At 41.8% G+C, this 72089-nt stretch overlaps 2 protein-coding genes across 5 annotated transcripts in view; both read right to left on the bottom strand.

The window, feature by feature from the left end:
• The window catches only part of LOC120306762 (cytochrome P450 2J2-like), a 9495-nt gene extending 657 nt beyond the window's left edge, over positions 1-8838 (bottom strand). The window contains exons 1-7 of one of the 3 annotated variants that reach the window (XM_039340566.1): positions 8681-8838; positions 7189-7337; positions 6920-7075; positions 6183-6359; positions 4479-4620; positions 1238-1425; positions 133-274 (exon numbers count right to left, since the gene is read on the bottom strand). In XM_039340566.1, the coding sequence (XP_039196500.1) occupies positions 133-274; positions 1238-1425; positions 4479-4620; positions 6183-6359; positions 6920-7075; positions 7189-7230 (847 nt within the window). In that variant the 5' untranslated portion in view covers positions 7231-7337; positions 8681-8838. Of the gene's footprint in view, positions 1-132; positions 275-1237; positions 1426-4478; positions 4621-6182; positions 6360-6919; positions 7081-7188; positions 7338-8680 lie in introns of those variants that run through there. The other 2 variants (XM_039340567.1, XM_039340568.1) reach the window with 2 other exon arrangements.
• Positions 8839-32346: 23508 nt separating this feature from the next.
• LOC120306758 (cytochrome P450 2J2-like) lies at positions 32347-71549 on the bottom strand. Of its 2 annotated transcripts, none has more exons than XM_039340546.1 (10): positions 71334-71549; positions 69185-69447; positions 45058-45220; positions 42604-42753; positions 42247-42407; positions 40663-40839; positions 38859-39000; positions 36381-36568; positions 35748-35889; positions 32347-32606 (listed from the first exon to the last, which is right to left on the bottom strand). In XM_039340546.1, exons 2-10 carry the CDS (start codon positions 69353-69355, stop codon positions 32422-32424), a joined length of 1479 nt encoding a protein of 492 aa, XP_039196480.1. In that variant the 5' UTR covers positions 69356-69447; positions 71334-71549; the 3' UTR covers positions 32347-32421. The 2 variants fall into 2 exon arrangements, with proteins under 2 accessions (XP_039196480.1, XP_039196482.1); XM_039340548.1 differs by having other exon boundaries at positions 69185-69443.
• Positions 71550-72089: the final 540 nt, after the last annotated feature.

Genomic DNA, 72089 nt, shown 5'->3' with positions numbered 1-72089 from the left:
GTTTTGAAACTAGAAGGAATTCAGATTCCTGGATTTTCTGTTCAGACCATGATAATTTCAGAATCCGTGATTTTAGTGGTCCTGGTGGCGGGAAACTATAACTTATAAATTGCTTTGGGCTCAAGGACGTACCTATTCCAAATGGCAGGAACTCTTCCCATTCAATGAACTTCCCATCCTTATCTAAAAAGTGATTTGGGTTAAATTCTTCAGGTGTCTCCCATTGTTCAGGGTCAAGAAGAACAGAGCGCAGGTCTGGGATAATAATGCTCCCCTGTAAAAAACAATAGGATTAAATAGAACAGTTTCATAAGGAAATGGGCAAAAAAATTCAAACAATATTGATGAAACATTTGGTTTTAACTTGCCTTTATGCACCCCTATTTGTTCATTTCCAAAGCAGATTGTGAGAGCAGTGGCTTCTCCTTTCTCCCCCACTTCCATTAAAATTGTAAGGACCCACCCCACTTTGCATCTTAAGAAGACAGAACTCTTGGAATAATTCTTCCAACAGGAATCCTTTATTAAGAGAAAATAGTTGCAGGCATTCTAGACAGGACTTGGGGTCCAAGCTCTCCCATTCAAGGTTTTAAGGGGTTTACCAGTAGCCTCACCCAATCACCCCCTTACATCCAGCGACAGTCTCAGGCATTACATTCCCACCCCCTTTTTCCTTACTGCCGGCTGGATGGAGACCTCAGAGAAAACTACATGAAAGGTAATAGCCCCCTTTGTTATGATTAGGCCTTTTTTGTGCTATCCACATTCAGTCTCTTTGAAGTATACTGAAGGAAGTGAGAGCCATAAAGCCCCTTTGTTCACCCCCTTCCCTTCATTGTATGACAGAATCCAGAGAAGGCAGAAATGGGGTTTTCTATAATTGATAACTAGAGATGAAATATAATTGGATTCTGACAAAAATAGACAGCTGTCCTTATCAGTCCAAATTACCCCAATAAATACACAAAGAAACATGGTGACACATGACTTCAGTTCTGAACTTAATATTATCATCTTCTTACAATAAATAGAAAATGTTTAGGGTTCTGGCTTTAAAATCTGGCAGCTGTTAAATTTAAACACATCATCCATTCCCCACAAAAGTTTGCTATTCTTCCCAATTCAGTTTTGCATGACTACTTCGGCAATTCCTGAACAGAGAGCTTCTGTCAAAGTCCATATTCTGCTTTTACTTCCATAATGGATTACTGGAATACAGCTTGACCATGTTTCTCACCTTTGGAATAAGGTAACCCTTCATCTTCACATCCTTTGTGCTTTGCCTGGGAACCCCAAAAAGCAAGACATATTTTACACGCTGCATTTCATGAATCACAGCATTGGTGTAAGGCAGCTTCTTCCGATCCTGATAGGAAATTGACCCTGAGAAGCCAAACACATCTTCAATCTCCTTCTTGACTTTCTCTAGAAAAATGATAGAAATAGAAAGTTCATTTTCAATATTGTGTTTCCTTTATTTGTTTCCAAATTTTAATAGAACTTTAGGACCTGGAATAGCATTTAGGGAAGGCATGTCAAACTATTAGGCAACGTATTGGGCCGATTTTGCCTGCAATGGGTGGGCGTGACTTCCACGTGACGCATCCGGCCCGCGAGCCAGCAGTTTGACACCCCTGATTTAGGGCATTAATTGTAATCATTTAATAGAATCATATGTCTGGGAGGGACTTTGGAAGTCTTATAGTCCAAACCCTGCTCAAAGCAGGAGCTTTATATCCCATTCAAAACCTCTAATCATGGAGCACCCACAGCTTCCAGAGGTAAGACATTCCACTGATTAAGTTGTTCTTTCTGACAGGAATTTTTTCCTTACTTTGAGGTTGAACTTCTACATATTATGTCTTGTCCCTCTGATGCTCTAGAGAATTTCTCAATCCTCCCTTCTTCGTAACAGCCTCTCATGTGCTGTAAGAGAATTATTATGCCCCTCAATACTTCCTTTCGGTAGGCTAGGCATATCCAGCTCTCTCAACCATTTGTCCTATGATTTAGCCCCCAGACCATTTATAATTTTTGTTGCTCTTCTCTGCACACTTTCCAGGACCTCAACATCTTTTTGTATAATGGTGATCAGAACTGGATGTGGTATTTATTTATTATTTATTTATTTATTAATAAAATTTATATGCCACCCAATCCCTAGGGACTCAGGGCCGCGTACAAAATTAAAACAATAAATATAACAATAAAACAGTAAAATAAATGCATTCATACAGCATGTCCCAATCGTATCCGGCCCCCCCCCGCGGACATCAGTCCCAGGCCTGCCGGAACAGGAGAGTTTTAATGGCTTTCTTAAAGGCTGGCAAGGTGGGAGTAGTTCGAATCTCGGGGGGAAGTTGATTCCATCAGGTCAGAGCCACCACAGAAAAGGCCCTTCCGCGAGGGCCCGCCAGCCGACATTGTCTGGCTGATGGGACCTGAAGGAGGCCCAGTCTGTGGGACCTCACTGGTCTCTGGGAACTATGCGGCAGTATGCAGTCCTGTAAGTAACCTGGTCCTAAGCCATGAAGGGCTTTAAAGGTGATAACCAACACCTTGAATTGTGTCCGGAGACCCACAGGAAGCCAGTAAAGCTCATGGAGGATAGGTGACACGTGGGTGTACCTTGGTGCACCCACAATCGCTCTCGTGGCTGCATTCTGAACCAACTGCAGCCTCCGAACGCTCTTCAAGGGTATTCTAAGTGTGTTCTCACCATGGCAATATAAGGTAAGACTATCATGTCAGCTGCCACCTTATGCTTGCTTGTGCCTGGCTGCCATGTGATGACAGTCTGCCATGAATGCTGGGGAGGTTGGTTCGGAGAGGAAATGCTTGGGGGAAAATGAAAGTAACAACTGTATCTTCCCGAGATGCTGCCTCAAGGTCACCTGACTGGGAAAAGAAGGCAGCTTCATACCAACCTGGGCTGGAACTGATCACTCTGAAAACATCTCACATGAACCTGGTTGGCCATGGGGAATCATGGGAGGCAGGTAATGGAGGGAAAAGTTGAACTAAGGGATTTTGGTAAAGATTCTCAGTTCTGACTACGCATTATGGCAATGTACTTGACATCTAATAAAGCTATACCTTTCTCAGGAAATGGAGCCAAGGATCATTTCTATTTAGAGGTTTAAATGGTGGCAGATCTGAAAAATCACTTCTTCTTGTCTTGATGCTATTGCCTCTGTTGATGTAATGCCTGTGCCGACATTTTGTAACAATAAAAGACTTTTAGGAAAATCAATGCCTGGAAGTTCTTTGAAGTGTTTCATTAGCCGGAACCATAACACTAGGATTGCTTGATTGTTTTGTCAGCTGCAGTACATTTCTGCCTCATACTTAAGTAATGGTCCAGTCGGACACCTAGATCCCTCTCAGTTACTGTCACATCACTTGGGTCACAAAGGAAGGAGATGCAAAATTGAATATCATGGGAAAATTGATGGTGTTGGATGAAGATATTTCATGAAGATGTTAAAAAGGAGTGGAGAGTACGGAGCCCTGAGGCACACCAAAAAGGAATAGCCATGGGCTGGACCTCTCACTCGCTATCACCAAAAATTGGAACTGGCCTTGAAGAAAAGAGCTCAACGATGCAGCTGCCTTCTCTGGCCTTGAGGCAGCATCTTGGGAAGATAAAGCAGTTACTTTCATTTCCCCCCAAGCATTCTCCCACCCAAACATCCTCCCCAGCATTCATGACAGAGTGTCATCGCATGGTAGCGAGGCACAAGCAAGAGTAACGTGGCAGCTGACATGATAGTCCTACTTTAGATTGCTGTGGTGAGACCACGTTGAATTGTCCGGCCCCTATTTTTCCAGCAGGCCCAAAGGAAACCCTAGCTGATGGTATCAAAAGGTACCAAGAGTCAAGAGGAGCAAAGATGGATGTACCAACCCCATCCTGCTCCCCACAAACCTCATCTACAAGTATAGCTAATGCTATTTCTGTCCCATAACCAGACCTGAAGCCTGATTGAAAGGGGTCCAGATAATCTGTTTCATCTGAAGCCGCAGTACAACCACTTTCCCCCCACAATGCTAACATCCTTTCTATTCATGGTAGGGAGCCCCACATTGTACATCACCTTACATCCGTCCTCTTGATTATTTTTCTATATTCATTATCCTACTGTAATTTGGTCTTCTATATGCAATTTAAGATGAAAACAAGTAACATATCTAAAAACTTTGGTAAATTTCTGCATTTAAAGTGTGTTAAATGTTTCAGATTTGTACTGATTTCCAGTTTTTAGTTCCTCATTCAATATTTTATTGAGGATTCAAAGAAGAATTTCTGTATGTACATTCTTGGCTTTCCTTTAAACGTACTAACTTCATGCTTCTTTTTATAGGGTCAAGAATCTACAAAGCATAAATTCAGTTCAATCATTCAGTATTTCAAATAATTTCTCTGTGTTTTAAAACTTGAGAGTGACCATCGTTCCACCCACCCATGTCTGTCTCACCTTGGATGTGAGGATGATTGGTCAAGAAGAGCAGTACCCACGTCAGAGTAGCCAAGATCGAGTCTATCCCAGCAAAAAAAAAATCCAAAATGCACTGAACCAGGTTCTCTTCACTGTAGGTTGAATCGGGGTCATTCATGCTCTGAAGTTTAAAATAGAAAATGAAAATTACAATAAATTCTATGCAACCCAATTACAATTTAGTGAATAAATAATTAAAAAATGCATGTCACCCCAGTCCTTCTCTTCATTAAAATAAATATACCCAGTTCCTGCAACTGTTCTTTATATGTTTTAGTCTCCAGTTCCCTAATCATCTTTGTTGCTGTTTTCTGTACTTTTTCTAGGGTCTCAACATCTTTTAGCATCATGGTGACCAAACCTGGATGTAGTATTCCAAATGTGGTCTCAGCAGTGCAGTAGAAAGCAGCACTAATACTTCACATGCTCTTTGACACCAAGTACCACATTGCTATCAAGTACCATATCATCTACTTTTTTTCCATCCACAATGGTTCAATGTTGTTCTTTTTATTCAACATGAATACTGCAACCAGAAATTTACAATTATAACACAAATGCTACTATGATATCAGTAAAGTGAGTGAAAAATGAACCATCCTTGAACCATTTGTACAGAGGTAGAAAATCTGCCTAAATCGTTGAGGTATAGAGGCTAATATTAAGAAGGGTGTATATGTTGAATGTAGTGACCAGGCCAATGGTACACTCAAGACTGTTGGAATATAATAGTAAATGTAGTGACTGAGTTCAAATCAATAAAAGTTGCTTTTAAAAAATCATTCTGGGTCTTTCTCTGAAAACATTGGGGAAGAGGACCTATTTTCCTTGTCTCAAACTGTTTTACATTTTTACTTATTGTCAAGGCTGTGAAAGTATCTGTACTTTTCCAATCATTTCATGGAAAGTATTCATTTAAGTATGAATTAATCAAAAGTCCCTGCTAATTCTTTTCCTTCTTAGTGGAACTTCTTTAGAAAAAAGGGGGAATGGTATGATACTAAAGAGGTACAATAGAGCTCTTATTTAGAAGCATCTGGGATTTAAGTGGGAGGAGATCACCCCGCCCAGAAAGATTTAGGGAATATTAAAAGGCAGAATATATTTCCCCAAAGGATCTTAAAAGCAGAAACGAAGGCCCAGTTTTTCTTAATAGCCCCCAGTAGGAACTCAGGAAACCACCTTTTAGAAATGCAGATGTGGTAATCCTATTCAGAAAGGTTGGAACCATGAAGCTAGAAGCTGATGAGATTAGAAAGACAAAGACCCTAAAAGCTGCATACCCCACCATCATCAGAATACCAGAAAGGCACACTGAAGCTCAGGTCAAAGGTTATGCCCACAGGAACAAGAAGCAACCTCAAAAGCCCAAGAACGTATTAAAAATCCACCACTCCCAGCTACATGTGGTCAGCTGCTCCAGAGCCTCATGTCTTGTGGTTCTGCTCTTCAATAAACTACAACCTTCTTTCTAAAGCCATCTCCATTTTGTTTATTCCCAGCTCGGACTGGACCCTGATGGAGATTTTTCTTTCAACATTTAGGTTGGATTAAATTCAGAATGGGAGCTGAATAAAAAAAAAATACCTCTAAGGAAAACAAAACTAGTAGCTCCTCTTGTTTACTTATAGTGAGGAATGTAATAATTCCTTGCCCATATATTGAAGTACAATAAACCCATACCTTCTCCATCTGAAGAAGATAGTAATCAATGAAGTCCTGTGGCTCATGCAGAGCATGAAATTCCTTGTGTTTCTCTATTTCCTGCTTTGCAAAGGAAAGGATAAGCTCCCTAGAAGCCAGGGCTTTCTGATGAGGGCCTGGGAGGTAGTTCATTAATTGTGGGAATTGATGATAAATCTAATAAAAACAGAAGATGTGATGTTATCTATTTATATCCTACCAGAGTTACAGAAAATTCTCAACACTCTCAACTTACAATGTGAGATATTTATTGTATTTATGTGTTTAAAAATAAAAGATACAGTATTACAATTAAAAAGGCAGAAGATACAAGTCAGAGTTAAAGTAACATAGGTTAGTAGGTTTCCCCTGACTAGTCATGTTTGACTCTGGGGGTGGTTTTCATCTCTATAACCTAGCCAGGACAGCCAAAATTGTCAAAAGAAGCTTTCACAGTCATGTGGCTGGCATGACTATATGCTGAGGTGCATGGTACACTGTTACCTTCCCACTGAAGTGGTACCTATTTATCTACTTGTATTTGCCTGCTTTCAGACTGCTAGGCAGGCAGGAACTGATGAAGGAATGGGAGCTCACCCCATCACACAGTACTCAGGTCTCAACATTTTAACAAATGTTCTACTGGCTATACAGAGCATATAAGTAGCTGCTCCAGATAGGAGGTTCAAACTCTTGGTTTGGGAAGCTTTGTCTATTTAATAGAAAACATGACTTACCAAGTGGAAAATGTTACCAGTGAAATTAAAAACAAAATCAAGGGCTTGAATTAATTTCTGGAAGTTTTCATCTTCAGGAGCAAATGGATGTCCAAAACTCAAAGCACATGTGATATTAGAAACTGCATTTAGTACAGGAAATGAAGGGTCAAATGGCTGTTCTGCGAATGAAGATATTTTATAATGATTTTTTAAGGAACATGAGTTCTAAGTGGATGAAGGAAGACAACTTGGGACTTGAGCCATTATGATAACCCCAAATTGCATACCTTTTGTTTGTCTAAAGATCTCCACCAACGTCTGAGCTGCATCTTCTATTTGATGCTCAACACTTTTCTTCCCCAGGCCCAATTTCCGCAGAGAAGTGATGGCAATGTGTCTCTGCTATTTCCAGGTGTGGCCATTGAAAGAAGAATTCCTGTGGGCATCAGCAGACAATGATAAATGATTCCTGATAACATTCATGTTAACAAAAAAAAACAACAGTTAGGGCTAGTTGTTGCCAAATACCTCTCTGGATTTCTGGAGAGAATACCAAATAAGTGAAAAATTCTAAATGCTTAAATTTAGAATTCACTATAAATTTGGATTCTTCTTAAATTAATCACATATCAGTTAGAAAATGTTATGATGTTGTTGATAGTCTATATAAATTGAATAATGGCATAAGAATTGTAGCAAGTGAACGTATTAATTTTAGAATATCGATATCTAAATTATTCACCATTATAGCATATCTACAAGAGCAATTCAGAAATAAACCTTCATTTGGTTATCAATGACAGACACTCGTAGATACAGAACTTTTATTATATACATTAGAAAACTACAACATTACATTATTTTTTGACATGATCGCCATTCAAATTAGGCACTTGTCAAAACGTCTTACAAGATTTGAAATGAAGAGGTGGCAGTCACTCAACACCAAATCTGGGTTCTGCTTTGGACTTTCTCACGCATTATACCGAGGAAGGAGAACAATTTCTTAACAGAATTATGACCGGCAATGAGACCTGGGTGTCGTACTTGAACCACAAAAGCAAACAGCAATCAATGGTGTGGTGTCATACTCACTCACCAAGGAAACCCCAAAAAGCTCAGCAAACATGGTCAGAAAGGCTATGGCAACAGTATTCTGGGATGCCAAAAGAGCACATCTAGTGAAGTTCATGGAGCGTGGGTTGACCATCAGTTCAGACGTCTACGAAAACTCAGATGAGCCATCCATAACAAGCACCAGGGCATGCTGACTTCCGGTGTGGTGTTGGTTCATGACAATGCTTGTCCGCACACCGCTAGATGTACCCAAGAACTTTTGAAGCAGTTTCGTTGGGATGTTTTTGATCACCCCTCCCCATAGCCCAGATTTGGCGCCGAGTGACTATTACTAAGAAATTTCAAACCTTGTAAGATGTTATGACGTGGCTCAATTTGACTGGCAATTATGTCGAAAAAGTATGTAATATTGTAAGTTTTCTAATGTGTATAATAAAAGTTCTGTATCTGTGAGTGTCTGTCATTGATAACCAAATTAAGGTTTATTTCCAAATTGCCCTCATATATCTATCTATTATCATCAATCACTGTATCACTGTCTCTGTATTCTTTCTCTATCTATCTATCTATCTATCTATCTATCTATCTATCTATCTATCTATCTATCTATCTATCTGGCACCAGGAGCCAGACAATTTTTCCATGCACTGACATAACTGTGTGATGCTTATTTACGTACAATTTCTTACTACTTGCACTTACCCCTCTCTTTCCCTAAAGCAGCCAATAAAGGATCATCTGGTCGGTCAGAAAATTCTTCTGGGAAGCTGGTCATTCCTTCTTTCACAGTTTTCAACCCAGACAGCAATATTAGAAGGTGATGTCCAATGGTCAAAGTGGATATATTTCCATATCGCTTTACATGCTACGAAATGAATCAATGCTGAGCAATGTTATAACCAAATGAAATAGATTATTTACAGTTAATATGCCACCTACAGACATTCTTTCCTAAATTCTTACTTTGTTTCCCTGAAAGTTAGACCCAGCCTGATAGTAAGCCCTAGCTTGAGTTTTGGGGGTGGGCCTAATATAAGCTATACACCAAAACTAAGCCTTACTTTTGGGGTGAAGCGCACACGTAAAAATCAAGCTAGAGCGGGGGTGGGTGGGGTGAATGTGCCCCATGCTCCTGAACCTGCTTACCTTACTGGTAAAACCACCACAACCAGGGGTCCCACATCCTGACACCTGTTGCACTGGTACTTGACTTCTGCGGCCGCTAACTGCCACTTGTGGCCAGATGCCATGTGGTACATTTTGCTGTTGCTGCTCCTCCCAGCAGGATGCTGCATGGAGCTTCAGGCTGCTTGTGCACTTCAGGCCGCTTCCGCTGCTTGCACAGTGCTTTGGCCTGCTTCTGCTATTTGTGTAGTGCTTCAGGCTGCTTCCACTGCCTGGCTGCAGTGGTCCTAAGGCAGGGGTGTCAAACTGCTGGCCCACAGGCGGGATGCATCACCAGGAAACAGCATCCACCCCATTGCTGGCAATGGAGAAAAAGCTCCGATACATCGCGCAACGTCACATGATGTCGCGAGTTTGACATATCTGTCCTAAGGTAAGACATTCTCCAAAATTAAGACCTAGTGCCTCTTTTGGAGGCAAAAAAAAAAAAAGACTGGGATTTAATTTTGGGGAAATACGGTAATTCTAAGACATATGGAAGTTCAATCAATTTATTACAGCCAAAGGCCAACACCTAAATTAAACATTCAAATAAAACAAAACTAAACAGAACCATCACAAGAGGACATAGCAATATATTGCTAATTAAAGGGAGGAGGTGTGGGTGGTGCTGGTTGCTGAAGGCAACCGTTTGAAAACCGCGTCTTGGAATCTTGATCTATGACTTCTCTTGTGATTTCTTGTTTGTTTTTCATCGTGCTCTTTTGGACTTAAGTTTGCTGTATTTGACAGGTTTGTCTACGATATTAAAAGGCATTTTTGTTTTTATTTGTAAGTCTCCGGCCTATTGTAGTAGCAGGGGTTTTGTCCTTGTGAAGTTAACAAGGACGGCAATCGGCTGGAACAGAACAGCTGTTGCACAGAATCTATCCACCTGCGCCATGGTCACTGCCTGCTCATACTTAAGCAGCCACTGGATATAAATACTTTCTTAATGACCAGGACACCTATCAATTAATGGGGAGGATATGGTTTTTCCGAATAGCTCTGTAGAAGGAACATCGAAGGAGTATGTGTCCAATGGTCTCCACCTCTCCCGAGCCACAGGAGCAGAGTCTTTCAGACAGTGGTGTCTCTTTATACTTGCTGTATAGGACGGCCAATGGAAATGCATGGCACCATGCAAACAAGAATGCTTTCCAGTGGTTTACTGACTCCACCTGACTAAGATACCTGGCAGGTGTAACCATGTATCTAATAGAGTCTGGAGCCAGAAAGAGCAGAGCTATACCTAAGTCCGCTTGCCTTTCGATGTCCTCTACCCTTTGACGCAAGGTTTGTTTTGCTTGGTCATAGTCCAATTTGAGAATTGAGGCTGATGAGAAGCCTAGTTTGGCAAGGTTGGACTCGACTGCCTTGATCCATGAAGAAGAGAATTTATCTTGTAGAATTAATGGAGCAAGGCCTTGCAGAAAGCAATTAAACCTTAGCCAGATGTTTAAGGAAGCTATACAGATTCTTGCTTCGACTTTTATCAATCCTGTCTCCAGGCGCAGATGTGCATTTGGGACAGCGCGGCATCTGGAGAATTGTTCTGATAAATTTGGATTGAACTCTTTCCAGTGGTGTAAAACCCGAAGCTAAGGGTCCGAGCAAGGTCCCGTAGAGAAGCTATGCTAACGACTTGGCCGGAAAGAGCTTAATTGCAGCTGGAACATAGTGTCCTCCCTTTGTACAGAAAAAATTAAGAATGGCATTTGCTGATTGTTGGCCAGAGGCAGCCGCATATTCTCCATGGGCTTTTTGTGAGCCAGTGGCATGGATGACCATCCCTAGGTACTTAAAGGTGGTTACCTGCTCTATTTTGTGGCTATTTAAATACCATGAGTACCGTTTTGGCCTTTTTGCAAAAGCCATAACCTTTGTTTTCTCATAATTTATGTCCAGTTTATTATATTTGCAATACTGGACAAGGGCTCTCAAGACTCTTTTAAGGCCAAATGGAGTCCTGTAGAGAATCACAGTGTCATCTTCATAGAGCAGCAGAGCAATGCTTCGGTCACCTATTTTTGGGGGGGTGGTAATTTGGATTATTTAACCATTTTATCGTATCGTTTATGTAAAATTGAAGAGCAAGGGGGCCAAAATGCACCCCTGTTTAACCCCCTTTTGAGTTTCAACTGACCTCGAGAAAGACCTTGCATATTACACCTCACCTTGAGGGATGTTTTGGTATGTAAGGCACGTAACAGATGGAGGAGTCTGTGATCAATTGAGGCAGCTTCCAGCTTCTCCCATAGCTTAGTCCTTGTAACCATGTCAAAAGCTGCCTTAAGATCCATAAAGGCAACATATAATGATACAGGTCTATCTGATACATATTTTTCAATCAAATGATGAAGAACTAGGAACTGATCTATGGTGCCTCTCCCTTTTCTAAACCCAGCTTGTTCTTCGGCAATCAGTTCTCAAGATCCAGCTACTCCTTTAATTTATCTTGAAGATGTTTGGCATAGAGTTTGCTGATTATATTTAGCAGACTTATTGGTCTGTAGTTAGCAAGGTTGTCTCTCTTTCCCTTTTTATAAACTGGGACCACAATTGCCAAGCTCCAATCCTCTGGAACATGGCCTGTGGAGTCAATATAGGTGAATAGCGCTGCCAGGATGGGTATCCACCACTCCATATTATTATTTGGTAATTCAGCCAAAATGAAGTCAGCTCCTGGAGCGTTCCTGATCCCGAGTTGGCCAATGAGGGATTTAATTTCAAACTCAATAATACTCAATAATAATAATAATACTCAAACTCAGTAATACTCTCTCACACAGTGTTCCTTCAAAGTTATTTCTGAACGCTAAAATTAAGGTAGCTTACATTGCTTAAACATTTGGTGAAGGATAACATGCCAGAAGTGGAAAGGTAGTTCAATGAAACTTTATAAGAAACAATATCAAGGTCTTCCTATAATATGTGTATATCCCTTTATGCATGTTAAGTGATTGCAGAAAAACCTGTTATATTGCTTCATTCGCCAACCACCTACATATCTAAAACAGATGCTACTCTTCAGAATTCAGAACCAGAAAATTTTTGAAATCATTATAGAACTGCGGAATTAGAAGGGGCCATTTAGGCTATCAAGTTCCACCTATTGTTCACTGCAGGAATATAAAATAAAGCATCTTCAACAAAGGAATTTCTAGTCCCATTTGAGCAGAGTGAAGGGGAAACCACCTCTCTCTGGTGGATTTATTCCAATTATTAAAGGTTTCTTAGTAAGATTGAATTAGAATTTGCCTTCTCAAAATTCAACCCCATTATTTCACACCCTGCCCCATAAAATGTTAGTGAGCAGGCCATGGCTTGAATATTTTGGCATGATGTGGAAAATAACTCTTCAAGTGCCATCACTATTGTTATGTATTCATGTGAATTACTTGGAAACTGTTGGAAACGGTCAAACGGCTGCGTCTGTTTAAACTCCAGACTGTCTGTCTACATACTTGTTAGCTTGTGTTTAAACAAGAAATACTGCTTTAATTCTGTTGGCCGCCGCCTAGCAGTGATCTGTATAAATAGAGGTTAAGTGGCAGTTAGTGCTGTTTCTGTGTTAACTTAATAAATGAGTTGTTGTTTGCACCTGCTGCCTTGTCAATGTCTCACCGATCCCGAAACATAACAGTGGTGACAAAGATGGGATGTGCTGCTAAGGGAGAAAGAGCCAGAAGTCACTAGGGGTGAGACCAGGCCTCAGCATCCTGAAAGGAACCATGATCCTCCTCCCCCTCTACCTGCCAGCAAGCAATGCTGGAAGCCCACATCCTGAGGGACCCTTCCCTAGGACCAACACAGAAGCCTTAGCAGCACAAGGCATTGAGAGGTCAGAAACAACTCACCATGACCAAGCTTGGAAAACTGTCAGAGTTCGACGTGTCGCATTCAGAGAGGTGGAGTTCATACATTTCTTGAGTCAAGAACTATCTGAGAGCTAACCAAGTTAGTGAAGATGGCTTAAAGGCCGCAACGCTGCTGTGCCTGTGTGGCCAGGCGATGTTCGATATAGCCAAAAACTTAGTCGCTCCAGCTACGCTTGAGTCGGTCGCCTACTCCGAGCTCAAGAAAATACTCAAGGAACACTTCGAGCTGAAGCTCTCTGTTATTGCCTGGAGACACGTCTTTGAACAAAGGGAGCAGCAACCAGGAGAGTCTGCTGCCGAGTTCATAGCCACCCTACGAAAGGCGTCCCAGCTCTGCAATTTCACAGACCTCGAAGAGAGACTGAGAGACCATTTAGTGTGTGGATTGAGAAATAGGGACCTTCAGCAAAAGTTGTTCGCGAAGGAGACCTTGTCATTCCAAGATGCCCTGAAGGAAATTATGGCCAAAGCCACCGGGGGAGCCGTCAAAGCTTTATGGCCCCCCAAGAACACTCCCAGCCCAGAAACTATCCACCATGAAGACGCTGAAAGAGTCAAGGACCTTGACATGGACAATGAGATCAACTGGCTGCAGAAGCCACCAGAAAGAGCCCAGCGGCCATTTGACAAGGCAGTTCCCTTCACTCGATGTGCAGGCTGCGCAGGCCGACATAGACGCTCAGAGTGCAGGTTCCGCACAGCAATATGCCGGGCATGCGGCAAACAAGGCCACATCACCACTGTCTATAAAGGTCACCAGAGGGAAGTTCCACAAGAAGAGTTCCCCAGGGCAACACAGAGTTGGCTACTGCTCCAGCAGAAGGAGCATGTTTAGAACAGATGCCCATTGCCCCCTTAAGGAAAAGCTGAGACTCAAAGTCAAGCTTCAAGGAGTTCCATGCAACATGTAACTAGATACTGAGTCAGCCCTATTTATAATTTCCCAAGGAACCTTTAACCACATTTGCAGTCGCAGTGGCAAACGAGTTAAACTCAAGCCATCGAATCTCCTGCTAACGGATTTCCAAAACTCCCACATACCGGTTAAAGGAGAAGTTACACTCAAAGTTCAGGTCAAAGAGTTTGAGGGTTCCCTGAACGTCTTGGTAGTTGAGGGTCAATGCACAAGCCTCATCGGGCTAGATTGGTTTGATGCCTTGGGCATCCAGGTGACTGGCATAAACAACGCAAGCAGCAGACCTGTCAGCAGTTTGCCAGGAGTTTGCTGATGTTTTCAGCCCTAACTTAAGGGAGTATAAGGGACCTCCAATCGCCCTCCACCTTGATCCTACCGTAACCCCAATAAGGATCAAGCCTTGTAGAGTGCCTTTTGCCCTCAAATCAAGAATCGATGCAGAGCTGGACAAGCTGGTGCAACAAGGCGTGTTGCAGCCAGTAGATAGCAGTTGGTGGGAAACCCCCATTGTTATGCCACTTAAGGCCAACAGTGAGGTGTGCATATGCACAGATTATAAGTGCACTATTAATAGAGCGCTACAATAACATTCATATCCGGTGCCTGTAGTCAGCCACATTTTGGCATTGCTACAGGGAGGTTGCATATTCACCAAATTGGATTTGGCTCAAGCCTACCAGCAACTGCCAGTGGATGATGCCATGGCAGAAGCTCAGATTATACTTACCCACAGGGGAGCTTTCAGGGTAAGACACCTACAATTCGGGGTCAGTGTAGTCCTAGGGGTTTTTCACAGCATAATGGAGCACACACTCAAAAATATTCCAGGAGTATGTCCTTATTTCAATGATGTCCTCATAGCTGGGGAGTCAGTAGAAATATTGGCAGAACAGCTCAAAGTCATTTTCCAGCATTTCTGCGAAGCCGGGCTGAAACTGAAGAGGGAAAAGTGCAAAATAGGGGTAGCTTCGACCGAATTTCTCGGTTTCCGCATAGATGCTGCAGGCATTCACCCTGCTGAGTCCAATCTCAAAGCAATTCAGCAGGTCCCCAGTCCTAAGTCAAGGGGAGAGCTTTAGCCTTTCTTAGGCCTACTCAATTTTTATCATGCCATTCTTCCACACAAGGCCACAGTGGCAGAGCCATTACACAGGCTCTTGGACAAAAAGGCACAGTGGCAGTGGATGAGAGTCCACGAGAAAATTTTCTCAGCAGTCTAATTCACAAATCGGGCAGGGAAATGGGCCACACGGATGGCCTTAGCAGGCTGCCCCTGCCACAGTTAGAGCCAGACCCGACTCCGGCTGCTCGCATCCTGGCTTTGCGAGCAGCCAGAGCTGCAGCCAGGATTTGCCAGAGTCTCCCCTTAACGCAGGCGCTGTGGCTGCTGAGACAGCATTGGACAAGATGCTGAGTCATGTGTTGAACTGGGTGCTCACAGGATGGCTGGACATTAGTCCGGAGCCTAACTTTCAGAGCTTCAGTAGGAGGAAGGATAAGCTGTCAGCTCACCGAGTTTGAAGACAGCAGTGATTTGACTGCCGAGAAACTTGGACTGGGACTTGAGGCATTTCAGGCCTGGATTGCTTGCAAATGTAGCAACTGTGTACTTGGACCTCAATATCTTTATCCAACCCTGGCCACCACAGGTAGCTTCTCGTGAGTGCCTTCATCCGGACTATACCCAGATATCCCTCATGCAGAGACTCTAGTACCCTGGGCCTCAAGGAGTTCAGGACTATGACCCGACTCCCCCAGTCCACCGCTGGGAAACCACACAACTCCCATGGTCAAGAATCTACATTGATTTTGCAGGACTTTTTCAGGGACAGCTATTCCTCATTGTGGTGGACAGTCACTCTAAGTGGTTAGAGGTCGCACCTGTTCCAACTATGACTACTGCCAGGACCATCCAGGAACTGCGCAGGATCTTTGCCATGCACGGGTTAACCGATATGATAGTCTCAGACAATGGGGCTCAATTTACCGCTGCAGAATTCCAGTCCTTTTTGAGGGCTAATATGATCAGGCACACCACTTCGGCCCCCTTTCACCCGGCCTCAAACAGCCAAGTGGAATGCATGGTCCGGACGGCCAAATAATCCTTAAAGAGGATCGTAACCGTTAACTGGTAGCATAGGTTGGCAGACCTTTTACTCTGCCAATGCATGACTCCCTGCACTTCCACAGGCAGAAATCCAGCAGAATTAAGATGGGGCCATCATTTAATCACTAAGTTGGATCGTCTCCATCCAGATCGAGTTGCCTCGAAATCAGCACAGCCAAAGCCACCACAGAGCTTGCAAGTTGGCAACTCAGTGTGGGTACAAAACTATGATCAAGAGGCACTGTGGGTGGTAGCTGTGGTTGGTAAGGTGTCAGGGCCACTTTCTTACGAAGTAGTCCTGGAAGACGGTCGAGTACTACGAAGGCACATCGACCAACTGTGCAGGAGGCTAGCGTACCAGGCACCAGCTCATGACTCTCGTGAAAGTCAAATTCAGGGGCAGCATGACAGCAGCCGTGCATCAGAGTCTTTGAGTGCAGGTGAGACTCCCAGAAGAGGGGATGGGCACTAGCGGAAGGCGAGTTGGCCCCAAACACAGAGACTGCACCCACTGAGCAACTCTGGCAGACAGCTCCGATTTCCAGCCCGGTGGAAACTGTTCCACCAATGGATACTGGCTCGGATCTACCCTGACAGACCAGCCACAGAGACTCAGGTCTACCTGCAGCAAATGGGTCCCAAAGTCCCAGTCTACCCAGCCTGGCAGGCAAGCTAGTAGACCAGGGGCCTCCAATGGTGTCGAGGCGGTCAGAATGGTTGAGAAGGTCACTAAAATATTTACAGGACTATGTTCAATACTTGTCATTACGAAGTATCTAGGGCAAAGGAGTGATGTATTGATGTTAATTACTTGGAAACTGTTGGAAATGGTCAAATGGCTGCATCTGTTTAAATTCCAGACTGTCTGTCTACATACTTGTTAGCTGTGTTTAAGCAGGAAATACTGCTTTAATTCTATTGGCCGCCGCCTAGTGGTGATCTGTATAAATAGAGGTTAAGAGGCAGTGCTGCTTCTGTGTTAGCTTAATAAACGAGTTGTCGTTTGCACCTGCTGCTTCATCAATGCCTCACCGATCCCGAAACATAACATCATTTGATTAAATTTCTCATCATGCAAGAATATTTTACTAGGCTAATATATTTTTCTGTAATAATGGTACAAAGTAAACCATCGAGAATTATTTTGCATAATACTACTTATTTAGAATGAAATACCTTAGGGATATAATCTTCATGAAACCAAATCCCATAAGCACCTAAGGTCCCAAAGAGAGGTAGAGCCAAAGGACCGGGAGGCAAATGTCTTCGGGACCAGAGTTGTCTCAAGAAGAGGAGAATCACCAGAGCAAGCAGCAAAACAAATATTGCCACCGCCATCATTGTCCTGCTGGTTCTTTTTCTTTGATGTTCTCTAGTTGATCAGGAGTTGACTGTTTCCTTTTATCTTAAGTTTTTTGCTTTTCTTTCTTCCTCCATTGATGGGAAAAGAATAGTAATATGTCTTTTAATGCTGTGCATGATTAGTGTTTGTACTTTGTCAACAACATATTACCACAATAATTTACATTAATTAGGTCACCTCTGACTACATGCCATTTAATTAACAGAGAAAGAGAATTTTTTTTAAAAAAAAATCAAGGACTGTGTAATCCAATTTGTTCCTAGCATGATATTATGCCAGAATTTATTTGCCTGTAAACAAGAACTGGTGGGATCATAAAAGAGAGAAAGTCATAGAAAATGATAAAGTTAAACTGCTCTGGAACTTCACAATTCAAACAGACAAGTACCTGCAACCTAACACCCCAGACTTAACAATTGTCGATAAGAAAGACAAAAAGTCTGGATAGTGGATGTGGCAGTGCCTGGAGACAGCAGAATAGATAAGAAAGAACTGGAGAAGATAACAAAATACAAAGACCTACAAATAGAAATAGAAACACTGTGGCAAAAGCAAGCAAGGGTAGTACCAATAGTCATAGGCTCCTTGGGTGCAATCCCCAAACAACTGGAGCACCACTTGAACACCATTGGCATTGACAAGTTCGCCATTAGTCAATTGCAAAGGGCTGCCTTATTAGGAACTGCTTCTATCCTGCGACAATATCTGTAATACCATCAAACATCCACATCTGCCTATCCCAGGTCCTTGGTAAGGATTTGATAGGTAGACAATGTCAAATCCAGTCTGAACATGTGGCTGACTGTGTGATGATCAATAATAAAGTTGGGACCTTGGAGGTCATCTAGTCCAACCCCCTGCTCAGGCAGAAAACTCTATACCATTTTGGACAAATGGCTGTCCAGTCTCTTCTTAAAAACTTCTAGTGTTGGAGCATTCACCACTTCTGGAGGCAGGTTGTTCCACTGGTTAATTGTTCTCACTGTCAGGAAGTTTCTCCTTAGTTCTAGGTTGCTTCTCTCCTTGATTAGTTTCCATCTGTTGCTTCTTGTCCTGCCTTCAGGCACTTTGGAGAAAAGCTTGACTTCCTCTTCTTTGTGGCAGTCCCTGAGATATTGGAACACTGCTATCACATCCCCCCTTGTCCTTCTCTTTATTAAACTAGACATACGCAATTCCAGCAGCCGTTCCTTACATGTTTTAGCCTCCAGTCCCCTAATTATCTTTGTTGCTCTTCTCTGCATTCTTTCTAGAGTCTCAACATCTTTTTTTACATCGTGATGACCAAAACTGGATGCAGTATTCCAAGTGTGGCCTTACCAAAACATTGTAAAGTGGTATTAATACTTCACATGATCTTGATTCTATCCCTCTGTTAATGCAGCCTAGCACTGTGTTGGTTTTTTTGGCAGCTGCAGCACACAGCTGGCTCATATTTAAGTGATTGTCCAATAGGACTCCAAGGTCCCTCTCACAGTTACTGCTATTGAGCAAGGTATCCCTATATTATACCTGTACATTTGGTTTTTCTTGCCCAAATGTAGAACCTTACCTTTTTCACCACTGAATTTCATTTTGTTAGATAGCGCCCAGTGTTCAAGTCTGTCCAGATCCTCCTGTATCTTAAGCCTGTCTTCTGGAGTATTGGCTATTCCTTCCAGCTTGGTGTTGTCTGCAAATTTGATGATTTCCCCATCTATCCCCTCTTCCAAATCGTTGATGAAGATGTTGAAGAGCACTGGACCCAGAACACAGACCTGGGGCACCCCACTATACACTCCCCTCCATATAGATGAGGTTCCATTGAGGACCGCATGCTGAGTATGGCCGGTCAGCCAGCTATGAATCCATTATTTGGACTATTGTAATAAACTCTGCAGCAACTCCAGCTGGCCAACTTTGAAGCATCATTAAACCCAATAGAGGTCGGGTCCCTCGAGTAACAACTATTCATACTTTATGCTATTGTGTTTTGGGTTATGGCCCAACATTTTATTATCATTTTTATTCCTTGCCACCAAATTATTAATTACCTTCATGTGTTTCAATCTGGGCACAAACTGAAAGTTAAATTTGTTTAAAAACTATTTTATCATTGGTCATTGAGATAGAAAAAAGAGCGAGGCGGGCAGAGGGAATTGAAGCTCTGGTTCCCATGCCCAGTTTTGGACTGCTGTGGGTCCCAAAAGACCGAAAGTCACCCTGTAGAAGTGACGGACCAAAAGGGAACCCTTGCAGATTGCAGGAAGGTGACCCGCTTGATCCAAGGAGCACTCCGAAACAGCAGGAGAAAGACTGGCTGCATCTACGTAGCCAGTCAGAAGCTGCTGACTGCAGGGAGGAAAAGCAGATTAATACAAGCATAGCAACACTATGGACTGGGGTGAAAGTATTTTCCTTTTCTTGTTGATAAATATACATCAATATGATAAATCTTCAGAGACAATGGAAACTAATTGAATAGAGAAAAATACAGATGGTGAGAGTCAGAAAGAGATAACATTAAGGAAGTAAGATAACCATATAGGCAAAAATAGCTGGGTCTGAGAAAGGAAGAGGAAAGTCATAAAATAGATAAATAGTTTTTTTAAGGAAATGGCTAGCCAGGAAGTATAGGAAAGTAGGAAACCAGGCCAAATAAGATAAGAAGAGAATGATGAATTGAAATGATGAATTGAATTGAAAAGCAGGAAAAGAACTTATTGTTTAATGGGGACATAAATATATCTGAGTTTAAAATAACCATAAGAAAATATTTTTTCTTATTCTTATTGTATATGTGAATATGATTTAGTATGTTATCAGGAAATGTGTATAGGCGGACGGAAAGAGTGTAACCTCATACTACCACAGCAAATGGGGAAAGAGGAGGGCTGTAGCGGCCGGTGATAGGGATGAATAAAAGAAGGAGATATTTTGGGTTAAAACTTTGGAGAGAACCAACCTTTGAAAGCTTCTCTCTCCGCTTATTGCAATAAACGAAACAAAAGGCCTTCACTGTGTCTTGGCTGGTTATTGGTCAGGCGAGCTTGCCTCTGGTCACAAAAGGAAAATAGCCAGGAGCACATAACAGCCTTGGGGGCTCGTCCGGGATTTGCATCCATTCCATCTTTGGCAGCCGGGGATATTCGAAAGGGGAGTGCGCACCTGGGTAAGTTTTTCCCAGCCCTAAAGGTCGGATTGCCCCTGCTCAAACAAGGAGGAATTGGAGATCCCGAGATGAAAGCCAGGACCCAGTGAAAACCTAAGGGAAAGTCGGCCGACCTAAGGAAGGACTTCAACTCAGCCTGACAGGTAAGATACCAGAGGGGTATCTGTATATCAGAGAGGTGTTAATGGGCAATAAGAGTTTGAAGAGGAGGGACACCTCCCCAGCCAGTGTGCCGGCCAATAAGGAAGAAGAGGAAAGGTATTTACATTCTGGAATGAACCCCCTTAGGGAGATGGGAATCCCTTAGGGAGAATGTTGAAGTGTTTTAAGTCAATGCTTTAAACAAGGCATTTGAACAAAGGAAGGGATGATACATTACAGTATATATTTGGCCTAAGTACATGTTTGGCCAGCCAACAAATTAAATTGGGCTTCTCAGCTTGGCTGAGAGCGATGGGGAATGGATAGGCAGTGGTTAAAGTCTATCAGAAACACTCCTTGCATTTCTCCACTGCCTGGAGAACAAGCTACAAGTGCCCTAAAAGAGTAAAAGTGGAGATTTAAAGTGGAAATGATGTTTAAGTGTCTCTGTGTTTGGGGATTGTATTGACTCATTTCTAAAAACCTGGGGGAGGGGAGGGAGAGACCCTCTAACAGTAATATACAAAACAACAAGGTCTTATTCCAAAAGGAAAATTGGGAGATGGAACTCATTGGCTTTGAAAAAGTTCCTTGAAAATAAGAATGATTGTTTTGCCTGGGGTGAAGCATTTGGAATTTTTTGTGTCTGTGTAAAAAGCAAGAAAGGGTGAAGAAGGGTAGTTTCTTAGTAATTAGAAGGACAATGGAAGGTATTAAAAGAATGGAAATAATCAGATGGAAGAGAGGGAAAGAGAGAGAGAGAAAAAGAAAGGAGCTGGGGGTAAGTTTTATGCCTGGCCAGGATGAAAGGCGAGAACTCTGATCTGCTATTTTGTGTGAAAGAGTTAAGTAGAAAGCTATGTATTTCTTGAGGTTCCTATAGTTTGGAAGGTAACAAGAGAGGAGAAAACTTCTCTCCAAAAGGGGGGGGGATTGTCTCCCCTAACAGCTTTTGAAATCAGGCAATCTAGGAAAGAATTGCCTAAACTAATAGAAGATCCTATTGAAGTAGGAAAACAGGTTAGAAATTTTTTTAGGACCAATGGAAAGCATGGGAAGGTATTAGGGTACAAATGCAGAAATTAGACAGATGGAAAACTAAAACAATAGAAGATTTATTAGCGGTAAAAGAGGCTCAGAAAGTATATGCAAGTGAGAAGAGGAGAGAGATAAACGTAAGATAAGATAAAATTCATGGCTCAATTATTGCAAACAGGCCAGTAAAGAGGATGGGGAAGAGTAATCAGGAAATCAGTTAGGCAGGCTGGGGGTGAGGACAGCCAGTTGGCACCAGGGGATATAAATCTCTAGGAGAAAAATTTTCCCCAGTCCTTAAATAAATAAATAAATGTGCCTTTTGTAAGGAGGAAGGACACTGGGAAAATGAGTATGGTACCTTAAGAGGAAGGAGGGGGAAGAACTAGCAAATTTGGTGAATTTTGAGGAGTAGGGGTGTCAGGGGACTAATCTGTTTTCTGGTTCAGCTTTTTAGGAACCCCTGATAAACCTTAAAGGTTGGATCCCTGGAGGAGGAAAGGGTGTACTTGATGGATTCTGGACCACCAGATTTACCCTGAACTTTTACCTCCAGGAATGCAAATTGGGAAAGGGAAGATTAAGGATCAGGGAATTATGGACATGTAGTAGAAACAACAATATTTAAATCAGCTATGGTCCAGACAGTAGTAAAAGGACCTGAACTTTGTATTGGTTAAATGGAGCTGCAATTTGGCCAGGAGATACTTAATTGGTAAATTGGGGGTTGTTATTATGGGGAATGAAAGAGAAATAATTGTAAATATTATGACCTTGAGTGAGGAAGCTCAAGGAAAAGTGGACCCTCTTATATGGGCCCAAGAGGGCAATAGAAGAGGGGTACACATGGATCCTTTAAAGGTGACTTTAAAGAACCCTGGTGAAGTAATTCACCAGATACAGTATAACATTACATTGGAAGGAAGAATGGGTTTAAAGCCCATGGTGGAAGGGCTATTGAAGGGGGGTGAAATTTTTGAGCAATCCTTTTAAACATGTTTAGTTTGTTACTTTTTTAACCCAAGAATTTCTGCCTTGGAAAAGTAAGAGAGATACAAAAAAAAAAAAAAGAAGAAGAAGAAGAAGAAGAAGAAGAAGAAGAAGAAGAAGAAGAAGAAGAAGAAGAAGAAGAAGAAGAAGAAGAAGAAGAAGAAGAAGAAGAAGAAGAAGAAGAAGAAGAAGAAGAAAAAGGAGGGGGGGCAGTTTCTGTCTGCATGTGTGTATGTGTGTTTTTAAAGAACAGAAATTGGGTAAAATTTCCTGACTGTAAGGATAATTAATCAGTGGGATAATTGTCTCCAGAAACTGTGGATGCTTAATTATTGCAGGTTTTTGGGAGGAGGTTAGAAATTGATAGGGTCTGAAATGGATAGAGTTTCCTGTTTCAGTAAGGGGTTGGACTAGAGGACCTCTAATGTCCCATCCAACTCTGATATTCTGTTTTTGTATGTGTGGTATGCTTCAGTAATTTTCCTTTGCATTTTAGTTTGGATTTATCCTTAATAATGCATTTGAGGGTATTCTTGTCAAAGGAACAATCTTATGATGTTTTATTTAATATCTGATAAATATGTGTCTTTGGGACTCCTTGCTACTGCAGAAAAGATGATTAATTGCTGCATACTGTGTGTGTACAATTTGTTTTCCTTTTCCTTGGAGCCAAGGAGGGGAAGGGAAATCTTTATAGAAAACCAATTTGGTTTCAGGGTTATAGCCACAGGCTGCAAGGCTGGATTTGAGTTCAAATCCTGCTTTAGCCATGAGGGTTGGCTGAGTGTTTTGGGGCTGGTTTATTTTTAGCCCTAGGAGGGAGGTATTGGCAAGCCACTTCTGTAAATGTTATGGCAATTTTCCTCCTGAGGGCTGTTTCAAGCAAAAGTTTTGTATAAATTTTTACTCTGTTTGGTTTGGTGAGTGGGGGAAGGGGGAGACAATCTTTTGTCTTCTTAGCTATTCTGGTGTTCTTTGATGTGCTGCCACAAGAGTGATTTGAATGTTATTTGCCTGAGACAAAAGGCATTCCAGAAATGTTGGCCCAATGCTAATTGGTGAGCCTATGTGCTTTACCTTTTAAAATCCTGAATGTGTTATTTACAATAAGTATATTGAGTTATATTTTTGTAACATGGTATCTAATCAGGGTGAAAGGGGGAGAAGAAAGAAAAATGTGACAATTTTTGATAGAGCTTCCATGGACAAGTATAGTCTATCTGATACAGGATAAATGATTTTTTCTTTCTTTTCTTTCCTCCCCTTTTAAGCTGTGGAAGCAAATACATTTTTATGTAGCTTCCCAGGTTTGTAAGATCTTATTCTGGGAATTATAAAGAAATGGGAAAGCAACTTTTTGGCAGAAGAAAGGATTGAGGGTGTCTAGCAAATAAAGCCCAATTGGTATGAAAGGAGGTAAAATATCTAGAATATATTATAGTTGGGGAAAGGAAAATAGATAGTAAAAGGATTAAGGATATAGATTTATAATTACCAAACAACAAACATGGTCTTAAGGGGATTCTGTGGTTATTACAAGGTACTGCAAGAATGGTGATCCAAAAACTATATGAGGGGAAATATTGGGGAATTAAAGCATAGGTAGAAATGTATTTGAAATTCTATGCTACCCTTGGAATTTATGGGATAGCCCAAAGGGCTACAGACGGATGTTTGATATGTAAAAGAGTTAATAAAGGGTTAAGGCTCCCAAAGGAGGGAGACAAATAGCTAAATGTAGAACAAGTACTGGGGTCTCTGTCTTCTCTTTGACAGGAAGGCTTGGTGGTGCAAACGACTCCTTTGGAATTTCCAGTCCATAAAATCCAGCCGGGACAGTGGGTGCTGAATCGTAAATGGAAGGAGGAACTTCTACAACCAAAGAAAGGAAGTTCCTTATGTTATATCTGCTGTCCGGAGGTCTGAGAAGGTTTGGACTCACTACACATGAGCAAAGGTGGTGACTGGACCTGAAAGAGGGTGGACGGTTATTCCAGGACAAGGACTGAAAGCCACGTTTAAAAGGACTTGAATGGGTAGTGGACCAGAACCCCTATCTATTTTGAATACCTCTATTAGAATTTCAGGTGACCCCAGATGAAGAACAAAGATGTTGGTGGTGACTCATCAGAGAAATAAAAGTTGTTTGTTACAAATAAAACGAATAACTAAGTCAGAAGTCATACCATTAGAAACTGAAAATGTAGAATTGTACATTGTAAGAATTAGGTGGTAGATGTGCTACCTCTGTAATAGCTAGATGTGCTACCTCTGTAATAGCTAGATGTGCTACCTCTGTAATAGATTATTGTTATTGTTATTGTTGTAATTGTGGATCAATTTGTGGGTGTGAAATACTGTGTAATAATCATGAGGGGTGTATTCTACTTCTAATATTACTGAAGACAACACACCAGAACAGCCTGGGAAATAAAGGTAAAAATTTGTTTGTGGGATTTAAAGGTAGATGACAATCATGAAGCAGAATGGACATTCCAAAAGGAATCAGGAATGTGGCCAAAGCTCCTGAACAAAAGTATGAAAATATGTGGGGTGATTGGAGTTGGTTAACAAATTGGCTTCCCAATTTTGGATGGTTAAAACAAATATTTATAGGACTAGTGTTTATAGTTGTGATAGGTATTATGTGTTGTGTCTGTCTCCAATGTTTACCCTGCTGTATTTCATTTTGCACCAAAACATTGGGGTCAGTAGCGAAAAACATCTCTGGAGAAGATGTACAGATTCAATTTATGTTATCTAATATAGCCAAAAATGAAGATTCATCAGAGTATACAGAAATACAGGGGGGATTGATAAATATACATCAATATGATAAATCTTCAGAGACAATGGAAACTAATTGAATAGAGAAAAATACAGATGGTGAGAGTCAGAAAGAGATAACATTAAGGAAGTAAGATAACCATATAGGCAAAAATAGCTGGATCTGAGAAAGGAAGAGGGAAGTCATAAAATAGATAAATAGTTTTTTTAAGGAAATGGCTAGCCAGGAAGTATAGGAAAGTAGGAAACCAGGCCAAATAAGATAAGAAGAGAATGATGAATTGAAATGATGAATTGAATTGAAAAGCAGGAAAAGAACTTATTGTTTAATGGAGACATAAATATATCTGAGTTTAAAATAACCATAAGAAAATAATTTTTCTTATTCTTATTGTATATGTGAATATGATTTAGTGTGTTATCAGGAAATGTGTATAGGCGGACGGAAAGAGTGTAACCTCATACTACCTCAGCCAATGGAGAAAGAGGAGGGCTGTAGCGGCCGGTGATAGGGATGAATAAAAGAAGGAGATATTTTGGGTTAAAACTTTGGAGAGAACCAAGCTTTGAAAGCTTCTCTCCCCGCTTATTGCAATAAACGAAACAAAAGGCCTTCACTGTGTCTTGGCTGGTTATTGGTCAGATGAGCTTGCCTCTGGTCACAAAAGGAAAATAGCCAGGAGCACATAACATTGTCTACAAAGTGAAAACCTATTTTTGGGGGGAGGGGAATCTGAAAGCAATTTCCAGAGTTGGGGGGAAAAGGCAGCAGTTTAAGTGTCTGGAGGAAACAGTCTACAACATAAATATAACAAAGAGAAATAGAAAAAAGAAAAATTTGAGGAGTTTCAATTTTTTTCTTCTTTTTATATATAATTTTATACTATTTTTGGAGATTATTGGACTAAACTTCCTTTAAACTAACTGGAAAATTACAAAGTGGGCATCTGAGGACATCTAGTCGCAAGAGCAAAAAACTACACTACAATATTTACTAAACCTATCTCTACAGGTAGCCCCCCTGGTAGGAGTTTAATAGAGCCTGCCCATTAGGCTGGTAATCGTCAAATGAATCAGACTCAATATTAAACATTTTAAAATCAAACTCATTAATTGAATCAAATGGGTCGTTAAATGAAGAACGATTTGATTTACTAGTTCCTCCGATGACTGCTGCTGCTGCAGGCTGTTTCCAGCCACAAAATAGTTGTTTCCAGTTTCAGTAACCACAGTATTTGTAAACTGCCTCCCAAGTAGGCAATAGGCTTTTTTTTAAAAAAGCCATTTGTTGCTAGGCAGCTCAAGCTTCTTCAGAGAGGCGGTGGAGAACTCTACGATTGCAGCTGTCATTAAAGTAAAGCCTCTCCAGTTTACAGAAATCTCCTATTGCTTTAAAACACACACACACACACACACACACACACACACACAAACACTTGCCGGCCATTAGCTTAAGCATCTCCAGCCAGGCATGCAGAGGGAGATGGAGTGGAGTTTACAGAACTGCTGGCTTGCAACAATAACTGAGATGGAAGGGACCTTGAGATCACTAGTCTAATCCACTGCTCTCATAAGAGAGTACAGCAGTGATTCTCAACCTTTCTAATGCCGTGACCCCATAATACAGTTCCCCATGTTGTGGTGACCCCCAAGTGGGTGTGGCCACCAATAAGAGGGAGTAGGACAGCTAGGAAAAAAGGAAAAAAATGGCGGACAGCATGGTTTGGTGACCCCCGTGAAATGGTCATTCGACCCCAAATGGGGTCCCGACCCACAGGTTGAGAACCACTGGAGTACAGTACTGTACTTCTGATAAATGCCTATCCAGACTCTTCTTAAAAGCCTCCAGTGAGAGAACACCCACAACTTCTGGTGGCAATTTAAATTTAAAATCTTTTTTTTTAAAAAAAACTACTCCTTTTCAGGACAAGCCTCTCCAGCCAAAATCCAAAATGGGGTGGGGGAGGGGAAATTTCCTCCCAGGAAGTGTTAGCAGAATCGCTGGTGGGTCTATGCTAGGAAAAGGAGAAACACAGCCACATGCTATAAGTTTCAGGCAAATGCAAACAATCAATCTTGCAAAATACTGTCCCTACAAAACAATCAAAAGCAGAGCAATTCCCAAAGTAATTACAAACAATACAGTATAGGACTATAGAGTAACAAAAAAGAATATTTTCAAATACTTACAGAAGTAATTCTAGCTTTCTACAAGCCCAGGCCTCAAGCCCAGCAAGCAGCAGATCTTCCACACTGAGCTCCAGGAAAACAAAAACAAATGGACCTACCAGCTGCAAAAATCTTTCTTGGCTGTGTCACCAGGCACACACACACACACACATGCACACAAAAACACTTCTGGCTTCTCGTAGGCCCGAACCAGCCCAGACAAGTCACAGAGTTAAAATGGCCACCGCAGCAGCTGAGACTGAATCCAAGTCACATAGCTACAGAGGCCTATTTTTGAATGCAATTTTGAATTTTTAATATACCCTTTCTGAATAACCTCGTTTTTGTGAAATATCGCTAAATAAATATTTGTAACTGGGGGATTAATTGTATTTTGTCTAGAAAGCTAGAAGTTGGCTAGATGCCCATAGTTTGAAGTTTAAACCCTTTAATGTTTGATGTTCCTGATCTTCACAGTCCTGTCGATTATAGCTGAAAAGAGAAGGCTTTCTCTGGGCTGCTTTTTTTTTTTCTGTTCTGCAGGATGGATTATAACTAAAGGATATAAACTATTTTGAAACCATCTGTTTTTTTTCTTTGGATTATAAATACAGTTTGAACTGCGTTTCTACAAGCTGCTTAAAGACAGAGTTAGTGTGGATTATAAATTCTTAATGTTGGACTGGAGAACTATTTATGGACAGTGGAAACTGAAATAGTGAAAAATCTTTTGGAGAAGGCCTATGGACTACTAATTCGAATGCAGGTCTTGGTGGATTATACATTTTGACTGAGGGACAACTTTGGATCCAGAACAGTTGTCTTTGGAAGTGAGGCCCCTCCCTTTGGGAGGTAAAAATAAAATGAGTGAGGGATCTGAGTAAAACTGGTAAGAAAGTGCCTTCAGCCCCATCCTCTACCTCTGCAAGCCCAGTGTATCAGAGATCAATTGAAACAATGCTCTGACAAGAAAAAGCTAGCAACTTCCAGAAGGAGATGCAAGCGACATTACAAGTGATCCAAGAAGCAATTTCCTCCCATAAGGAAGATACAAGGAAAAATCATGAGGAGACAAAAGACAATCTTGATAAAATGAACCAAAAAATTAACAGCATAGACTCTCAGCTAGAAAACTTTAAACAGGTGGTCACAAAAAAATGAACAAAGAATCCAGAAAGTAGAAGATAAGTCACTAGAGACTGATCAAAAGTTGGCAGAACTGAAAGGTGAAAACCAAAACCTGATACAGATTAATAAGAGAAATGGAAAATTCAATTGCAGTTATGGAAATGGAAAGGGCATCTTTTTTCCCAAGATTTCAAAATATAATAAAGGACAAAGAAGAGGACCTCATGGATTTGATAACGGAGCTATTGGCTGAAGACCTGGAAATCGGGAAACAAGAAATGGAAGGAGAGTTAGATCAAATATTTCGAGTCAATTCAAGCTCTGCGAAAAGAAATTAAGTTCCCAGAGAGGTACATGTCAGATTTGTCAAAAGATCCATAAGACATGAGATTTTGAGAAGAGTAAGAATAATCCTTTGCAATATAAAGAAAAAGAGATTGTAGTCCTGAAACAGATTCTAAGATGAATTAGAGAGGTATGAAGAGAATATCAATTCCTGACCAGAAAATTAACTGAAAAAGGAGTGAATTTCAGATGGCTGATTCCAGAAAGGATTTTAATTAATTGGGATGGGGAAAGATACAGATTGGATACAACACTTAAGGCAATGGAGTTCTATGACAACCACAGAGCTTTCATGGAAGGGAAAAGTTTGGAACTCCATCCAGAGAGAGAAACAAAGAGACAGGAAGAAATGGCCATGGAAGGAGAAGCCAAGCCAAGTGAAGAAGAAGAAATTGAAAATAAATAAATAAATCCACAATACAGTTCTGGAAGTAAGTCCTGGAATTTGCTTGTTAATGGGCTTTTTTAATATTAATATCCTTCAGAAGGGCAAGTTTGATTACACCACATGAGTTTCCTTTATTACGTGGCTAATGAAGATTTATGAAAGTATTAAATCTTTAAAAATTCTTAGGTTGGAATAATCACCAGAGTGATTAGAAGCTTTCTTCTTTTCTTTTTTTTATTATTGTTAACTTTCTTATTAATAACCCTGTACTCTGCTCTGGGAAGCGAGGGGGGGAGGGTTGAGGGTGGGTGGGTGGGTAATGATAACATAGTCATGGTAAATGCTTGGGCATTTCCCCTATGCTGCGTTCATGTGTGTGAGAGGGATGAGAGGGGAGGAAGGAGCAGGGAGGAAGTAGGATGGTTAGAGGAGATGGGGAGGGGAAGAGAGTAGGAGGGGAGGAGAGAAAGAGGAGGGAAGTAGGGAAGGATTAGAGAGGGTGGATGCGGCCTGGGGGGAATGAGCAGGCGGTACCAATGGTTAGGAATTTATTTTAATTGAATTGTATGAATAAATGGAAAATAAAAAACTTTTTATTAAAAAAAAGGATGTAGTCCTGAAACAGATTCCAAGGAGAATAAGAGAGAATATCAATTCCTGATCAGAAAATTAACTGAAAAAGGAGTGAATTTCAGACGACTGATTCCAGAAGAGATTTTAATTAATTGGGATGGGGAAAGATACAGATTGGATACAACACTTAAGGCAATGGAGTTCTATGACAACCACAGAGCTTTCATGGAAGGGAAAAGTACGGAACCCCGTCCAGAGAGAGAAACAAAGAGACAGGAAGAAATGACAATGGAAGGAGCAGCCAAGCCAAGGGAAGAAGAAGAAATTGAAAATAAATAAATCCACAATACAGTTCTGGAAGTCAGTATTTATGTTCAAAATTCAGACCGGCCAAGATTAACATGTTTATCATCTCTGCCACATAGGTAAGCAGCCCTCAAGCCTGTTCCTTTTTTTCTCAACTGTAATTTTCAATAGTAAAATAATTCCAAGGTCAGTCAAAACCTTATCTAATTCTGGGCTTCAAGCCAGATTTCTTTTAGGCACAAATAAGTTGTAGTGCCATAATTCACCACTGGATGTCATCAATGCCATTTTCTGGTTTTTAAATCCAAAACATATTGTTAAACTTTTCAAGTCTTTTTCTTTAGAAGAAATAAAAATAAAAAAGGTCTTAAAAACACTTTTAGTCCCCAAATTTTAAGTATATTTTAGTTCCAGTTGAGTCTTATAGGTTCGTCAGTATCCCCAAGTATTAATTCATCACTTTTCTTTTCTGAGGGAGTGGGGCAAAAATTCCCTTTCCCTCTTTAATTGGGGGAAGTGTTTTGGGCAGCTTTTCAGGAAGAGGCTTCAAGATCATAAAGAAAGGATCAGGTCTCACCCAGTTTCATCCACGTTGCTGTAAAAACGCTTGGTAGTGTTTGTTGACTTCTGTAGTCAACAGCTTAGGGCTGGCTATACAAATGCAGCCAGTCTTTCCCATGCCAGTTTGGAGGGCTTCCTCGGATCAAACAGGGGGCTACCATCCCTCCCGCACGATCAACAAACTTCCATTCCTCATTTGCCACCTCTATGGGGTGACTTTCGACCCTTTCCAGCGTCCCCCTGCAGGGGGAAACCAGATGGAGCCCCGTCCTCGAGCATTTGCATTGTCGGGAAATCCCAACAGGAAGTCCTGGAATTTGCTCGTTAATGGGCTTTTTAAAATATTAATATCCTTCAGAAGGGCAAGTTTGATTACACTACATGAGTTTCCTTTAATACGTGGCTAATGAAGATTTATGAAAGTATTAAATCTTTAAAAATTCTTATGTTGAAATAAACAGCACAGGAGTGATTAGAAGCTTCATTTTGGAAAGTGATAAAGAAACTAAGGGACCAGACAGTCTTTAATTTTTAAAAAAGTATATGAAGATTTTGAAATTAATTATAAGAAATCTTTCCATAAAAAGGATGTTGGCTAGGAACAACATGATAAAGTGGGACTTCAAAGATCAGATACTAATGGGAACCAGAAAGAACTAAATAACTTGGTACTCAACTGCTTGGAAACTCATCGAATTTGGTATTCAGTGCATTCTGATGCAATAATTTTGTCCCGGTAGTCATTGTTTCTTTGGTACTCAATGCAGAAGCTGGAACTTGTTGTTCTCCACTGCCTTGTGACTCACTACATTATTCCTTATGGGAAAAATTTCATTGGTATTCATCAATTTTGGTACTGATTACACCTTCTAGAACCAATTAACAATGAGTACTGAGGTACCATTGTATTATAATTAAAGGAGAAGAGACTCACTAATACAGAATGGAGCGAAGTAAACTAATTTTGGAATGGAACCTGCTGTTAGAAAATCTGTATTATACAGAAATGGTAGCAGAGGATGGTGACATAGCCATACAGATCAAATTAAACGTAAAGTGTACAGTCACCATGGCCCTTGCTGCTTAACGGGTTCAATGATCACAGAAAACTCTCCTCAGAATCAACAGAAGCAGATATTGGATTTAGTCCAAGTTCAGCCCTAAGAATGGGATGAAAAATGTTCTGCACTGGGATCTAGATGGGTGGCACGCTCTTTTTCTTGTTCTGTTAATTCTGTCAGCAGCTTTTTATACTTGAAGCATGGTATCATTTGGGAACATCTATGAAGTTGTGTGAACCCAGCAATATATTGAACAAGTTTCAGTATTGAGTAAATAGAAGCAAAACACAATATTAAGAAAATAGGTATATAGGAAACATTTATTATATTGAATAGCTACTCCAAAATTACTTTTATGCTTTTTATATTGTTTATGTTTAAACCTTTGTGGGAATAGCACAAAATTTGTAAGGGTGTGGATATATTGTCACTTTTATGACAGGAGCTTCATTGAGTTCTTTCACTCCTTCAGGCAACCGGAAGCGGAAGGCCCTCAACAGGCTGGTCAGAAAGATGAAGATCTCAATTCTTGCCAGCTGTTGTCCCACACATGCACGTTGACCTGTAGATGAGACAAAGCATGCATGAAGGGGATAATAATCTGTTCTCCAGTTTATAAGTACATCATCAAGGAAATCTGAAAAGATTTGTAACATCCCAAGAATATTTCCATGTTGACCTAGTATCTTTGAGCATAACTTTAATTTATAGCATAACTTTAACTAAGGTTGTGGTAGATAGTACACTATTTCAAAGGCAAAGCTATAAACCCTGGGAAATAACTGATTTTGCATGTACTACCAGAGATGGGCCTACAACAAGGAAGCCACTTTCTCGCCTCTCTGTCCACCAACTTATTTTCTGCTGCATCAGACTACAGGAGGTGGAATGCACATAATCTATAGGAATTCCCTTTCAGTGACCAAATTCTTATTCTTGTTATTTTTGCTTACTACATCTGGCTGCCTGGATGAATGTGAGTGTTGAGACATCGATGGTCTGACAGCTGCAAATCCATTTGAATGAAACTGACCACTTCAACATGGAATTTATCCATCTATGCTACTGAATCTTTTTTTGGTTGTCTTGGCAAATAATCTATGTCAGAAACCTAATGTGGAGAGAGCTAATTTTCAGTTCATTGACCAAGAATTCTTCTGTGCCTCTGTTGGACTTCATCTATGGTGGCACAGTGGTTCCAGTCCTTCAGATTGAAAAGAAGCAATGGATGGAAACTAATCAAGGAGAAAACCAATCTAGAACTAAAGGGAAATTTCCTGAAAGAGCAGGGAGCAAATAGAATAATTAAAAGAGTATTTGAGGTGTGTGTATGGGTGGTGGTGGTATGTGGTGTGGTGTTTGCCAATATTTCTTGGTAGAGCCATCAGAACCCAGTTTGAAAAAATCCAACTTTGATCTTTACACAAGGTATGCCATTTGGATAAATCTTTTATTTGCAAATAAAAGCTTTCTTTTCTTTTCCACTTATAAGACCTGAGCTTTCTGGGAGAACAATGGCACTTCACATTTGTCATAACTGAAGCAGTCTTTTTATGCCCTTTGCTATCTGCACCATCAATGGAGAAAGAGTCATCGGTATATCTGCAGATAAAAGGCACAAGACAAGAATGTCCTCTATCTCCATTGCTATTCATACTAACATTGGAGGTATTAAATAGAAACATTAGACAAGATATGGAAATTAAAGGAGTGGAAATAAAAAATGAAAAATACAAATTACAAGCATTTGCAGACGATTTAGTTTTTATACTAGAAGAACCTCTTCAGACAAGCTTTAAGCTTATGAAAAAGATAGAAGAATTCGGAAAGTGGCAGGTCTGAAAATAAACAGAGAAAAGACCAAATTGTTAACTAAAACTCTTACAGAAAAACAAAAAATCAGCTATCAGAAAAAAACAGGTCTTCAAATAGTCAAAAAAGTTAAGTACCTGGGAATTTACCTAACAGCAAGATGTGCAATAATAAAAGAAGATAATTATGTAAAATTATTAAAACAATTAAAACTAGACTTGAAAAAATGGAAAAATCTACAGCTTTCAATGTTGGGGAGAATAGCAACAGAGAAGATGAATATTCTACCAAAAGTACTCTTTTTGTTTCAAACTATACCTATAAAAGTGGGGAGAATCTTCTTTGATGAACTAAACTAGGGGTGTCAAACTGCCAGCCTACAGATGGTTTCATCATACTGAAGCTGCACCCACCCCATTGCTAGCAATGCAAAAAGAGTTGTGATACGTCACGACACATCATGTGACGTGGTGAGTTTGACACCTGTGAACTAAACAAATCAATATTGAAATTTATTTGGCAAGAAAAAAAAGCTAGAATAAAATTGAAAATGCTTCAAGAAGCAAAAGAAAATGGAGGATTTGGACTGCCAGACTGGAGTGTGGATAACTCTTAGAGATAGAAGATTATTGTACTTAGAGGGACACAACCAACAACTTAGACGGCATGCCTTTCTATGGTATGGAAAAAATAAAATTCACAGATACTTTCAAAATGCCAAATCCAGTCTGAACATCTGGCTGACTGTGCGATGATCGATAATAATAATAATAATAATAATAGTAAAATTGGAAGGGGCCTTGGAGGTCATCTAGTCCAACCCCCTGCTCAGGCAGGAAACCCTATACCATTTCGGACAAATGGCTGTCCAGTCTCTTCTTAAAAACTTCCAGTGTTAGATGAATGGGAAAGAACATGGAATAGAAATTATAAATTAACGTCATCAACTGCATACAAAGAAAACCAATACAAAATGTTCTACAGATGGCATTTAGCACCGGCGACATTGGCTAAAATATATAAAAATATGAATCCAGATTGTTGGAAATGTAAAAATAAAGAGGGAACATTTTATCACATGTGGTGGCAATGCCCCAAAGAAAAGACCTATTGCGAGCAGATAAGGAGATGGTTACAGAAAATAACAAAACAACAAATTGAACTTAAACCTGAAATATTTCTATTGGACATAATTAACCCAAAACTTGAGAAATGACTCCAATACATCATTATACATATTATAACTGCAACACGCATTGCATATGCACAGTGTTGGAAAAGGAGAATATAAAAACAAATGTAATGATTATATGTAAGATATTAGATTGTGCTGAGATGAATAAACTTACTTTAGAAATAAAAGACAAAGAAGCTACAGAATTTTACGAGATATGGGATATGTATTATAACTGGTTAGAAATGTGGAATAAAAAATATGAGAAGTAATGTAAATAAATGTAAATAAAAATAAGAGATATAGGACATAGCATTGTTAAGAAAAAAGAAAAAATGTATTGTGTATTTTGTTTGTTTGTAAAGAGAAAAAGGAATAATAAAAATTAAAAAAAGAAAAGAAACCCAGACAATATGTTGCTATATATACGCTCAGATTTTGGATTTAGCTAATAATTATCCCCCCCAAAACCGGAGACAATTGTGCAAACCCGTACATTTCTTATAAAACTCCACTGATTAGAATGTAATTATAACTAGTATTTCTTTGTCATTGAAACCCTGTAGCCTAAGGAGAACTTCATATTCTCACAGTTTTGAAACTAGAAGGAATTCAGATTCCTGGATTTTCTGTTCAGACCATGATAATTTCAGAATCTGTGATTTTAATGGTGGTGGTGGTGGGAAATTATAAATTATAAATTGCTCAAGGACGTACCTATTCCAAATGGCAGAAACTCTTCCCGTTCAATGAACTTCCCATCCTTATCTAAAAAGTGATTTGGGTTAAATTCTTCAGGTGTCTCCCATTGTTCAGGGTCAAGAAGAACAGAGCGCAGGTCTGGGATAATAATGCTCCCCTGTAAAAAACAATAATAGGATTAAATAGAACAGTTTCATAAGGAAATGGGCAAAAAAGTTCAAACAATATTGATGAAACATTTGGTTTTAGCTTGCCTTTATGCACCCCTATTGGTTCATTTCCAAAGCAGATTGTGAGAGCAGTGGCTCCTCCTTTATCCCCCCCCCCCCTTCCATTAAAACGGAGAGCTGTCCTTATCAGTCCAAATTGCCCCAATAAGAAAGATGGTGACGCATGACTTCAGTTCCAAACTTAATATTATCATCTTCTTACAATAAATAGAAAAATGTTCAGGGTTCTAGCTTTAAAATCTGACAGCTGTTAAATTTAAACACATCATCCATTCCCCACAAAAGTTTGCTATTCTTCCCAATACGATTTTGCATGACTCCTTCGGCAGTTCCTGAACAGAGAGCTTGTGTCAAAGTCCATATTCTGTTTTTACTTCCATAATGGACTACCGGAATGCAGCCTGACCATGTTTCTCACCTTTGGAATGTGGTAACCCCTCATCTTCACATCTTTTGTACTTTGCCTGGGAACCCCAATTAGCAAGACATATTTTACACGCTGCATTTCATGAATCACAGCATTGGTGTAAGGCAGCTTCTTCCGATCCTGATAGGAAATTGACCCTGAGAAGCCAAACACATCTTCAATCTCCTTCTTGACTTTCTCTAGAAAAAATGATAGAAATAGAAGGTTCATTTTCAATATTGTGCTTCCTTTATTTGTTTCCAAATTTTAATCCTCAATAGAACGTTAGGACCTGGAATAGCATTTAGGGCATTAATTGTAATCATTTAATAGAATCATATGTCTGAGAGGGACTTTGGAGGTCTTATAGTCCAACCCCTGCTCAAGGCAGGAGATTTATATAATCCCATTCAAAACCTCTAATCATGGAGCATCCACAACTTCCAGCCGTTAAGACATTCCACTGATTAATTGTTCTTCCTGACAGGCAATTTTTCCTTACTTCAAGGTTGGATCTCTCTTAGATAAGCTTCTACATATTATGTCTTGTCCCTCTGATGCCCTAGAGCAGGGGTCTTCAGACTTGGCCCTTGTATAACTTGTGGAATTCAACTCCCAGAATTCCTCAGCCAGCATGCCTGGCTGATGAATTCTGGGAGTTGAAATCCACAAGTCACAAAAGGGCGAAGTTTTTAGACCCCTGCCCTGGAGAATTTCTCAATCCTCTTTTCTTTGTAACAGCCTCTCATGTACTGTAAGAGAATTATCACGCCCCTCAATACTTCCCTTCAATAGGCTAGGCATATCAAGCTCCCTCAATCATTTGTCCTATGATTTAGCATCTGGACCCCTTATCATTTTTCTTGATCTTCTCTGCAAATATTCCAGGATTTCAACATCTTTTTGTATCTTGGTGATCAAAACTGGATGTGGTATTCTAAGTGTGTTCTCACCATGGCAATATAAGGTAAGATTATCATGTCAGCTGCCACCTTATGCTTGCTTGTGCCTGATTGCCATGCGATGACAGTCTGCCATGAATGCTAGGGAGGATGGTTCGGAGAGGAAATGCTTGGGGGAAAATGAAAGTAACAACTGTATCTTCCCGAGATGCTGCCTCAAGGTCACCTGACTGGGAAAAGAAGGCAGCTTCATACCAACCTGGGCTGGAACTGATCACTCTGAAAACATCTCACATGAACCTGGTTGGCCATGGGGAATCATGGGAGGCAGGTAATGGAGGGAAAAGTTGAACTAAGGGATTTTGGTAAAGATTCTCAGTTCTGGCTACACATTATGGCAATGTACTTGACATCTAATAAAACTATACCTTTCTCAGAAAATGGAGCCAAGGATCATTTCTGTTTAGAGATTTATATGGTGGCAGATCTGACAAATCACTTCTTGTCTTGATGCTATTGCCTCTGTTCATGTAATCTAGGATTGCTTGATAGTTTTGTGAGCTGCAGCACACTGCTGCCTCATACTTAAGTAGTGATCCAGTAGCACACCTAGATCCCTCTCACAGTTACTGTCACATCACTTGGGTCACAAAGGAAGGAGATGCAAAATTGTATATCATGGGAAAATTGATGATACCTCATCCCATGGTGTTGGGTGAAGATGTTTCATAAAGATGTTAAAAAGGAGTGGAGAGTACGGAGCCCTGAGACACACCGAAAAGGAATAGCTGTGGGCTGGATCTCTCACCCCCTATCACCACCAAATGGAACTGGCCTTGAAGAAAAGAGCTCAACCATGCAGTTGCCTTCTTTTCCCATTCGGCTGACCTTGAGGCAGCACCTTGGGAAGATAAAGCAGTTACTTTCATTTTCCCCCAAGCATTCTCCCACCCAACCATCCTCCACAACATTCATGGCATACTGTCATCGCATGGTAGCAAGGCACAAGCAAGAGTAATGTGGCAGATGTACCAAACCCATCCTGCTCCCCACAGAGCTCATCTACAAGTACAGCTAATCCTTTTGATGTCCCATAATCAGACCTGAAGCCTGACTGAAAGGGGTCCAGATAATCTGTTTCATCATTTCCCCCCATAATGCTAACATCCCTTTAATTCATGGTAGGGAGCCCCACATTGTACATCACCTTATGTCCGTCCTCTTGGTTTTTTTTCTATATTCATTATCCTACTGTAATTTGGTCTTCTATATGCAATTTAAGATGAAAACAAGTAACATATCTAAACACTTTGATAAATTTCTGCATTTAAAGCGTGTTAAATGTTTCATATTTGTACTGGTTTCCAGTTTTTAGTTCCTCACTCAATATTTTATTGAGGATTCAAAGAAGAAACACTGTTTGTACATTCTTGTCTCTCCGTTAAACCTGCTACCTTCATGCTTCTGGTTATTGGGTCAAGAATCTACAAATAATAGATTCAGTTCAATCATTCAGTATTTCAAATAATTTCTCTGTGTTTTAAAACCTGAGAGTGACTCTCGTTCCACCCATCCATGTCTGTCTCACCTTGGATGTCAGGATGATTGGTCAAGAGGAGCAGTGCCCACATCAGAGTAGCCATAGTCGTGTCTGTCCCAGCAAAAAAAAAATCCCAAATACACCGAACCAGGTTCTCTTCACTGTAGGTTGAATCGGGGTCATTCCTGCTCTGAAGTTTAAAATGGAAAATGAAAATTACAATAAATTCTATGCAACTTTTGTGTGGTTATTTTTAACCGTGTTGCAAGTCGTGAGAATAAACCTCTCACCATTGCTCTTTATATTCAGTATGGGCAATGTACCCAGAGGTCTATCATTATAATACCCAATTACAATTTAGTGAATAAATAATTAAAAAATGCATGTCACCCCAGTCCTTCTCTTCATTAAACTAAATATACCCAGTTCCTGCAACTGTTCTTAATAGGTTTTAGCCTCCAGTTCCCTAATCATCTTTGTTGCTATTTTCTGCACTTATTCTAGGGTCTCAACATGTTTTTGCATCATGGTGACCAAACCTGGATGTAGTATTCCAAATGTGGTCTCAGCAATGTAGTAGAAAGCAGCAGTAATACTTCACATGCTCTTGACACCAAGTACCACATTGCTATCAAGTACCATATCATCTACTTCTTTTCCATCCACAATGGTTCAATGTTGTTCTTTTTATTCAACATGAATACTGCAACCAGAAATTTACAATTATAACACAAATGCTATTATATACTTATAATATCAGGAAAGAGAGTGAAAAATAAACCAGTCTTGAACCATTCATACAGAACATGCCTTAATGGTTTAGGTATAGAGGCTAATATTAAGAAGTGTGTATATGTTGAATGTGGTGATCAGGCCAATGGTACACTCAAGACTGATAGTATACAATTGTAAATGAAGTGACCCAGTTCAAATTAATAAAAATTGCTTTAAAAAATCATTTTGGGTCTTTCTCTGAATTAAAAAGATTTTCTTAATAGCCCCCAGTAGGAACTCAGGAAACCACCTTTTAGAAATGCAGATGTGACAATTGTCAATGCTGCAAATATTGTATATTCTTGCTTTTGACAATATGCAGAACTGTTTGTATTTTTAGAGTTAATTCAGAAGCCAGAAAAAGGGAACGCAAGTGAATCTCTGCCCTCTGGGCGAATTGGAAGATGTGACATGACTGCAAGATAAGGGACGAGTTTAGCAAGAAAAGTTAGATGCCAGCAAGAGGAATTCAGATTCTGGCAAAAAAACTTCCGTTGTGCCTGTGCCAACATTTTGTAAAAATAAAAGGCTTTAGGATAATCATGCCTGGAAGTTCTTTGAAGTGTTTCATTAGTCGGAACCACGACAGCAATCCTATTCAGAAAGGTTAGAGACATAAAGCTAGAAGCTGATGAGATTAGAAAAACAAAGACCCCTAAAATCTGCATACCAGAAAGGCACACTGAAGCTCAGGTCAAAGGTCATGCCACAGTAACAGGAAACAACCTCAAAAACCCAAGAGGGTATAAAAACCCACCACTCCCAGCTGCATGTGGTCAGCTGCTGTAGAGCCTCATGTCTTGTGGTTCTGCTCTTCAATAAACTACAACCTTCTTTCTAAAGCAGTCTCCATTTTGTTTATTCCCAGCTTGGAATGGACCCTGATGGAGATTTTTCTTTCAACATTTAGGTTGGGTTAAATTCAGAATGGGAGCTGAATGAAAAAAAAATACCTCCAAGGAAAACAAAACTAGTAGCTTCTCTTGTTTACTTATAGTGAGGAATGTAATAATTCAATGCCCATATATTGAAGTACAATAAATCCTTGCCCATATATTGAAGTACAATAAATCCATACCTTCTCCATCTGAAGAAGATAGTAATCAATGAAATCCTGTGGCTCATGCAGAGCGTGAAATTCCTTGTGTTTCTCTATTTCCTGCTTTGCAAAGGAAAGGATAAAGTCCCTAGAAGCCAGAGCTTTCTGGTGAGGGCCTGGGAGGTAGTTCATTAATTGTGGGAAAAAACGATACATCTAATAAAAAACAGAAGAGGTAATGTTATCTATTTATATCCTACCAGAGTTACAGAATATTCTCAACACTTCACTCTCAACTTACAATGTGAGATATTTATTGTATTTATGTGTTTAAAAATAAAAGATACGGTATTGCAATTAAAAAGGGAGAAGATACCTATACAAGTCAGAGTTAAAGTAACTTAGGTTAGATTTCTCATGTCTAGTCATGTTCAGCTCTGGGGATGGTGTTCATCTCTATATCCTAGCCAAGACAGCCAATGTTGTCAAAAGAAGCTTTCACAGTCATGTGGCTGGCATGACTATATGCTGAGGTGCATGGTACACTGTTACCTTCCCACTGAAATGGTACCTATTTATCTGCTTGTATTTGCATGCTTTCAAACTGCTAGGTAGGCAGGAACTGATGAAGGAATAACAATAACAACAACAACAACAACAACAACAACAACAACAATAATAATAATAATAATAATAATAATAATAATAATAATAATAATAATAATAAAGTTGGAAGGGACCTTAGAGGTCATTGAGTCTAACCCCCTGTTCAGGCAGGAAACCTTACACCATTTCGGACAAATGGCTGTCCAGTCTCTTCTTAAAAACCTCCAGTGTTGGAGCATTCACCGCTTCTGGAGGCAGGTTGTTCCATTGGTTAATTGTTCTAACTGTCAGGAAGTTTCTCCTTAGTTCTAAGTTGCTCCTCTCCTTGATTAGTTTCCATCCATTGCTTCTTGTCCTGTCTTCAGGTGCTTTGGAGAATAGCTTGACTCCCTCTTCTTTGTGGCAGCCCCTGAGAGATTGGAACACTGCTATCATGTCCCCCCTTGTCCTTCTCTTCATTAAACTAGACATACGCAATTCCAGCAGCCATTCCTTGTGTGTTTTAGTCTCCAGTCCCCTAATCATCTTCGTTGCTCTTCTCTGTACTCTTTCTAGAGTCTCATCATCTTTTTTACATCGTGGTGACCAAAACTGGATGCAGTATTCCAAGTGTGGCCTCACCAAGGCATTGTAAAGTGGTACTAATACTTCACGTGATCTTGATTCTATCCCTCTGTTAATGCAGCCCAGCACTGAGTTGGCTTTTTTGGCAGCTGCAGCACACTGCTGGCTCATATTTAAGTGATTGTCCAATAGGACTCTGAGGTCCCTCTCACAGTTACCTGTACATTTGGTTTTTCTTGCCTAAATGTAGAACCTTACTTTTTACACCATTGAATTTCATTTTGTTAGATAGCACGCAGTGTTCAAGTCTGTCCCCATCACACAGTACTTGGGTCTCAACATTTTAACAAATGTTCTACTGGCTATACAGAGCATATAAGTAGCTGCTCCAGATAGGAGGTTCAAACTCTTGGTTTGGGAAGCTTTGTCTATTTAATAGAAAACATGACTTACCAAGTGGAAAATGCTACCAGTAAAATTAAAAACAAAATTAAGGGCTTGAATTAACTTCTGGAAGTTTTCATCCTCAGGAGCAAATGGATGTCCAAAACTCAAAGCAGATATGATATTAGAAACTGCATTTAGTACAGGAAATGAAGGGTCAAATGGCTGTCCTGCGAATGAAGATATTTTATAATGAATTTTTAGGGAACAAGACTTCTAAGTGGATGAAGGAAGACAACTGGGGACTAATTGTTTCAAAAATAGAAAAATCAAATCAAATGCATTGCTTTTATTCAAAATACTCAGAATGAAAAAAATTTCTGCAGACAGGGAGTTGAGCCATTATGATAACCCCAAATTGCATACCTTTTGTTTGTCTAAAGGCCTCTACCAATGTCTGAGCAGCGTCTTCTATTTGGTGCTCAATGCTTTTCTTTCCCAGGCCCAGCTTCCGCAGAGAAGTGATGCCAAAGTGTCTCTGCTGTTTCCAGGTGTGGCCACTGGAAAAAATAATTCCTGTGGGCATCAGCAGACAACGATAAATGATTCCTGATAACATTCATGTTAAAAAAAATCAGTTAGGTCTAGTTTTTGCGAAATCTCTCTCTGGATTTCTGGTGAGAATATCAAATAAGTGAACAAAATGTTATAAGAAAAGCTTAGCCAACATATGACAGTCTTCACTTGACATATTTATGTAGTATAAAAAAGCAACCAATTTTTTAATTTAAAAAACAACTTCAAATTAAGGAACTGGAGAATAATATATTTCAAAGTACAAGGTCCAAGAGTAAAAATAACATAACAAGCAAATTAATAGTTTTAGTAGGTATAAACAAATTAAGAAAATGTCTAAAGAAGCGCATGAAATTGTTGATAGTCCTTATGAAATTGATAAATGTCCAGCATTCTTGTATTTTAAAAAAAGACTCAAAATAATCTTCTGGACATTAGACCATGTACGGCTGATTATTTTCTGGGCTTTATTAATACCACAAGGAAATCAGTTATAGTCTTTATGAAATCATGCCATAAAGTAGAAAAACTGAGGATATATTAAGTTTGTTGATTCCCACTTGAGGGAAAATATTCTTAGAAAAGTTCATGAACTCAAAGAGATAAATCAGGAAGATACAGAACTGTAGTTTTATCAAGATATTAGTAAGTTATATGATGAAAAAGGAGCACTTTCTAACCCCAAGGAACCAATTGCTTTAATTTAGAATTCACTATAAATTTGGATTCTTCTTAAATTAATTACATATCAGTTAGAAAATGTTATGACATTGTTGATAGTCTATATAAATTGAATAGTGGCATAAGAATGTAGCAAATGAACATATTAATTTTAGAATATCTATATCTACAAATATTCGCCACTATAGCATAACTACGAGGGCAATTTGGAAATAAACCTCCATTTCATTATGAATGACAGACACTCATATACAGAACTTTTATTTAGAAAACTACAACATTACATTATTTTTTGACATGATCACCATTCAAATTAGGCACTTGTCATAATGTCTTCCAAGGTTTGAAATGAAGAGGTGGCAGTCACTCAACACCAAATCTGGGTTCTGCTTTGGACTTTCTCACGCATTATGCCGAGGAAGGAGAACAACTTCTTAACAGAATTGTGACTGGCAATGAGACCTGGGTGTTGTATGTCAACCACAAAAGCAAACAGCAATCAATGGTGTGGTGTCATACTCACTCGCCAAGGAAACCCTAAAAAGCTCTGCAAACATTGCCAGAAAGGTTATGGCAACAGTATTCTGGGATGCCAAAAGAGTACATCTAGTGAAGTTCATGGAGCGTGCGTTGACCATCACTTCAGACGTCAATGAAAACTCAGAGGAGTCATCCATAACAAGCGTCAGGGCCTGCTGACATCCGGTGTGGTGTTGGTTCATGACAAGGCTCGTCCGCACACCGCTAGATGCACCCAAGAACTTTTGAAGCAGTTCCGTTGGGATGTTTTTGATCAGCCTTCCCCATAGTCCAGATGTGGCACCAAGTGACAATTAGTAAGGAATTTCAAACTTTGTAAGATGTTATGACGTGCCTCAATTTGAATGGTGATTATGTCAAAAAATATGTAATATTGTAGTTTTCTAATGAGTATAATAAAAGTTCTGTATCTGCGAGTGTCTATCATTGATAACCAAATTGAGGTTATCTATCATCATCATTTATCACTTTCTCTGTATTCTATTCCTTCCTTCCTTCCTTCCTTCCTTCCTTCCTTCCTTCCTTCCTTCCTTCCTTCCTTCCTTCCTTCCTTCCTTCCTTCCTTCCTTCCTTTCACCAGAATCCAGTTTTGTGAAAGACAATTTTTCCATGCACCGAGGGGGAGGGATGGTTTCGCGCACAACCTAGATCTCACCTATGTGCAAATAAAGCTTCACTTGCTCGCCTGCTGTTTGTGTGGCCCAGTTCTCAACAGGCCATGGAGTAGTACCAGTCCACAGCCCAAAAGCCAGATCACTACTAAAGATGAATTCATAAAATTATGCAAATTTTGCTTTTCTATGCAAAGCCATTGGAATAGCCTTGCACTGATTTGCTCACTTCCTACTTGCTTTAATATCTATGAAGTATTTAATGAAAAAGAAGTAATGTCTAAATCAACACATGAATGTAACGAACCAGATAGAAAGCTATGGTGATGTATAATAATTAGGTCTAAAGCAAAGTAAGCAATCTTTCTTTTGCCTATCAATCATAGCCTTCCCCCGTGCTATGAATTATATTACCACAAATTATAACAGTGTGATGCTTATTTATGTACAATTTCTTACTACTTGCACTTACCCCTTTCTTTCCCTAAAGGAGCCACTAAAGGATCATATGGTCGGTCAGAAAATTCTTCTGCGAAGCTGATCAATCCTTCTTTCACAGTTTTGAATCCAGATAGAAATACTAGAAGGTTAGGTCCAGCCTTCAAAGTAGATAGATGTCCATATCGCTTTACATGCTGCGAAATGAATCTATGTTGAGCAATGTTATAGTCAAATGAAATGGATTATTTACAGTTAATATGCCACCTACAGTCTTTCTTAAATTCTTACCATGTTTCCCCGAAGGTTAGACCAAGCCCGATAATAAGCCCTTGCTTGCTTTTTAGGGGTGGGTGTAATATAAGCCCTACACCAAAACTAAGCCCTACTTTTGGGGTGAGGCGCACCCTAAAAATCAAGCTAGGGCAGGAGTGGGCAGGGTGAACCTGCTTACCTTATTGGTAGGACCACCATAACCGGGGGTCCCTCACCCCAATACCTGTTGCACTGGTACTTGACTTCTTCAGCCACTTACTGCCACTTGTGGACAGACGCCATGTGGTGCATTGTGCTATTGCTGCTCCTCCCGACAGGATGCTGCATGGCACTTAGGGCCACTTCCACTGCTTGTGCACTTCAGGCCACTTCCACAGCTTGCATAGTGCTTCTGCCTGCTTCTGCTGCTTGAGCTGCACTTCAGGCTGTTTCCACTGCTTGCACAGTGCTTCAGGCAGCTTCTGTTGCTCACATGCTTTGGATTGCTTCTGCTCCTTGCACAGTGCTTCGGGCCACTTCTGCTGCTTGCATAGCACTTCGGACCACTTCTGCTACTTGCGTAGTGCTTCTGGATGCTTCTGCTGCTTGTGCAGCACCTTGAGATGCTTCCGCTAGTGGCGCAGTGATTTGGGACACTTCTGTTGCTCATGCACTTCAGGCTGCTTCTGTTGCTTGCGGGGTTCGGGCTATTTTGCCTACAGCAGGAGTCCACATGACACTTTGGGCGTTTCTGCTGCAGAAACAGGAGGAGTAGAAATGGCTCAAAGCACCATGCAGCATCCTATTGGGAGGAGCGGCAACAGTGCAATGAGCCACATGGCATCCAGCTGCAAGTGGTGGCAAGCAGCTTCAGAAGAAGTCAAGTATGGCACGACAGGTGTCGGGGCATTGGAAACCTGGCTGTGGTGGTCCTAAAGTAAGACATTTTCCGAAATTAAGTCCTAGTGCCTCTTTTGGAGGCAAAAAATATACAAGACCGGGACTTAATTTCAGGGAAACACGGTAATTCTAAGACATATGGAAGTTGCATCTTGGCAAATAGGCTTCTTTTCTTGATGGTTCAAAACATTTTACTGCTTTTCCAAGTACTTCAGGTATGTCAAACTCATGACGTCACATGACATCACACAACGTATCACGACTTTTTCCCCATTCCCAGCAATGGTGTAGGAGCGGTTTCAGGATAACGTGTCCGGCCCATGGGCCAGCAGCTTGACATGCCTGAAGTACTTCTTCAGTTTGAGCAAGTTGGTTAAGGGGACCCCATATATGTCCTCCAGAGAAGTTCCATTTCTCACCTAATCTGAAAAGGCCCATTCAGTCTTTGAGATACAACTCCTAAAACATTTACTCCGGGTGGCTCCTTCAGTGTCACCTCCTGGTAAATGTATGAATGATCTGAATCTTCCTTAGATTGGTGAAAGAACAGCAATATTATTCTTCTCTCTATTACTGTAGCTTGGAGATACAATTATTGTTGTTAATTGCGAAGTTGTGTCTGACCCATCGTGACCCCATGGAAAATGTTCCTCCAGGTCTTCCTGTCCTCTACCATCTTCTGGAGTCCATTTAAGTTCACACCTACTGCTTCAGTGACTCCACCCAGCCACCTCATTCTCTGTCATCCCATTCTTCTATTGCCCTCAATCTTTCCCAGCATTAGGCCCTTCTCCAGGGAGTCCTTCCTTCTCATTAGGTGGCCAAAATATTTGAGTTTCAACTTCAGGATCTGGCCTTCTAATGAGCTGTCGGGGTTGATCTCTTCTTAAAGAGGGAAACTGGAAAAATACTGGTGTCCAGCAGAAACTGCAGGCATGAAGGAGGTTTCCTGTCTACCAGACGATGCTTAAATTTAGAAGTGCTCGATCAGCTCCCTATCCTATTTTTCTCAATGCACGTGATATATTGCAACTGCTTGGTAGTTTTCCTATGTTAGAATAAGGAACTATAGAATATAACCATGTATGGAATACTTCATGATCAGGAAATGCATATGTGTTAAGGGGTATAAGAATGTTCAACCAAGCCCCTTTTGGGGTTCAGACCCTTTGCTGTGATTAGCTCTCTGAACCTGCACAATAAACCATTTCCTTTCCCAAAAGAGCTGACTCAAGTCTCTCATTTCTACAACAGTTTCTGGTGCATTGGCCGGGAAACTTGAGTGAGGTGATGTTTCGCTGAGGGCGGCTTGACCCTTTGGACATGCTGGGAAACCACCTCTGAACAATTCTCCTGGTGCCATGGGTGCGTGTTCCTCCGGGAGACAGCTGTGGCTCATCAGCAGAGCTGACGGTGCTGATAGCCAGTCCAAGAACCTTTGGGGAAAGGAAAGGAGGTCTGAACCAGTTCCTGGCCAGGATGAGTGTTAAGGTGCTGCAGGCGAGTATATGGTTAAAATGAAATGTACCTATCTCACTTGAAGATAGAAGAGAAGGCTTGATCACCCTCCTCGACTCAGGATGTTGTTCCTAAAGAAGTCTGTGTTAGGCTGTGTGGGTGGTTAAGCCATTGTATTTCCTATTGGTGACAGTTGGAACATCTGGCACTCTAGGTCAGTGGCAGTGTTGTTAGGATGGGGGGGGCATAACAGTGTTCCCAGCACACTGCTGGAATGCATGTTAAAAGGATTTGATAAGTACTTTAATCATACCCAGTATAAGGTGCCCTACCCAAAGATAAAAGGGATAGATTGCAGTTTCTATGTGAGCACCAATGGCCTCACATGGATGTTGGGTGGCCACCAGAGGGAACTTTCAAGAATCAAATTATTGATGATCTCACCTTCCTGATAGCAACCAATGAGGAAAACTATCCTAACCAATTTCAATATATAGATCAGTGGGGAGAAGCAGTGGCAGAGAAGGCAGATGAGTTATTGCAATGTCAGGCTGAAATGGTTCGTTTGTGCATGGTTAGACCTAAAGGAAAAAAGCTACAGGACAAGTCTAAGAGATTCAAGGATGTGAAGATTTCAGACACTAAGGTATCAGATGCAAGGAAAGAGATAAAGGTGGAAATAGAGGAACTAATCCTTAGGCCCCCTCCCTATGTACTGCACCTTTCTCCCATGCCCCAAGTGCTGGCAGTGGCAGCCGCTATGCCTGAAGATGCGCTGCCGGCTGCCTCTGCTGTGTCCGGGGACATGCAGCCATTTGTGCGGCAGAAACAGAGGGGGAGGCCATCGGCCCCCAAGGAGGAAAGGGATGTGGAGGAGGCAGATCTCCCTGTGAATGTTAGAGGGGAAATGAGTGAAGAGGATGAAGTGGAGAATGAAGCTGGAATAGTGGCTACTAGAGTAGTGACAAAATTGGCCGCGGCAAGGGCTGGGCTGCCAGACGGGATCTTATAGCTCCCTTGAGGCAAGTGGATCAGGCAGTGTCAGACCAGCAAGGAGCAGTACTGATTCAGTCCATGTTCCAGTATGTTCCTTTTACCACTACAGATTTGTTGAATTGGAAGCAACATTATGGTCCGTTGTCCTCTAAACCTGCCGAAATGATAGATTTATTTCAGATTATTATGCAAACCCATAATCCAATATGGCAGGATGTACAACAATTGTTAAATACATTGTTGACTCCCAAGGAAAAGGAAAAGTGGAAGGCTGCCATTAGACAGTGTTTGAGAGATAGATTGCCTGCTGTACCGGATTTACAGCCAGAGTTGGACACACGAGCACCAGAGAAGGATCCGGCATGGGACATGAAGGATCCGGCAAAGATGAAATTGTTGAAGGAATACCAAAATTTAGTGGTAGAAGCTCTCCAAAAGGCTGGAAAGCCTCCGATGAATATGTCAAAGCCATCTTTTGTGGTGCAGGAAGCAGATGAAAGTCCAGAGAGTTTCTTGCAGAGATTGATTGAAGCTTATGAGCTCTATACTCAGGTAGATCCAAGGAGTGTGGATAATGTACGGATGTTGAATGAGAGGTTCATAGCGTAGAGTTATGATGACATAAGAAAGACGTTGCAGAGGTTGGAGGGAGCATTAGGGAAAAATACCACTGAACTGTTGGAAGTAGCAAGGAAAGTGTTTGTTAATAGGGATAAGGTTGAGAAAAAGGAGAAAAAGGCTAGGATGCATAAGAAGACAGAATTGTTGGCTGTGGTGTTGCAAGGAGGGAGTATACGGGGACCTAATCAGTGTGCTAATTGCAGAGAGGAAGGTCATTGTCCTAGACAGCCAATGAGAGGAAGAGGTTGGAAAGGAAGAATAGGCTGAGGACGTGGAGGTGTTGAGGGTGGATCCCCCACTCACTTCCCCTTTAGGGGAAGAGGACAGAGAGGGACTCAAGGGTATAAAGGAGACTGGGATAGAGAAAGGGAATTTCCCCCCGAGCCATTAGTTACTTTGAACATAGGGGGTTGACAAACAACATTTTTGGTGGATACCGGAGCAGGGCGATCAGTTGTGAATAGTCAAATTGCTAAATTAGGACCCCATAAGATACAAGTTCAAGGAATGTCAGGACAGGTTTTGGGACATAAAGTTCTACAACCTGTGACTTGTATATTTGAAGGCTCAAAGATCCAACACGAGTTCCTGTACATTCCCGAATGTCCGATACCCATTAGGTAGGGATTTACTTAACAAGTTGGGGGCAACAAAAGCTTCAGATAAAGCATCAACCTGAGACCATGTGGAAATTGATGGTTAATAAGTCCGTAGGAGAGGGGTCCCAGGAAGAGAAATGGAGGGAGTTTGGCGTACCAGGGCTATGGGCTGAGGATAACCCCCCCAATTTTGCAGCCCATCACCCGCCCCCTGATTGTGGAAGTGAAACCTTTAGCAACGCTTGTGCATATCAGGCAGAGATCCTGCTTCAGTGAAGCTATAGCTGCTATATATGAGAGTATTCAGAAGTATTTGAAGGCAGGCATTTTGGTATCAATTCAGTCACCTTGGAATATGCCTATTCTACCCATAAAGAAGCCAGATGGTTCTTTTAGGCCGGTCCAAGATCTCAGAATCATAAACTCAGTGACTGTAACGATCCACCCTGTAGTGCCCAAACCCTATACATTGTTGAGCTTGATTCCTCCGACTGCGAAATGGTTTTCAGTTGTGGATTTGAAGGATGCCTTTTTCACGATCCCTATCCATAAGGTTAGCCAACCATTGTTTGCTTTTGAGTGGGAGAATCCAAGGACAGGGCAAAAAGCACAGTATACCTGGACTAGATTGCCACAGGGTTTTAAAAACTCACCAACCCTTTTCGAGACTGCCCTGGGAGAAGATTTGCAGCATTTTGTGCCCCGGCAGAGGGGTGACACTCTGCAATTGGATGGGGTGGCACAAGGGTGGCCACATTGCTTGAAGGGTCTTGCTGCTATAGCAGTCCTTTTACAGGATTGCAATAAATTGACCTTCTCGTGTCCCATAAGTGTCCACGCCCCTCATGCAGTCCATTCTATTTTGGACAATAAAGGACATTTGTCGATCAGTAGTCAAAGGCTTTTTAAGTATCAGGCAATGATGATTGAAAACCTTCAAGTTAAATTGGTGGTGTCCAATCGATTAAACCCTGCCACCCTATTGCCAACAGAAGTTGAATCAGAGCATGACTGTTTACAAGTGTTAGAGAATGTATATTCAAGCCATCCAGATTTATCTGATATTCTTCTTCCTGATGCTGCTGTCAGAATCCAATTATATTTCATCTTTAATTATCAAACATAGAAACTCCCAATTCTGCCTTCTCTGGATTCTGCCATAAGAGGGAGAAAAGGGGGAGAGCAAAGGGGCTTTATGGCCCTCACTTCCTTCAGCACACTTCAAAGGACTGAATGTATGTTTATTGTGGCCTCTAAGCGTTAACATATCAAAGAAGAGTAATTGCCTTTCATGTAGTTATCTGAAGTCTCCATCCAGACGGAAGAAGAAAGGGGATGGAATTGTGATACTTGAAACTATCACTGGAAGGGGGGTTGATTGGGTGGGACTACTGGGGAACCCCTTAAAACCTTGAATGGGAGAGCTTGAACCCCAAGTCCTGTCTAGCATGCCTGCAACCATTTTCTCTTAATAAAGGATTCCTGTTGGAAGAATTATTCCAAGAGTTCTGTCTTCTTAAGATGCAAAGTGGGGTGGGTCCTTACATTAGACAGGACTTGCAAAATTAATCCACCTGGAAGGAAGACCCTTGCCGGGGGATTTTGCAAAAATTTACCATGTCAGACAATGGAGCAAGAGAGGGGGAAAACTCCCTGGAAAGAGAGCCGCTGACCCAGTTGGAACCTTGCCAGATGTTGGGATCCGAGAGGCCAGATTCCTCAGGGAAGAAGTGGTGGAGACACAGGACCACAAGCCTCGCTGGTCGATGGGCGTTGGAAAGAAAAGTGAGTGGGGAAAGGAATCAAGAAAGGTGACCCTGAGACGGGGGACCAAGCAACCAGAATGGAAGCAGGAGATGGAGAAATCCCTGCACGCAAGTGAAGAGGGAGGAAGCTGGGCACCGTACTCAGACTGGATCCTAGAGAAAGCTATTGACCTGATGAAGAGAACTCTCAGCTCCCTAGGAGAGGAGAATACTGAACCCTACGGCTGCCCCAGTTCCTGGAGCCGCAAAGGGAGAGACACCGAGGGGGACGTGGAACCTGCAACCCCAGGGACATCTACTGATCCAGGAGCTCCCACCCCCTACCGGACCACAGATGGCAATCTGGACGGAAGGCACTACCACCCACAACAGAGGCACCGATCCATTCCAAGACGTCCACCGTTGGAAGTGAAATTCAAAGGGGAGCCAACACGCTTGGGGTTTTTCCTAACCCAAGTCCTCAGCTACATGGAGGAATATGGGCAGGATATTCCCAGCGACAAAGCCCGCATCCGGATCGTGCAATCTGCCCTGGATGGACCAGCTGCGGATTGGGTAGTGAACTTGCATGACTCCAATGCCCCAGAACTCAGTAACTTCAACCGTTTCATGTCCTCTTTGAGAAGACGATTTGAAGACCCCCTGGCTGATCGCAAAGCCCGTGAAAGAATAACAACGATGAGGCAGGGCAAACGCCCAGTGGCTGAGTATACACAAGAATTCCGGGCCATTGCCAGCAAACTGAATTGGCCAGAAGACATCCTCCTTGGCCATTTCAAAGACGGACTAAACTATGATCTATATGATGCTTGCCTGCCCCGAGGGGACCCACATCGACTTGAGGAATGGTACGTCTTGGCAGAGGAAGCAGAGATCGACATATTGAAGAGGCACCGCCGAGGAAAACAATGGAGCCGCCCCCCGCCTGAGCTGACACACCAACCGGTGAAATCATCGGATACAGCCAAGAAGCAAATGAGATGTTTCAAGTGCGGAAGAGAAGGGCATCGAGCTGTAGAATGCCGCTCAAAGGCCCCCCAGCACAACCCAGACAGATCCCCAATCAACAAACCCGGAAAGTATTCAGCTAAGCCAAAAGAAACGGCCATGAGAATGATGGAAATTGCAGAAACCCCCACCTCTGCTCACCAAGGGGAAAGGACTCCAGCCTACACCACAGGGCCGGTGGATGCCTCAGATGACAGCTCGGAGGGCGAACCCCTGGTAAGTGGATGCATCACACCCATCTTCAAAACAGTGACTATATTAATCCCCCCCATGCCCGAAGCTGTGAAGGTGAAAGCCTTAATAGACTCTGGCTGTACCCGCTGCCTCATTAGCCCAACACTAGTGGGGAATCTGGGCATCCCATCCAGGAGACTGGAACAACCAATCTCATTTGGCCAGCTAGATGGATCCATAGCAGGGGGGGTGCCAGCTACCCTAGCCACTTTGCCAATACATCTCTCCCTGGGCAACCATGAAGAGGACTTAACGTTTGTGGTGACCCCAGGTATGGAATGCCCAATGATTCTAGGGATGGAATGGTTGAAAAAATGGAACCCCTGGGTAAATTGGAGGACGACAGAAATCAAATTCCCGAAGGGGGACCCTATGGACTTAAAACCCCAAGGGAGGCTACCAGAATCAAGAATAGAAAAAGCATCCATAGGAGAGGAAAAAAGATTAACAGAAATACCAGAGGAATATAGGGACCTTGCTGAAGTCTTCAGTGAGGAGAGGGCGAATGAGCTTCCCCCCCACCGACCCACAGACTGTACCATTGAATTCAAGCCTGGGGCAAAACTCCCGAAGCCCAGATTATACTCCATGAGCCCAAAGGAGAAGGAGGAAATGGAAAGATTTATAAAAAAAAACCTGGAGAGAGGTTTCATTGAGCCAGCCAAGCCTAAAGTGGCTGCCCCGGTCCTTTTTAGAGAGAAGAAGGATGGCTCTTTACGTTTATGCGTGGATTATAGGGCCCTGAATACAATCAGTGAAAGCAACCTATACCCGCTGCCCCTCATGAAAGACATGCTGTCACACCTATCGAAAGGGAAAATTTTTTCTAAACTAGACTTAAGGGAAGCTTACTATCGAGTAAGAATCAAGGAAGGGGACGAATGGAAGACTGCATTTAACTGCCCCATGGGGTGCTATCAATTCAAAGTCTTGCCATTTGGATTACAAGGGGGCCCTGCAGTCTTTATGCAATTAATCAATGACGTTCTAAGGGAGCACCTGTTTAAGGGGGTCCTTGTTTACTTGGACGACATTCTTATCTTTACCGAAACAAAAGAAGAACACGTCAAACTTGTCAGAGCGGTTTTAAAGAAGCTGCGAGCCGCTCACCTATATGCCAAACTCTCAAAATGCGAATTCCACCAGGAAAGGATAGACTACCTAGGCTATCGCATATCCCCACAGGGCATTGAAATGGACCCAGAGAAGGTCAGAGCAGTATTAGAATGGGCACCACCCCGCACAAGAAAGCAACTACAAAGTTTCCTGGGCTTTGCAAATTTTTACCGCCAATTCATCCCCTCATTTGCACAGATAGCCTTGCCCCTCACTAACTTACTAAAAACGAAGGGAACATCCTCAGTAAAACCTAGCCAGCCACTAACATGGACAATGGAGTGCCAAGCAGCGTTTGAGAGACTAAAGAGACTTTTTTCTGCCGAACCAGTACTAAGGCACCCAGACATGGACAAACCCTTCATAATACAGGCAGATGCAAGTGATGTGGCAGTGGGGGCTGTGCTATTACAAGAAAATGATGATGCAGTATTGCAACCCTGTGCATATACATCTAAGAAACTCACGGAAACAGAACAGCGCTGGCCCGTATGGGAGAAGGAGGCTTATGGGATACGTTGGGCATTACTCACGTGGCGACAGTTCCTGGAAGGCAACAAAATCCCCTTCCAGGTATGGACTGATCACAAAAATTTAGAAGCCCTGAAAACTTCCAGGAAACTCAATCCCAAACAAGCCCGCTGGTCCCAGCATTTTCACCAATTCCAATTTAAGCTCAAACATTTACCAGGAAGAAAGAACTTCCTGGCAGATGCACTATCTCGCATGCCCCAATATAACAGCGCACGAACCACAGACTCTAGACCAATAATGGCAGAGTCACAACTGGCAGCGCCAGTAACCACAAGAACCCAAGCCAAAATAAAACCACAACTGGACAGCCAAACTGGGATTGAATTCAGAAAAAGTTTGGAAACAGATGATTGGTTCCAGAAAAACAAACATGTGTGCACAATGAGAGACGGATTGCCTTGGGTAGGGGAAAAGTTATATATACCAACAACTCAAAGACTAACTTTCATGCAACTTTGCCATGACACAAAATCAGCAGGGCATTTTGGATTTGTAAAAACTTTACACTTAATTAAACGGCAATTTTGGTGGCCATCAATAAAAAAGGACATAGAAAGTTATGTTGCCAGCTGCCCAACCTGTGCATCAGCAAAGAGGTTGCAAGGGAAATCGCCAGGGCTGTTACAACCAGTGGCAAGTCCCTCAGCCCCCTGGAGGGAAATAGCCATGGATTTTATAGTGGAATTGCCTGAAAGCAATGGGAATACTGTTATCTGGACAGTCACGGACCTATTTTCCAAACAGGTGCACTTTATCCCTTGCCAAAAAATTCCCACTGCAAAGGCCTTAGCAAAACTTTTCATCCAGCACATTTACAGATTGCACGGGGCACCCCAACGCATCATCTCTGATAGGGGAGTGCAATTTACGTCTGCATTTTGGAAGGAATTTTTATCCCTCTTAGGGACCACTCAGGGATTGACATCTAGCCACCACCCTCAAGGAGATGGACAAGCGGAACGCTGCCAGTCGGTACTTGAGCAATATTTGAGATGTTTTTTAAATTTCCAACAGAGTGATTGGACGGACTTACTTCCTTTTGCAGAAGTTGCCTACAATAATGCAGTCCACTCCAGCACAGGCTACACTCCTTTTCAAATAGCCAACGGCCAAAGTTTCAACCCTATGCCAGAGTTAACCCCAAAAGAACCAACGATCCCTTCACTGAAAGAATGGATGGAAAACCTACAAAACACCTGGCCAATAGTCAGAAAATCACTAGATGAAGCTAGGCGGGCATACAAAGCACAAGCCGATAAAAAAAGGGTTGAGCCTACACCATTCATTATAGGAGAAATGGTGTACTTATCTACAAAATACCTAAAGTCCCTACAGCCCTGTAAAAAACTTGGACCAAAATATATAGGACCTTTTCCAATTAAAAGGATCATAAATCCAGTAACAGTAGAATTAGAATTACCCAAAAACCTCAGGCAAATACACCCAGTTTTTCATTGCAGCTTGCTGAAAAGAGAGCATCAGTCACCTCTACGGCCAAAAATCCCCCCCCCACCACCTCCAATCATGGTGGAGGGGGAACAACACTTCGAAATAAAAGAGATCCTTGACTCTAGGAGATATCGTGGAACAACTCAGTACCTAGTTGCCTGGAAACACCTCCCTGCCTCACAAAATGAGTGGGTCCATAAACGTCACGTCAGAGCCCCGAAGCTATTGAAGAAGTTTCACACAGAGTATCCTAACAAGCCTAACTAAATTTTTTACTTGTGTTTTCTTTCAGGTGGATCTCTCTTATTGTTAAGAGGGGCCGGATGTCAGAATCCAATTATATTTCATCTTTAATTATCAAACATAGAAACTCCCAATTCTGCCTTCTCTGGATTCTGCCATAAGAGGGAGAAAAGGGGGAGAGCAAAGGGGCTTTATGGCCCTCACTTCCTTCAGCACACTTCAAAGGACTGAATGTATGTTTATTGTGGCCTCTAAGCGTTAACATATCAAAGAAGAGTAATTGCCTTTCATGTAGTTATCTGAAGTCTCCATCCAGACGGAAGAAGAAAGGGGATGGAATTGTGATACTTGAAACTATCACTGGAAGGGGGGTTGATTGGGTGGGACTACTGGGGAACCCCTTAAAACCTTGAATGGGAGAGCTTGAACCCCAAGTCCTGTCTAGCATGCCTGCAACCATTTTCTCTTAATAAAGGATTCCTGTTGGAAGAATTATTCCAAGAGTTCTGTCTTCTTAAGATGCAAAGTGGGGTGGGTCCTTACAGCTGCTCTGAATTGGTATACGGATGGATCTAGTTACATGCATGAAGGCAAAAGAGTCCCTGGATATGCTATTATGGATGATGCACAGGTGGTGGAGAGCGGTCCACTTGGAGCTGGCTATAGTGCTCAAGTAGCAAAACTGTGGGCACTCATCAGAGCACTGGAAAGGGCAGAAGGGGAGACTTTAAATGTTTGAACAGATAGTAAATATGCTTTTTTGACTTTACATGCTCATGGTGCAGTGTATAAAGAGAGAGGGTTTAGGGATTCTGCAGGCAAATATGTGTTACATGGACACCTGATAAAGCGTCTTATCGAGGCAGTACAAAAGTCAGCAAAGGTTTCAGTTATGCATTGTAAGGGGCATCAACGGGGTGTGGATAAGGTGGCTCAAGGAAATTGGAAGGTTGATTTGGAAGCTAAGAAAGTGGCAAGAGAAACAGGACCCACACCAGACTTATCAGTACATGTTGCAATGGACTTGGGGGTTCTGCCCCCAGTCATTAAGCCAACATATTCACAACAGGAATGTGTGAAAGCAGTAAGTGATCTCAAACCTACTATAAAGGATGGATGGTATCTGTTGCCTGATGGATGTATTTTTGTCCCCCAGTCTTCAGCATGGACTTTAATTCAGGCATCTAATGAAGCTACGCACACGGGAAAAACAGGATTGGAAGAAGCCATAGGAAGGGACTACTTCGTAAATGGGTTGGCTGGAATAGCAGCTCGAGTAGTTTCTCAATGTGGTATCTGTGCTAAAGTCAATCCTAGACAAGGGCCCCTTTTACCACCTGGGCCAATACCTACTTCGTATTTTCCTATGGACTCCATGGTTGATTTTACAGACATGCCTAGATGTGGATTGTATAAAGCCCTTTTGGTGTTAGATAGATACACTGGATGGCCAGAAGCTTATCCCACAAAGACTAAGCAGGCCAGGGAAGTGGCTAGGTTGCTGTTAAAGGAATTAATACCTCGGTTTGGCTGTCCTTCCTTTATCTCTTCTGACAATGATCCTGAATTTATTCATCAAATCAATCAGGCAGTGGCTACTGCAGTAGGATCTAAATCAATGGTTCTCAACCTTTTTAATGCCGTGACCCCCAACTGGTTGTAAGTCGAGGACTACCCAACCGGTCGTAAGTCGAGGACTTTCCCTGCCCGAGAGCGCCGTGCATGCGTGGTGCCGCCCCCTGCGCCGGCCGAGGCGTAGCTGGCAAGCGGCAGAGACGGCGCAGGCCGACCACTGTCTGGGCCACCAGCCTCCCACTTCCCAACCCTGGCCCTCTTTTACTTACATGTTTAGTAGTTGCTCAGCAGGGAGGGGTGAAAACTTCCAGACAGCTTGCCTTCGCTGCAGACAACTTGCAGCACCGTTTGCAGAATGGGACTATTGGCGGGCTCAGCAGGGCAGAGACAGCCTGGACAATTCCTATTGGCTTTTGAAAGCCAATAGAATTAGACTCTATTCAAGAGAGTCTATTCTATTGGCTTTCAAAAGCCAATAGAATAAAAGGGAGTAGCACAGCTAAGGAAAAAAAATGGCAGACTGCGTTGTTTGGCGACCCCCGTGAAATGGTCATTCGACCCCAAATGGGGTCCCGACCCACAGGTTGAGAACCACTGATCTAAATGGAGGTTTCAGAGTGCTTTCCATCCTTAGTCAGGCACTAATGTAGAAAGGATGAACCACACATTGAAAGAGTAAATTATTAAAATTTCTGCTGAGAGTCATCTGAAATGGCCTGACGCTTTACCTTTAGCACTATATGCTGTGGGATGTGCTCCTCATCGACAGTACAAACTGTCTCCATATAATTGATGTTTGGGTATCCTCCTACCTTACTGAAAAGAAATTTGGCTGGATGGCCTGATTTGGGCCATCAGGGGGGAGTCTGGGCTCTGGAAATGGTGCAGGAACTAAAAAAGCAGGTGGAAAAACTCAGAAACTACGTTATTGAACAAACGCCACCTAAGTTGGTGACTAGATGTCATCCCTTTAAACCTGGAGATAAAGTGTGGGTGAAACAACTGGAAGGGAGATGGAGAGGGCCCTATGAGGTAATAATGGCATCTCCTTTAGCTATAAAAATTGCAGAATCTAAGTCCTGGATCCACTGGACCAGGGTCAAGGCAGCAGCAGATCCTCTTTGGACAGTGTCCAGGGACCCAAAGGTCTTTACAAAGCTTACCCTTAAATGTGTTTAATGAATGTTTTATTATTTGTATAACAGATATTATAGTAGTACAAGTGCTTCCTGCATATATTTATGGCTGTTCTGTTAGATTCAACACCCCTGCTAAGCCACCCCAGAAGCTGGCTTTCTACGCACAGGAGAAGAAAGGATGAAAGGATTATTATTGCTTCTCTATAGTACTATTGTTACATGTAATAATGTTTGTCTCTTTAATCTAGGCCAATGGAGCAAGCCAGAAGAGGCTCCCCATATTGTTCAATCTTATGTTATAGGAACTGGTAATTGTGATGGTTACTCTGCTATTGGTTTCTCACCGGAATGTTGGAATGGTATTTTGCCTCATCCCTGTCAATACCCACAAGTGTTTGATAGGATAATTAAAGAAACCTGCCTCACTAGACAACCTGTCAACCATGAAGCCTGTCAGTATGTTGGCTATATTCTTAGGAAAGGCCCCTTATAAAAAGCCTCCTCCTCCTGTAACCTTGGAATGTGAGCCTCCTTTATTTTGGGGTTGGGAACGAGTCACCCTAGTCTCGCAGTTAAAATGGGATGGAAGGGGACTTGTGTTGTACGTGTAATTCCGGTGGAGTTTGGAACCATTATCTGGAAGCCACAGAGGATGCGGCCTGATAGAAAAAGAAATAAAAGGTCCAACCAGAACAAGGATGTGCCCCATCCATTGGAGTCATGGATGCAATATAATTTGTGGGTCCAGTTGGCTAAGATAGCCAACACAACAGATTTCTGCCTTTCTGAAGCATATGATATGGAGAATTTACTGTCCACGTGTTTAATACCAGTGTGTGTTCCAACCTCGATAGCAAAGGAGTTTGGTCATCATATGTTTCAAAGTAATATAGGATATGAAACACTATATAGTTGGGGTCATATTGCTAAACTTTTGCCACAGGATGCTCTTTTGCATACTCCCATTGTGACAGTTCCAGAAGATCTACAATGTGCCCATATTACAGGCTGTGAGCAAACCACACCCCCACCTCATAGCATGAAGGTGAGCCAAGAAAAACTAAACTGCACCTCCTTCCAGTCTGTATCATTTGGCTTTGCCAATATATGGTTACCTAAGGGATGATTTTTCACATGTGGAAAGGACACTTTTAATTATATTTCTGCTAATTTGAGTACAGCTTATTGTTGCTTAAGTAGACTAACTACATTTTTACCAGATAGTTCACTCTTTACTGTTTCAAATATTACACGCTACAAAAGAGAAGAAGTTCTGGATGAGAAGTATGATTCATCTCGAACTCTCTTAAATGAGGCAGAATATCATGCATTGGGTGTCTCACTAGTGGGAGTTCCTGCGCTTGCTGTTAGAGCTCATATCAATTTAAATTCTGTAGCTTGTAATTTGGCAAAAACTATAAATGCCACCTAAATAGCCTTGTCTGCTATTAATCAGGAGTTGGTAGAACTACGTAAAGCGATTTTACAAAATAGGGTGGCCATCCACTATCTTTTACTCCGTCAACATTTGGGATGTGAGACTTTTGAGAGAATGCATTGTTTTAACCTTTCAGACCAATCTCCAGTTATAAATCAACAAATCAAAGTGCTTCATAAAATGGCGTTGGACTTAAAGATAGATTCCCTAGGAAGTTGGTGGAGTAATTTATGGTCTTGGCTCCCAATGGGTCTTATTGGTACTATTATAAAAGCGGTTGTCATTTTTATTGCTATTATGATTAGTAGCTACTGTCTTATGCAATGTGCTTTTTCATTGATGAATAACATAATGCTGACAAAGCGAATGTCAATACTTGCTGAAAGAAAAGCAACTGCCCAAGTTATGGCTTTGTGGGAATACAGGAACCAGGAATACAATAACTTAAATACAGCGGATCCAAGTATTACTGGTTGAGACTCATCTGCAAGGTTGAGATAAGTCTCAACAGGGGGGAGTAAAGTGGGAAACTGGAAAAATACTGGTGTCCAGCAGAAACTGCAGGCATGAAGGAGGTTTCCTGTCTACCAGACAATGCTTAAATTTAGAAGTGCTCAATTAGCCCAATATCCTGTTTTTCTCAATGCACATGATATATTGCAACTGCTTGGTAGTTTTCCTATGTTAGAATAAGGAACTATAGAATATAACCATGTATGGAATACTTCATGATTAGGAAATGCATATGTGTTAAGGGGTATAAGAATGTTCAACCAAGCCCATTTCGGGGTTCAGACTCTTTGCTGTGATTAGCTCTCTGAACCTGCACAATAAACCATTTCCTTTCCCAAAAGAGCTGACTCAAGTCTCTCATTTCTACAACATTCTAGGACTGACTGGTTTGAATGCCTTGCAGTCCAAGAGACTCGCAGGAGTCTTCTCCAGCACCATAGTTCAAAGGCCTCAATTCTTTCTCGCTCAGCCTTTCTTATGGTCCAACTTTCACATCCATACATTGTAATTGGGAAAACCATGGCCTTGACTATACGCACTTTTGTTAGCAGGGTGATGTCTCTGCTTTTTAGTATGCTGTCTAGATTTGCCATAGCTTTCCTCCCCAGGAGCAAGCATCTTTTAATTTTTTGGCTGCAGTCCCCATCTGAGGTAATCGATTGGTTTGAGGCCCTGGGAATCCAAGTTATAGGGCTACACAATTTGCAAACGTTAGGCCTAGCAGAGGTCTGCAAAGAGTTTGCAGCTGTCTTCAATCCCCAGCTTGGAGCTTACAAAGGCCCCCTAGTTTCTTTGAAACTTGACCCCACTGTCACTCCCATTAGGGTGAAAGCAAGAAGAGTACCCTTTGCTCTTAAAGGGAAAATTGATGCTGAACTGGACAAATTGATTCAGCAAGGTATTTTAGAACCTGTTGATTCAAGTCCATGGGAAACCCCCATAGTCACGCCTCTCAAGGCTAATGGGGACATTCGCATCTGTGCAGACTACAAATGCACACTAAACAAGGCATTGCAACAGCATGCGTATCCTGTACCTGTAGTCAGCCATATTTTGGCTTCCCTCAAAGGGGGACGTGTTTTTGCAAAGTTAGATCTGGCACAGACTTCTCAACAGTTACCTGTTGATAAAGCTGCTGCTGAATCACAGACTATTGTAACTCATAGGGGGGCATTCAAGTCAAGAGATTACAATTTGGAGTAAATGTAGCTCCTGGAATTTTCCAAAGTGTTATGGAAAACACCCTGAGAGGTATACCAGGGGTTTGCCCCTATTTTGATGATGTCCTTATTGCTGGAGAATCCATTCAGAATTTAGCTGAGAGATTGAGGGCTATTTTGCTGCGTTTCAGAAAAACAGGCCTAAAACTTAAAAAAGACAAATGCAAGATAGGAGTTTCTTATACAGATTTCCTGGAATTCAGAATAGATGCCAGGGGTATTCACCCTTCTGAGTCTAAATTAAAAGCCATACAGCAGGCTCCTAGGCCTACGTCTAAAGCTGAGATACAAGCATTCCTAGCCCTCTTGAATTTTTACAATGCTTTCCTACCTAACAAGGCTAATGTAGCAGAACCACTTCATAGGCTTTTAGACAAGCAGGCAGTGTGGCAGTGGTCCCAAGTACATGAAAAAAGTTTCAATGAGGTCAAGGCCTTACTTACATCAAATGATGTGCTTGCACATTTTAATAAAATCCTTCCTGTCTGCATTGCTTGTGATGCTTCCCCTTATGGGGTGGGAGCTGTACTTAGCCACTTAAGAGCTGATGGAACTCAGGTTCCTATTACATATTACTCCAGAACTTTGTCCTCTGCTGAGCGAAACTACGCTCAGATAGATAGAGAAGCCTTGGCCATTGTCGCTGGAATTAAAAAATTCCATAATTTTCTATATGGCAGACATTTCACTGTCTATACTGACCATAAGCCTCTGCTGGGGTTGTTTACCACAAACAAACAAACTCCCCATATCATCTCTCCTAGAATGGTGAGATGGTCTATCTTTTTGTCAGCCTATGATTTTTCATTGATTCACAAACCTGGCAAGGAAATGGGCCACGCTGATGGCCTAAGTAGATTACCTTTGCAAATGGTAGAGGCTGACCCTGCCCCTGCCATCAATATTCTCTCCATTCAGGCGTTGCCTGAGTCTCCCCTAAATGCCAGGGATGTGGCTGCTGAATCAGCCACAGATCTCACGCTTACTCATGTGCTGTCATGGGTTTTGTCTGGATGGCCTGAGAGTTGTCCAGGTACTGAGTTCCAGAGTTTCTGGCTCAAGAAGCATGAGTTATCTACTTTTCAGGGTTGCCTGTTGTGGGGCAGCAGAGTAGTTATTCCTACCTCATTGAGACCTAGAGTCTTAGCTTCTCTCCATGAGGGTCATCCTGGCATTGTCATGATGAAAGCGCTTGCGCGCAGCCATTTATGGTGGCCAGGATTAGATAGGGAAATAGAGGCCCAAGTGCATGGATGCCACTTGTGCCAGCGTTCATGCCCTGAAATGCCTCAAGCTCCTGTGCATAGATGGGAGGAGACACAGTCACCTTGGTCTAGGGTGCATGTAGATTACGCTGGGCCATTTCAGGGACAATTCTTCTTGGTCCTTGTTGACAGCCATTCAAAGTGGCTTGAGGTTGTTCCTGTCTCTTCCACTACTGCTGCCAAGACCATTCAAGTACTGAGAGGGATTTTTGCTGCACATGGCCTTCCAGATGTTCTGGTTTCTGACAATCGTCCTCAATTCACTTCTTTCGAGTTTCAGGCTTTCTTGCAGGTCAACATGATTCGTCATGCAACTTAGGCACCATTCCACCCTTCCACCAATGGTATGGCTGAACGGATGGTTCGCATCACCAAGGATGCTCTAAAGAAACTGACCTACGGGGACTGGCACCACAGGTTGGAAGACTTTCTTCTTGCTTACTGCACCACACCTTCCACTTCCACTGGGAAGAGCCTGGCAGAACTTTGCTGGGGGTGCAAATTGATCACCAAACTTGACAGGCTGCATCCGGACAGGGTGGCTCCTCAGGTCACTCAACCAAGGACACCAAAGTGTCTGCAAGTGGGTGCCCCAGTATGGACCTAGAACTATGGGCCCGGTCACCTGTGGGTTCCAGCAGTAGTATGCAAGGTCACTGGTCCATTGTCCTACAAGGTTTCCCTGGATGACAGTCATGTCCTTCGGTGGCATATCAATCAGCTGCGTATGAGATTGGACTCACCTTCTGCAACTCCTGGGTTTTCTCCTTGGGGGGAGGTGGACCACTGTGGGCAAAGGAAAGGGTGTTGGCAGCAATCGGGACCAAACGGAGAGGCTGAGGAAGGCCTGTCCCAAGGTTCCACAAGTGTCCCTAACAGGAATTCAGGGGAACAAGGAACAATACAGGCACCAGTGCTTACTCCAGCCAGGGAGTCACCCAGGGGGCATACTCATTATTCACAACCCCAATACAGCACTCCAAGCTGGGAGAATAACCAGGAGCATCCAAACAACACAAATAACACAAGAGAACTGGCATACAAACAAATAAGTTGGCCCAATGCTGCTACTGCTTCCAAAAGGAAGTCTACACACAGGGAGGTAGTCAGAGAGGCAAATCCTGATTCTGGTACCTCCGGCATAGAATGGGGGCAACCGAGTACTGGGGCACTGCAGAAACCCCAGACAATCCCGTTACGGGGTTTGGGAGTGAAGGGAAGCGTTCCCTTGATAGGTCCATTGTGGACTTGGAGAGTACCACAGAAACGCCAAATACTGGTGGGAACATATTGGGGCCTGAGAGCCTACAGTTAGGCAGATCAACCAGGTACAGTGGGGAGCAAAGTCCTGGTCTGACGAGCCCGGTGGGCAAGCAAGCAGACCAGGCAACAGAACCCAGTTCACGGGGACCACCAGGGTTTAAAAGAGGGGGCAACTCCACTACAATCTCTGCACAGGATGATTTAGGGAGTTCTCAAAATCTGAGGAGGTCACAGAGGGTTAAAAGATCTCCCAAATACCTGGAAGATTTTGTAACATTGCTGTCAAAGCAAGGGAGGTGAAGAGGGTGCCTGCTGTTGGGGAACTTGGAAGTGCCAGTATTGGGCACTTAATTCCAAAACAATAGCATGGTACCATGCTATAGTGTGGCTAGTAAGTAGCTGCAACAGATGTGCAGGTTCCATAGAATAGCACACCACACTCGTGTTGAGGTTGCGTATATCTATCAATATAGTTTAATTAAGTTTCATCCGAGGGGGAAGGGGTGTTGGTCCCGGGCTGGTGCAAGCTTCCCGGGACCAGACTGAGTGGCACCGGCCTGCGCGCATGCGCAAGGCGTGGAAGCGCACCAGTTTGTTATCTTTTTGCCCGGGGATTCTATTAAAGGAGGCAGAGAGGCCTGCGAGCTTCTGAGTTGTAACGGAGAGAGCTGATGAGAATAAAAGCTGTTAGAATCAACAGAATGTGTGCTCTTCTTTCGCCGTTGACTCAGGACTCAACAGGCTCCTTCTGAGGAATCCAGATATCTTTCCAGGGTTTCTACAAGTCCATTTTTCAAGACAAAAAGGACCAGACCATAATTAAAGATGACTCCCAGCACCTTCGGTTGTATCCCCAGGAGATTAGCAGCCTATTTTCCCCATTTTAAAGGTCTCCACTCTTCCCCCCACAAAAGGCCACCAACAGCCACATCCAATGTCTATTCCCCAAACAAAAAAAGGTTTTCCTATCCCAGCTCAGGTTGGGTCCAAACGCAGCTCGCTCACTCACCCTCGGCCCCAAAACACACGGCTTCTCTGTCTCTCCTCACTGCTTTCCTAAGCCTCTTCTCATTCCTTTTCTCCCTCTCCTGCCAAACACTGCCCCCTTTATACCTTCTCTCCCCCCTCCTCCTCCTTTTCTCTTCTGGGTGCACTGGAAGCTCCAATTACCATATTGCCACGTGCACCGATCCTGGAGATTCTGCCAAGTTCCAGCTGATCTCCAGGTCTGTGAGGTACTGCTTTAGCTGTTTCCCCCCCTCCCGCTACATCTGGCTAGGGCTCACGTACCACCAGCCAGGTGCTAAAGTACCACTGGTGGTATCTGCGCCCCGGTTGAAAAGCCTTGCTTTAACCTACACAGTGGCACAGTGGTTAGAATGTAGTACTGGCTCAAGGTCAAATAAGCCTTCCATCCTTCCATTTATCCAACGTGGATAAAATGAGGACCCAGATTGTTTGGGACAAATATGCTGACTCTGTAAACCACTTAGAGAGGACTGTAAACCACCGTGAAGTGATATATAAGTCTAAGTGCTACTGCGATTGCTATTTCTATCTTGAATTGGATGATATTTTACCTCTGATTTTTTTTAATGAAATCGTGGAATCCAGAAGAAGAATATTGTTGTTGTTGTTAATTGCAAAGTCGTGTTCGACCCATCGCGACCCCATGGACAATGTTCCTCCAGGTCTTCCTGTCCTCTACCATCTTCTGGAGTCCATTTAAATTCACACCTACTGCTTCAGTGACTCCATCCAGCCATCTCATTCTCTGTCGTCCCCTTCTTCTATTGCCCTCAATCTTTCCCAGCATTAGGCTCTTCTCCAGTGAATCCTTCCTTCTCATTAGGTGGCCAAAGTACTTGAGTTTCAACTTCAGGATCTGGCCTTCTAAAGAGCAGTCGGGGTTGATCTCTTCTAGGACTGACCGGTTTGAACGCCTTGCAGTCCAAGGGACTCGCAGGAGTCTTCTCCAGCACCATAGTTCAAAGGCCTCAATTCTTTGGCGCTCAGCCTTTCTTATGGTCCAACTTTCACAGCCATACATTGCAACTGGGAAAACCATGGCCTGGACTATACGCAGTTTTGTTGGCAGGGTGATGTCTCTGCTTTTTGGAATGCTGTCTAGATTTGCCATAGCTTTCCTCCCCAGGAGCAAGCGTCTTTTAATTTCTTGGCTGCAGTCCCCATCTGAGGTGATCTTGGAGCCCAGAAAAATAAAATCTGTCACTACCTCCATTTCTTCCCCATCTATTTGCCAGGAATTGAGAGGGCCGGATGCCATGATTTTGGTTTTCTTAATGTTGAGTTTCAAGCCAACTTTTGCACTCTCCTTCTTCACCCGCATCAAGAGGCTCTTTAGTTCCTCTTCACTTTCTGCCATTAGAGTGGTATCATCTGCATATCTTAGGTTGTTGATATTTCTCCCGGCAATCTTAATTCCAACTTTTGATTCATCTAGCCCTGCCTTTCTCATGATGTGCTCTGCATATAAGTTAAATAGGCAGGGCAACAGTATACAGCCTTGCCCGACTCCTTTTCCAATTTTGAACCAATCAGTGGTTCCGTGTTCGGTTCTCACTGTTGCTTCTTGACCCGCATATAGGTTTCTCAAGAGACAAATGAGATGGTCTGGTACTCCCATCTCTTTAAGAACTTGCCACAATTTGTTGTGATCCACACAATCAAAGGCTTTTGCATAGTCAATGAAGCAGAAGTAGATGTTTTTCTGGAACTCCCTAGCTTTCTCCATGATCCAGCGTATGTTGGCAATTTGATCTCTAGTTCCTCTGCCTCTTCGAAATCCTGCCTGTACTTCTGGTATTCTCGATCCACATACAACTGGAGTCTAGCTTGTAGGATTTTAAGCATAATTTTACTTGCATGTGAAATGAGTGCAATGGTGCGATATTTGAACATTCTTTGGCATTGCCTTTCTTTGGAATTGGAATGTAAACTGACCTTTTCCAATCCTGTGGCCACTGTTGAGTTTTCCAAATTTGCTGGCAAATTGAGTGTAGCACTTTTACTGCATCGTCTTTTAAGATTTTGAATAGCTCAGCTGGAATACTGTCACCTCCACTAGCTTTGTTGTTGCTCAGATTTTCTAAGGCCCATTTCACTTCACATTCTAGGATGTCTGGTTCGAGGTCAGTGACCATCTCATTGTGGTTATCTGGGATGTTAAGCTCATTCTTGTATAGTTCTTCTGTGTAGTTTTGCCATCTCTTCTTAATCTCTTCTGCCTCTGTTAGGTCTCTGCCATTTTGGTCCTTTATCATGCCCATCTTTGCATGAAATGTTCCCTTCATATCTCCAATTTTCTTGAAGAGATCTCTGGTCCTCCCTATTCTGTTGTTTTCTTCTATTTCTTTGCACTGTTCATTTAAGAAGGCATTCTTATCTCTTCTAGCTACTCTCTGGAATTCTGCATTCAATTGGGTGTATCTTTCTCTTTCTCCTTTGCCTTTCGCTTCCCTTCTTTCCTCAGCTATTTGCAAAGCTTCCTCAGACAGCCATTTTGCTTTCTTGCATTTCTTTTTCTTTGGGATGGTTTTAGTTGCTACCTCTTGTACAATGTTGCGAACTTCCATCCATAGTTCTTCAGGCACTCTGTCTATCAGATCAGTTCCTTAAATCTATTTGTCACCTCTACTGTATATTCATCAGGAATATGATTTACTTCATACCTGAGTGGCCTAGTGCTTTTCCCTACTTTTTTCAATTTAAGCCTAAATTTTGCAACGAGAAGCTCATGATCTGAGCCACAGTCAGCTCCTGACTGAAGAAGAATATAGAAAATACTATTTAGAAGTGTTGTTTCAACTTGATTAAGCACACAATTATGATGGTGTCTATTAGAGGAATATTACCACAGTATATTTCCACCAACAGTAGTGCCCAAGTCAATAAAACTCCCCCTCACAGTGTTCCTTCAAAGTTATTTCTGAACGCTAAAATTTAGGTATCTTACATTGCTTAAACATTTGGTGTAGGATAAAGTGACTGCACAAAAACCTGTTATATTGCTTCATTCGCCAACTGCCTACATATGAATCATTATCTAAAACAGATGCTACCCTTCAGAATTCAGATCCAGAAAATTTTTGAAATCATTATAGAACTGCAGAATTAGAAGGGGCCATTTAGGCTACCAAGTTCCACCTATTGTTCACTGCAGGAATATAAAATAAAGCATCTTCAACAAAGGAATTTCTATCTCATTTGAGTAGAGTGCAGAGTGAAGGGGAAACCACCCTCTCTCTGGTGGATTTATTCCAATTATTAAAGGTTTCTTGGTAAGATTGAATTAGAATCTACCTTCTAAAAATTCAACCCTATTATTTCACATCCTGCCCTGTGAAATGTTATTGAGGAGGTCATGCCTTGAATATTTTGGCATGATGTGGAAAATAACTCTTCAAGGGCCATCACTATCATTTGATTAATTAACTTTCTCATCATGCAAGAATATTTTACTAGGCTAATATATTCTTCTGCAATAATGGTACAAAGAAAACCATCGAGAATTATTTTGCCTAATACTGCTTATTTAGAATGAAATACCTTAAAGATATAATCTTCATGAAACCAAATCCTGTCAGCCCCCAAGGTCCCAATGAGAGGTAGAGCCAAAGGACCGGGAGGCAAATGTCTTTGAGTCCAGAGTTGTCTCAGGAAGAGGAGAATCAGCAGAGCAAGCAGCAAAACAAACAAAAATGTTCCCATCGCCATCATCGTCCTGCTGGTTCTTTTTCTTTGATGCTCTCTAGTTGATCCGGAGTTGCCTGCTTCTTTTTACCTGAAGTTTTTTTTTCTTTTCTTCCTTCCTCCATTGATGGGAAAAGAATAGCAATATGTCTTTTAATGCTGTATATAATATTTGTACTTTGTCAACAAGATATTATCACAATAATTGACATTAATTAGTTCACCTCTGATCATGTGCTATTTAATTAACTGAGAAAGACTGTGTAATTCAGTTTGTCTCTAGCATGATATTATGTCAGAATTTATTTGAAAATCATGACATACCATGTCCATGAAATCTATCTTTTAAAAAAGGAGAATCTTGTGGGTCACAGAGGGGTTATTTACTCCACCACTATGTCTCTGAATACATTTGAAAGTCCATCATCAGAACACTGTCATGGAAAAAAAAACCCTCACTCAACTTCCCCTGCAAGTAAGAGAACATCTTCATGAGGCCAGCACATGTTTGAGAACCGTCTCTGGATCTGTGCAGTTGATCAATCTTCTGCAACTAAAACCAACGAATGCCATGATCATAATAATTGGGGGCTGTTGTAATAAATCCTGCAGCAACTCCAGCTGGCCAACTTTGCAGCATCATTAAACCCCACAGAGGTCAGGTGCCTCGAGTAGCTACTAGTCATACTTTATGATCTTGTGTTTTGGTTATGGCCGAATACTTTATTATCCTTTTTATTTCTTACCACCAAACTATTGATTACCTTCATGCATTTCGTTCTGGGCAGACACTGAAAGAGGGAGGCGGGCGTAAGGAATCAAAGCTCTGGTTCCCACGCCCGGCATGCTGTGGGTCCAAAAAGACTGAAAGTCACCCTGTAGAAATGACGGACCAAGAGGGAACCCTTGTAGATTGCGGGATGGTGACCCGCTTGATCCAAGGAGCCCTCCGGAACAGCAGGAGAAAGACTGGCTCATCTACGTAGCCAGTGAGAAGCTGCTGACTGCAGGGAGGAAAAGCAGATTAATACAAGCATAGCAACACTTTGGACTGGGGTGAAACTATTTTCCTTTTCTTCTTTACAGTGTGAAAACCTGTTTTTCTGGGGGGGAAACTCTGAAAGCAATTTCTCAGAGTTGCGGGGGGGGGGGAGTTTATCCTGCCTCCAGATAAAGGCGGCAGTTTAAGCGTCTGGAGGAAACAGAGAAGTCTACAATGTAAATATAAAAAAGAGAAATAGAAAAAAAGAAAAGTTTGGAGAGTTTTAACTATTTTCTTCTTTTTATATATAATTTTATACTATTTTTGGAGGTTAATGGACTAAACTTTGTTTAAACTAACTGAAAAATTACAAAGTGGGCCTCTGAGGACATCTAGTGGCAGGACCAAAGAGTTACACTACAATATTTACTGAACTTATCTCTACATGTAGTCCCCGAGGTAGGACCCTAATAAAGCCTGCCCATTAGGCTGGTAATCGTCAAATGGATCAGACTCAATATTACAACATTTTAAAATCAAACTAATTAATTGAATCAAATGGGTCATTAAATGAATAAAGATTTGATTTACTATTTCCTCCGATGGCTGCCTATACACTACAGTACTGTACTGTATTTCTGATAAATGCCTATCTAGAGTCTTCTTAAAAGCCTCCAGTGAGAGAACACCCACAACTGCTGGAGGCAATTTAAATTTGAAACCTTTTTTTTAAAAAAAGAAAACTACTCCTTATCAGGACAAGCCTCTCCAGCCAAGATCCAAAATGGGGTGGGGGAGAGGGAAATTTCCTTCCAGGAAGTGTTAGCAGAATCTCTGATGGGTCTGTGTTAGGAAAAGGAGCAGAAGCAGCAGCCACATGCTATAAGTTTCAGGCAAATGCAAACAATCTTGCAAAATACTGTACCTACAAAACAATCAAAATCAGAGCAATTCCCAAAGCAATTACAAACAATACAGTACAGGACTATAAAGTAACAAAAAAGAATATTTTCAAATACTTACAGAAGTAATTCTAGCTCTCTACAAGCCCAGGCGTCAAGCCCAGCAAGCAGCAGATCTTCCACACGGAGCTCCAGGAAAACAAGAACAAATGGACCTGCCAGCTGCAAAAATCTTGCTTGGCTGTGTCTCCAGGCACATACATACAAACACACACACACACACATACACACAAAAACACTTCTGGCTTCTCGTAGGCCCGAACCAGCCCAGACAAGTCACAGAGTTAAAATGGCCACCGCAGCAGCTGAGACTGAATTCAAGTCACATGGCTACAGAGGCCTATTTTTGAAAGCAATTTTGAATTTTTAATGTAAGTACCTGAGGGAAGTTAGTAAGGTGACCAACTTTTTTACAACAAAAAGGAGGAAACGAATAAATTTAAGAAAAAAAATATCATAAATAAAAGAAACATTGTATTTATTGCAACAATAATACAGAATACACTATAATATGATAAGTGCATAATAAAAAACATTTGTAACAATAACATTTTATATTGTAATTATGCTTACATGCCTGTTAATTATTTAAATGAGTACTTTTCCATTGAATGAATATTTTTTGTCAATGTATCATCTTCTAACAATATATTGGAAATATCTGAACAAGAAATATCTTTCATATTGAATTTTACGGCAAATGCTGCAGCTAGAGTATCAATATTCAATCTCAATTTCTCACGTGTCCAAAAATCTACACAGCTGGACTGTGCGGGGGTGGGCGGCGGAGGCAGGTGTTGTGAGCCAGGCGCTCCAG

This window comes from Crotalus tigris, unplaced genomic scaffold (assembly GCF_016545835.1).
Source record: "Crotalus tigris isolate CLP2741 ecotype Arizona unplaced genomic scaffold, ASM1654583v1 scf7180000017752.986373038:1224578, whole genome shotgun sequence".
In the NCBI taxonomy this organism is placed as follows: domain Eukaryota; kingdom Metazoa; phylum Chordata; class Lepidosauria; order Squamata; family Viperidae; genus Crotalus; species Crotalus tigris.
Note: the sequence above shows the minus strand (reverse complement) of the source record. Positions and strands in the feature narration are given on the sequence as shown.

Coding starts and splice junctions, on each gene's coding strand:
- LOC120306758 (XM_039340546.1), bottom strand. CDS start 69,355: ATGATGGCGATGGGAACATTTTTGTTTGTTTTGCTGCTTGCTCTGCTG. Junction 42,754..45,057: donor TCCTTTAGGGAAAGAAAGGG/GTAAGTGCAAGT, acceptor TGATGCCCACAG/GAATTATTTTTTCCAGTGGC. Junction 35,890..36,380: donor GGGGTTACCACATTCCAAAG/GTGAGAAACATG, acceptor TGTTTTTTACAG/GGGAGCATTATTATCCCAGA.